The sequence below is a fragment of the Phodopus roborovskii genome, unplaced genomic scaffold (assembly GCF_943737965.1).
Source record: "Phodopus roborovskii unplaced genomic scaffold, PHOROB, whole genome shotgun sequence".
Lineage (NCBI taxonomy): Eukaryota > Metazoa > Chordata > Mammalia > Rodentia > Cricetidae > Phodopus > Phodopus roborovskii.
Window position 1 is genome coordinate 43,173,178 of NW_026126433.1, and position 70,977 is coordinate 43,244,154.

At 44.9% G+C, this 70,977-nt stretch overlaps 3 protein-coding genes across 3 annotated transcripts; all 3 read right to left on the reverse strand.

The window, feature by feature from the left end:
• Positions 1 to 251: 251 nt before the first annotated feature.
• Positions 252 to 6,570, reverse strand: Slamf8 (SLAM family member 8). Its single transcript, XM_051185765.1, has 4 exons — positions 6,225 to 6,570; positions 3,379 to 3,687; positions 3,192 to 3,299; positions 252 to 1,549 (listed from the first exon to the last, which is right to left on the reverse strand). The coding sequence occupies exons 1-4, from the start codon at positions 6,568 to 6,570 to the stop codon at positions 1,485 to 1,487; spliced, it is 828 nt and encodes a 275-aa protein (XP_051041722.1). The 3' UTR covers positions 252 to 1,484.
• A 10,426-nt stretch (positions 6,571 to 16,996) lies between these two features.
• Fcrl6 (Fc receptor like 6) lies at positions 16,997 to 28,829 on the reverse strand. Its single transcript, XM_051185766.1, has 8 exons — positions 28,653 to 28,829; positions 26,486 to 26,558; positions 22,156 to 22,176; positions 20,575 to 20,826; positions 19,837 to 20,121; positions 19,409 to 19,690; positions 18,881 to 19,000; positions 16,997 to 17,124 (listed from the first exon to the last, which is right to left on the reverse strand). Exons 1-8 carry the CDS (start codon positions 28,827 to 28,829, stop codon positions 16,997 to 16,999), a joined length of 1,338 nt encoding a protein of 445 aa, XP_051041723.1.
• Positions 28,830 to 46,637: 17,808 nt separating this feature from the next.
• On the reverse strand, positions 46,638 to 48,995 carry Dusp23 (dual specificity phosphatase 23). The gene is made up of 2 exons (XM_051186331.1): positions 48,524 to 48,995; positions 46,638 to 47,676 (listed from the first exon to the last, which is right to left on the reverse strand). The coding sequence occupies exons 1-2, from the start codon at positions 48,788 to 48,790 to the stop codon at positions 47,491 to 47,493; spliced, it is 453 nt and encodes a 150-aa protein (XP_051042288.1). The 5' UTR covers positions 48,791 to 48,995; the 3' UTR covers positions 46,638 to 47,490.
• Positions 48,996 to 70,977: the final 21,982 nt, after the last annotated feature.

The window sequence follows — 70,977 nt, forward strand, 5'->3', positions numbered from 1 at the left end:
CAGTGGATTTTGCCCATCATTTGTCTCAGGTGACTGTCTTGGCACTGGACAGAAGAGGGAAGGTGTCAGGGCAGGATTGACTTCCTGGGTGGAGCATCTGAAGCCACCTAGGAAACATATTTAAAACTATCTCTGCTTCTTCGACATGTCCTTTCTCTCTATTATCAAAGCCTGCCTGAAGCCCCAGGATAAAACCCATTCCATTTGGATGGGAATAAGCATGAACCTTAGCAGCTACTACTTCCTGAGGATAAGTTTAACTCATCAAGTGTTTTATTTTCCCAAGCAGCAAGCAATAAACAGCCTAGACTTTTTCAAAACAGAATCATTCGATGGCAGGATGCATTTTCCAAAGATGGCCATAACAATGTCCTCTATGGGGGATGTCAAGGCGACCTTGACAATTGAACATTGAGTGGTCAAAACAACCTTCACAATCCTATGGTTGAGTGGTAGGAACTTGGCTCTCCCCTGTGAACTTAGGCGGGTCTTCTATACTTGCAAATGAAAATGAATGTGGCAGATTCTGAAATGTCACAGTACTCTTCCCTCCAGTTTCCCTCATGCTCTTTATTCTCCCAGTTTCAGGAAGACAGACTTACCCTGAACTTAGCTGCTTCTCTTGCCATTGTGCAAGGCTTTGTTGTTGGCTGGGTCAAGCTCTGCTTTTTTTTTTTTTTTTTTTTTCCTGTCTGGCAACTGTGTAGACTGTATAGAGAGACTTTCAAATACTACTCCAGATCATGCAGGAGGCATGAGAGTTAATGGTGATGATGAAGATGTCTATTAATAGGGTGCTACCAGAAAAATGGCTTTCAGCTGGGCGGTGGTGGTGCAAATCTTTAATCCCTTGCACTCCGGTGGCAGAGGGAGATGGATCTCTGTGAGTTAAAGGCCAGCCTAGTACAGGGTTAGTTCTAGGATAGCTAGGGCTGCTACACAGAGAAACCTTGCCTCAAAACAAAAAACAATAACAAAATCCCCAAAACCAAAACAAACACGACAATCCCCTCATGGCTTCCATCCCAAGATGGCATGTCAGCTATCCTTCATCATCTTAAAACCTCAATTTACCTTTGAGGGACCTTGAACTCAGATGATCTGGAAGTCCTTCAGGCCAGAAAGAAAAAGCCCTGCCCTTCATCTAGCCTTGTTCTGCAACTTTTCTTATCATAACATCTTGTACACATGAATGTTTTGGATAAACATCGTCTCTGGGGATCCTAGAGAATGTCCAGGGCTCTTAAGAAAGTGACCTCTTAGTTCACCTTGCCCAGGGAAGATCCAGCATGTGTAAAACTTAGGGAGGAGGTTGGAGCCAGGGTGATGGTGGCTTCCTTGGCTTTTCTCTATCGGCAGACAGGAGACTTGAGGAAGTTACGAGGATCCTGGAAGTTTCCAGATACAGAGCATCATGTGACTGGGCAGGGTGTCTGTCTCATCATGATCCGAGCATCAGTTTATGTTGTCTCTCATGGCACACCTTACACCAGGGGATTCTCTGTCTCCGGAACTACTCTGTCAGTGCCAGCTTCCTTCCTTTTCCCTGCTGAGGAGATTAGAAGGTTACCCATCCAGTGTGTTTAGAGTCTTGGCATACTTGGCCTCAGGCTCTGAACACTAGTTGTCCTGAACCCAATCAACCCTTCTTATTTTCTAAAACCATGGAAGAAAAGGAGATGTCTCTCAAGGACAGGACATTCTTCTATATGTTTATACGTCATCTGCACCTGTACTATGAGTTAGAGCTGTGCCTTCTGCGCCTGGTTACAGGACAAGAAGTCTTGTGGCAGAGCTAGGACCAGCCCCGGGACAGTATTGTGGAGCTTTTACATTATCCCTGGTAGCCACAGCTGCTCATTTGTGAGCCTTTAAAATGCTAGGTTAAGTGAAAGGAGGCTATCACAAAGAACCACCCAGTGGGATTCCATTCACGTGAACTGTCCAGAATAGATAAAGAAAGTAGATACCTGGTTGCCTAGGGCTGGGGGAAGCACAGGGAAGTTGAGGAGCGTTGACCAAATAGATATAGTCTTTCTTTGGTAGGGGAGGTGATAGAAATGTTCTAAAAATTGGTTGTGGGTTGGAAGTAAAGCTTTGGATTAACTTAAAGCTATTAAATTGTACACCGTAATGAAGTGAATTGTAACACTTATGATTTATATCTCAATAAAATAGTTTTTTAAAAACCACTCTTTTCTTGGCTCCTGCCCTCTTTCCACAAATCTTGGGGAGCAAAGGTTGTGGGCTGGACCATTTTCCTAACGGACAGGACCCCTAAATGGAGTGCAGTCTAAGCTGTCCACCTCCACCTCAGCTTTCCCGTCCCTTGAGAAAAATGCACAAGTCCCTCTCACTACTGGGCCCAATGCCTCATCACAGAATAAGACCCTGGTCTTCCAGTATACAACTAACATAGCAAGGCCAGCGAGCTCAGCATGAAGACAGCCATGAAGCCTCTATCATCTGAGATGCCCCTTCAGGGGCAAGGTAAGGGTATCTGGGCAGGAGCATGGATAATTATCTGTGTGTAGAGCCTAGACCCTGATCTGACCAGGTTTTCCTCACCACTTTTCTGTAGGAGTTGATGCTATCAGCCACTGGCTAGGAGTGGGGGTGGGGCTTCTCTGAGAGTTTCTTTCTTAAGAATGGTTGGCAAGAAGTGAGTTGGATTCATCAATACTTTTTTTTCTGAATAACTATTCACCACTGCTGTTCCTGTTTTAGGAGCCACGATGCTCAAGGGACCCACTGGGTATGTCACATCGTGACCCAGCCTTTGCTTTGGTTAGGCTCAAAAGTCCTTGGGATGGAGTAGGCAAAGGTGATTAAAGGAAGGATGTTAGACTGAAGGTAGGCATATAGAGGGGGAGTCAGAGAAGGCTTCCTGGAACACACTCACCTTGAAAACTCAGCCTGAGAGGGCCAGGTGGAAAGGGAAAATCACAGAAGTGTGCCCTAGGCAGAGAGAATATAATGTGCACAGGCCTGTGGGGAATGCGAGCCAGCAGCTCATTTGAAGAATTGCTGAAGAAAAATCAAGTGATTCAGACTGGTTGGAGACGAAAGTGACATGAGACAGGAGTTGCAAAGGGGCAGGTCTTTACATCTAAGAGGGAGGAGGTCTAGCCCAGCTCCTTCCCAACATTTCCACCTCCTTTCCCCATGTTCAACACTTATAACACTCCCACCTGAGCAGGGTCCGTGATGCCATGCCCCAAAGAGACCAGCTAGGATCAGGAAGAGTGAGATTGGCAGGACCACCAGCAGCACATCCTTGTAGGAGGCCTTCCCAGAGGCTGCAACATGGAGGGTAGAGTGAGGGATGGTCTGATGTGTCATAGCCCCTAAACCATAGGTTATTAGTCATTGACCTACCTGCCTCATGATGGCAGCTCTCCCAGGGAGTGACTGTGGCCATATCCCAGCTGACAGGGTTGGAGGCAGTGCAGGTATAGGCTACATCTTCGGCTCCCAGTCCCAGCGAGACTCTTAACACCTGTCTGTTTGAGAAAGGGCTATACAGTTCCACTACGTCGGCATCCGTTGTCCCCTCCCGTCGCCAGCTGTAGGTTACATCACTGCTGTTGGGGGCCCAGCAGGACAAGAAGACCTGGCAGGTTTGGGGGGCTTGAGCCTCTTCCGTTGCAGCAGTGAACACTTGAACCACAGGCTTGGGTACTGCATCTGTGTTAGAAGGGCAGAACAGAGTGGGTTAGAGGTCCGCTGGCCTGAATCCACAGCTCTGTGTCTGGGTCCTGTGCATGGTTAGATGCCTCTTTTGTTCTTCAGTCTCATTTATCTCCCCATTGCTGATTCTTTAGCTTGATATCTGAAGCTTTTATGGGAGAATTCGTGTCAGCCTCTCCAGCTTTACTCTGCTGGTCTCCCTCTCCTTCCTGTTCCATTGGTTTGCAGGTCTCTCAACCATGAGCTGCTGTTTCAGACATTGCCTGCTTTTGTGTGGATCATCTGTGCACATAAAAAATGCTCTCTACTTCCTCTAAAGAAGGTCGTAGTCTGTATTTTGGCTTGCCCTCATACCCACAATCCCTTGCTTCCACATTCAGAATGCTGTAATTGCAGGGTGTACCACCAAGCCTGGCCTATTCTTTCCCTTCTTGCCCACCTAGGAACCTCCTATGCATCCTTTAAGACCGCCCCTCTGCCTCCATCCCCTTCCAGTCAGACACACTGCTTCATGCCTTGACTGTGACACCTTCCCTGATAGTTCAGCTATGACCCACTCTCCAGGCATTCACTCTGTTCGTGTCTTTTGGAAGTACTTTCACAGGGTGCCAGTCAGTCAACAGGGGATGACAAGTATTTATTAGTTCAGGTAAGAACACACATTCCTGTACTTCGGGAGCTTTCAGTCTAGTGACAGAGACAGACACTGACACGTGACGATGAACAAGAAAATGATTGCAAGGGCATAATACCGTGAATGAGGAGCCTGGAGGGAGGGGCTCTGTCATCTCCATAACCTTAGCATTCTAGTCCTGGCAAATTGGTGTTTGATACCTGGGCTGCTAACCAATTAGTGTCCTGGCATGCTAAGCAGTGGCTCCTCATTCCTATATAGATTGATGAGTAAATCCTGAGTCTCTAGCAATGGGGCCAGTGGGAGAGCATTATAATGACAACAGGAGGGCCGGGTCTCTGACAGCATTCCAAAGTCAAGCAGAGTGAAACCTCGTTAATGCCAGCTCAGTCGGGTGGGATTTGTGATATGAAGAAAGAAATGATTTGCTGGGCATACTAATAGTATAAACAGAGATTACAGGGGGGATATTTACACCACTTAAGAGGACAAGCTGCCTCCAAACACGATCAGGCGCAGTAGAAACACCCATCGACATTTCTGGTAACCGATCTGCTAATTCAAATCATTCTTATCTATTGTCAAAGCCGAGCTCCTAAGGACGGCTGCTTGGCAGCTTCCTGCAATTAGTTCTAATCACGCTATGTATTTGGAAGCAATAAAACAGCAATTTCCTTAAAATCTGTAATTCAGATACCGAGAACAAGGCATTTTAGGGCTTAGTGGTGTGGGTGCTGCATGCATTACCACACTCAATGTCCTTGTTTTACATGTGCAGCAGCTGAGACAGAGTAAGGGAGAGGCTCCTGGGCCATGGTGGCTGTGGCGGTCATTCACTGTACAAGGGCACTGGGGTAGGGGCTAATGAATAAGTGCTGAAATCCAGCCAGCATTCTGCCTGCTGAGATGTACAACTTGCTTCAGGCCTCCATGTTTCTGGAAGTGCATCCTCTAGCTGTAAATCAGAATCCTGAATGGCTCACCCAAGGGCAGGTAAGACAGCTAGCTGCCTCTGGGGCTTTGAGAACCCTCCCAGTGTGCTCACAGCCACTCTCCTGCATCCTCTTTCCAGCCTCTGTTCCCACTTTGCGTTCTTAAATTTGGACCCTCTGCAACCTTTCACAGTTTTTGAGCTTTTGCTGAAATACTGGTGTGGGCCCAACTCACATTTTTGTCTAAGCCATTAGGTAGATGAGATGAATGGGAGTTAAAAAGGCTTGGAGCAACAGAAATGGGTGGAGATAGTGCAGGGCAGGAGAGGGAGGGGGAGAGGGAGGAAAAAGGAGAGAGGGGGAGAGAGAAGGAAGGAGGAAGAGAGAAAGAGAGAGAGCTCATTCTATCCTCATCCCATCCTTAGCCAATTCATCTACTCCAGCTGCAGGGATAAACACAGCTGCACACGATGATGCTGGCATTGTGGAGTAAAGCCCACCCTGTGGACCCTAAGAAATAAAGAGTGACTATTTTTAGCTCTGAAGTGATGCAGCTCAGGTTGACCTTGAACCCACAGCAACCCTCCTGCCTCAGACTCCCAAGTGCTAGGATTACATGCATATATTACCATACCCAACACAGGATCTTTTAGGAAAAGTAAGGCTGGGAGGTGATAGGGGTGGGGAAGGTCGGGGGGGGGGGCGTTGGGTTAGAACTCTGGTAGAATTGGTTCTTAGTATGTAGAGAGAGGCTGGTGAAGTGGCTGCTTCGTGAGGTGCTTGCCTGGGAAGTGTGTGGGAAGCTCTATTTTTTAGATGTGACTTACTGGGAGCAGCTTTTGACTTTAACAAAGTGGCCAAAGGCCATTCTTTTCTGGAACCTAGTCCTCCCAGGCTCCCATGGCTCCAGATGCTTGGCTGGTTGTTTGCAGGAGGAGACTCAGGAAACCAGTGTTGGGCACACTTACCGTATACCTTGATATGGAGGGTTTGGGTCCAGGTCCGACCCCCTGTGTCCACCATCAGAACAGAGAAGTTGCCGCTGTCTCCACTTTTCAGGGGTCCAAGCTCCAGGCTGAGGTTGCCATGTAGCTGGACTCGGCCCAGGAAACGGGAGTGATACAGAGTCTCCAAGGAACCCTGGAAAAATGAGGCCAGGAGCTCCTCTGATGGCCAGAGAGATCGCCAGATGGCCTCCCGCACTTGGAAGCTAGGAGGGCACTCTGCCACCAGCAGCACTGAGTCCCCCACTTTGCTTAGCACTTGGACACTGACGACCACAATTGGAAGGAGTGCTGTAAGGACAGAAACCATGGTGAATGTGCCTGTGTAGGCGTCTTGTCCTACTCCTGGCAAACATCTCAGTTGCACAGAGTTGAATTAGGGTCCTTCCACCACCCAGCAGATGCACTGAATTGAGGCTGTAGTAGTGTGTGTCATGGATAGGGGAACAAAACAGGAAGAGAAACTGATCTCTGTTCATGGAGAAACCAGACCTCAAGCCAGCCACTAAAATAAATTAAGAATCACGATGAGAATAAGTGGCTGAACACAAATAGGTTAATAGGGGTCCTTGCTCAGCCTGGAGTGGCCTCAGAGAAGAAACAACTGGACGAGGAATAAGAATCAGCCAGTCAAGCAGTTGCTGCTGGAGTAGGGATGGAGAAGAGCTACAGGCTAAGGGGACAACACCGAGAGGAATTCAAAGGAGAGAGCATGGGGAAACGAAAGTGGTTCTGTGGACGGGAAGTAAGCAGGCAAGAGTTGGCGGGATCACACTGTTCCACGAAGCAGCATTGCTTTCTGGGCTTTTTGTCCTAGAACAATTGTGTGTGTGTGTGTGTGTGTGTGTGTGTGTGTGTGTACACAAGAGCACACACGTGTGCTCATACACACAGTGTCTCAGTAGGGTTTAAATGAGAAAGTGATGAAATGCCAGCCTAAGATGGTCATGGCAGGAGGCATGGAGAATGCATGAAGGCTGAGGCTGTTTATATGAATACGGGAGAGAGGTGATGGAAACTTGAACAAAGGAAGGGAACTGTGAGGATGGGGAAACTGAGACAGAGAGATTAATAATGTAATTAGCAAACAGTGGTATTAGATTAGATCCGGAGAGTGAAGGAGAGAACTCAGAGAGTGTACCCAGGTCTTTGGGATTCATTGCCTACATTATTCACGATCTGAAACAAGGACAGAGACAGACAGGAGGTGAGATAGCAAGATGCTGAGTTTTCTGAGGACCATTTGGAGTTTGAAGTCTGAGGAAGACAACCCTGCTTGGACTGCCCTCCTGAGTCCTTTTCTGCCATGTTCGTGCTTACACTGGAAGTATCACCATCACCTCTAACCTCTCCTGTCTCTCACGGCAAGTATACATTCTTTCTGCTTTCCCACAGTGATCAGGGGTCAGCACCCCTGTCCTATTATTGTCTGTTTCTGAATCAACATCTCCCGCTAGGTCATGAACTCATTCAGGTCAAGAGCAAATGTCTTCATCCATGTACTTGCAATGCCCCAGTTTGATACCAGACCACAGGAGCTCAGCGAATTGCACTGAGTTTGTGGAGGACTGGCCCCAAGCCTGGAATAGGAGTCTCTGGGGGTGCAGGACAGGGTTAGGGCTGATATGTAATGTATCCAAATGCTGGGAGTTGGGATAAGGAGCCCTGTTCTGGATTGCCACTCTGCTGGCCATAACTCTAGTCCTTATCCATATCCTTGTCCTCTCTGAGCCTAGCCATCTCCATCCTGACAGGACACAGCTTCAGTGTTAACAGGGGATGTCAGTTGAGACTGAGGTTCTCTTGTGTCTTGGTTCTGCCACAAATCAGTTGTGTGACTGTCAGTCTCTTACCTTCCTTCTCTAAGTAAGACAAGGAGGCTGGATCAGTACCATTGAACTGTTCTCTGTTGCCAGCAAGAATCTCTCTAAAAACAATTGAAGGTCTGAGAGTGTAGTGAGTCCTTGTTTAGTCCTTATGCATCCTTGAAGGATACAACAGTGTCTTGAGGGTCTGTGAACTCCATCCTGGTCCTGCAGGGGCTGACCTTGTCATGTTGACTCAGGCACAGATTGATGAAGGGCCACCAAGCATTTGAAGATGATTCTCAAGCCCACAGAGACCATGTTTAATTTGCTGTCACCTCTCCTCTCTACCCAATGTCCATCTTCCCTTGTACAGGTACAGAGAGGGACCCCAGCATTCCCATAGGTTCCTCAGAACATAGGGAACCCTGCCTTGCTTTACCCTCCCCTCTTCTCCATGGACTACAGAGTTCCCATGTGTCAGTACTAACTGACCTCCCTCCCCATCATCCCTGTACCCAACTTTTTTTTCAAAAACTGTCATCATCTTAAGCTGCTCTGGGTCCTAGAACAGATGCCACTAGTGCTGCTACCCCATTTCATCCAAGACCCCACTTTAGGTTGCCCCAGAGCTTGCTTCAGTCTATACTTCTTCTTAGCTTCTGGGTTCTTACTTTGTTTTGAGAGGCAGCTGTCTAGAGGTCTGATGAGGGCAGCCAGGGAAGGGCTTTCAGCTCCCCTAGGACAGGCTGTCTGTCTATCTGCTCCACTTACCTTCGCAGAGAAGAAGACTCCAGAGGGACCACATGGCTGATATCCCCTTCGGAAGACTCCCTAAACAAACTAGGATATCCTAGGCCAAATGAGTACACAAAAGGAGCTGTGGTCCTGCTGGAAAGTCCCATGTTCAGAAGGAGGAATTTTGACTCAAAACAAGATGTCTTGAAAGTGAAAGCATCCCAAATAAAGTGGAAGTTGGCTATGGTCCTGGCCAGGCCTAGCTGAGCTTTCAAGAGCAGATTCTTGTAAGTCAGCCTCTTTTCCCTGCACATGGCTTGCCAGAGCATGGTGACAAGCACACCCACACAGCCCATGTGCTCCTTGTAGATCATCACCAGGCCTCTCTGCATCCAACCCTGCCCATGGCTGTGTCTAATCACCATCATCGCCTCAGAGAGCCCTCTGAGCTGCAATTCCAATTGTTACTTCCCCTCTGCTTAAAATTTTTTGAAAACCTTCTGCTGCCCACTGGATAAAGACTAAACACCAAGCTTAGCATTCGAGGCTTTCCAGTTTCTCCAGGCTGGCTGTCCATATGCCCTTTCCTCTCTGGCCATGCCAGCAAGGTTACCCCTTTTTAGAACCATCCATTTGGCATTTGCACAAATTGTTTTGGCTTCCCAAGCAGGCATGCTCTTCTGTCTATCCTTGCAGACCCAGGAAAGCTCTGCACCCAGCCAGGCTGTCCGTAAGGCTGATCACAAGCAGAGTGACAAGCCTTTGTACCCATGTGCACTTACTCTTCCCTTACGCCCTTGCCATCTTGCTGGTCACAGCTTCATAGTTTTTGTAAGTGGTTTAACAGCAACACTTGTATTTGTTTCTGTACTGGACATGCTTATTATTTCATAAATAACTGATAAGTGAGTGAATGACTGGTAGACATGGTTACCCCTTTTTGCTTTTATGTAAGGCTGAGAACCATTCTCAGAGCTGAGCTTCTTGTAGCCCTTGTGGAAGTATCTGTGGTGAAAGAATTTAAAGCCAGTGTGATGCTACACAGGCTGCTGGAATCCCAGAGGGTCAGATCATGGGTCTATTACATCATAGTCACCCCCTCCTCACTCTTGTTCTGTTTATAGTATTTCAAATGATTCTCTCCTCCCCTTCTTGCCCCCCCAGTACTAGGGATGGAATGGAAGGCCTCTGGAATGTTCTACCACTGAGTACCCCTATCCATAGCAGGGAAGTTTTCCAAGATGTTGCCCTTGAGAAAGGTTCCTAATGTCCTGACTGGATCATCGTGTATTGTCCTGCACGGTCTCTAGCTTGTCAGTCAAATGGGTATTGGTCTTTGGTGTCATTGAATCAGCGATTAGACATATAGGACACGAGCTCGTGAGCAGGAGAGGTTGGGAAGAGGGTCCCTGCCTGAAGAGACAGACACACCAGGAAAAGCGAAGGCTGCTGGTAGCAGGCCTTTCTCTAGACAAATGACCCACACAGGCAGTCGGCATTGCTTGAGGGATGGATGGATGGGGGTGGGTGGAAATGGAGGTGTCTGTAGATCTGGGCAAGGATTGCCTGAGACTTTGAGAATGGTTTAGATAAGAAGAGAAAAAGAAGGCCAGAGGTTCTGATGGGCCTTGAACACAAGGAAAGAGTTGGGTATGTGGAGTCTGTAGTGGGAAAGTACCAAGTAGGCTCCAGGAACGAGGGAGGTCAGGGAGTGGTCTTTGGAAGCCATAGTGGGAAGAGTGGAAGGGGAGAGGGGAGTCTGATCACGCAGGCTGACCACTGGGTTCAGGTATTCTGAAGAGCAGTGTCTCTCTCCTTGTTAAATACCCGAGTTCCCAGGGTCGTGGGCTTAGTAGGTGGAGATGGGTCCGGGAAGCTTAGTTCTAATAAGCACTGTACCAGGTATGCATGTCACTGGTGGACTGAAGCAATGGCCTAAGAAGCCCTGCTCGGAGGCAGGGGGCTGTTTTTGTGCAGTGCAGGCTGGGAGAGGAAGAGGAAAGGAGTCCGGGAAACAGAAGGGCCTGAACTAGGAAAGAAATGTCTGGAGGAGAATAGATCGGCTGATGGGAAGTCACAGCAGAGGTTGGAAGTTTATGGCTGTGGGACAGAGAAGCCATGGGAGGAGACTAATTTATGGCTCTCTTGTCAATTCTGTCATCTATTCATGAAGCATTTATTGAGCATCTATTTAGGTGCCAGGTGCTGGGGACACAGAGATGAAAGGCTTAGCCCCTGCCCTTAAGGAGTTCGAAGGTTAGAGGAGGAGATGGGATGCGAAACACAATAATTACAATCAATGTCACAATCATTACAATCAGTGTCACAAGAACAATGCTAAAAGTGTGCACAGGAGGCCATGGGAGATGGAGGACAAAGGCCTGGGTGCGTGAGTGGGTGGGAGGCTGGGAGGCCTTAGTTGAAGGATGGGTGTCTGAGGGAGCCTTAGACTACAAGCCAGAAGGCAGTAGCGGTTTTTAATGCAGTGGCTAGAATTCGTCCTGGATCCCAGTTTGGCCACGAAGCCATGAGGAAAGTAACTTCTGTGCTTCGATGTGTTCACCTGAGGTGTGGGAGTTAAGAACTGGATCTCCCTCTCAGTGTTGATGGTGAACATGGTTTACCATGGATCTGGTCCAGAGTGAGGCTCAAACTTGAACCATGCCTGCAAGTGGACAGAGACTGGAAAGAGATGGCCGCGGAGGGAGATAGAGGCGTGTTTGGTGTTGAACTCCATGAGGGCTTGCCTCTTTCACCCTTACCGCCCCTGTGCTGCCAAATGCAGGCTTCCCATGAGGTGATGCCCTGAAAGCGGCTGTCAGCTGGTGCGGGGAATGTACAAGACAAGCATGGTGTGGGGAATGCAAGGGCGAGGCAAAGTGGGCCAGATCCTTAAGTCCTTTGGGGCACACAGTTGTTTGCCCCCAGTGGTCCTTTAACACGCCCCCTGTCAGCTAATAGAAAGAAGGGGGAGAATGGGTAAGGCTACCTATATAATATCCTACCTCCCCAAGGGGCATAATCTTCCCTTCTGCTGTATGACAGTGGAGAGAGGCAGACCGAAAGGAGAAGGTGCTCCATCCCAGGTGCGGGGGAAGGGTTAAGTCTTGAGGCAGGCAGCTTCTCCCTAGAACTGCTGCTAATCACTGGTTCACACCACATTAATTACCCAGCCACAGGGGGGAGTGTGTTAGAGTAAATTAGCAGGTGAGTTCAAAGGGGCCACTCCCTGCATTCCTTAATTAAGAGAGCAGCTGGCAGCTAGGGCTGCTACTCCTGTCTCCCCGGGGGCCTTTCTGGGAAGCTGGAGTCAGGAGGAGCCTGCGTGCAGCGCGCATACTGAGGATGGAGAAGTGGCTTCATCTGCCATGTGTTGCAGCCTGGGTCTCACCATTAGCCCATTTTTACCACTGGCTACAGGAAGGGTGAGCAGGTGGCCAAGCAACCTGCCTGAACATAAAACACAGGGCTGCTTGGTGCAGAGATTCAGGCTGGGACCGATTGGGTGAGGGTGAGCCAAGCTGTGTTTGTAATGTCCAGTCTGCACCGGCAGCCTGGGACCATGATTCTTCCGCAGGGAGAAGTGAGAAGGTTGAGAGAAGGCAAGAAGGCCGGGAGAGAGGAGACCCGGGCAGGGAAAGAGGCTAAGGCAGAGTGGCTGTGGAGGAAGAGGCATTCAGCAAGCTCCTAGGGAACCAGGAGAGAAGGGAAAGGCCCCAGGTGGTACTGGGGAATGGGTAGCCTCTAGGTGCATCTCTGAGGGGACATGTACAACTGGGGCTGAAGAGAGCAGGCAGAAGTCTACTGCCCCATCAAACTTGAAGGAGGGCGTTGTGGACTGAGATCCTGACCAGACCAAACCAGATTGGAGTTATTCCTACTAGACAAGTTTCTAAAAAGCGAGAAATTGCTTAATCAGTTAACTGGAAGGAGACTAGTTCATGTTCACGGGGCCTCATGTGTTACAAGCTGGCCTTGAACTCACTGGTAATAAAAAGTGACCTTGAACTTCTGACCCCTCCTGTCTCTATCCCCTGAATGCTGAGAATATAGATGTGCCCCACCACTTCCAGTTTATGGGGTACTAGGGGATTGAATCAGATGCTTTGTGAATGCTAAGTAAGCACTCTACCTGTTATGGCCCCAGCACGGTTTCAATTTTATCGGAACTGTAACTTTTGAAATGCCTGATTGGCTTTTTGTTCCTCATTATCTGCTTTCTCTGGCCCTCTCTGCCCCATCAGCCCCTCCCTAGTCAGCCTTCTTGTACAGCTGTGGTACTGCAGGAAGACAGACCCCCAAGGTAAAACACCATGCGGATACACTTCAGCCACTTCCTAGAAATAGCCACTGTCACTCTTTCTGCATGTGTGCATTGGATGTACCTTACCGATCGCCCCTGAGACTGTGCCGGCAAGGTCTCCTACAATTCTATCACATTCAGATTTCCTACCTCACCCTGGCTCTAGCCTGTTGTAAGGAGGCAGAAGGGACGATGTCTTTAGTGAGCCAGGGGCATGGTGCACAGAGTGGGAGAGAAGGAGCAAGTAGGAGGGGATACCAGCAAGAGAGTGGGTGGGTGGGGTGTCCATCTTAGGGCTCCTCTGCTTTTGGGGCCATGAGATACCTTTAGAAAGATATGAAGGAAGGCTGCATTAAAGGACACCAGGCCACCATGGGATTTTATTGAGGTAGAGAGGGGGAACTGGAAGCTCATTTATACATTCATCCTTCACCAACACTTGTTGGGTTCTTAGCTCCCACAGTCCACTGCATCAAAGAAACACCTATAGAGCATCCAGCATGTGTAAGCTGGAGGTCAGAACTCACATGCTGGGTGGCAGCAATCCTGCATTGATGAGGAAAGTGACCATCACTATTGGTGTGTTCCACGTGGAAAACATACCAGAAATAAGTAGACATGGGCTACTTCCTGAACTAGAGGCTCTGTGAGCAGTGTGAGAGGCAGAAGCAGAGGCAGACTTGCTGAGGACTCTAGGTCCTGCAAGCTGCTGCTGCCTTCAGCAGTTCGGAAGGAACTGAGACCACAAATGACACAGAGTTTCTCATTTAAATAGAAATGTAGACCTCATTTCTTAGCCAAATATAAACCAACCTGGAATTGAAAGGGACCCTAAGGCATGCAACCCTCTTGCTTCCGTTTTGTCTTGCACCTAAACTGTATAGTCATGTACAAAACAATGACCAGGTATTCATATAGCCTGGACTATTCTGGAACTCACAATGTAGCTGAAGATGACATTAAACTTCTGATCCTCCTGTCTCCAGCTACCCATCACCACATCATTTTCTGAGGTGCTGCCAGGACTTCCTGCATGTCTAGCAAGTACCAACTGAGCTGCTCTCCCAGTCCCCACGTTTTAAGATGTAGTTTACCCATGAGTGGGTCAGAGCGAGTGTAGGTAGCACGTTAACACCTGAGTACTGAAGAGGGCCAGCAGAGGGCAGCCACGAGGCTCCCAGCTGTGGGCTTCCTTCTCCCTTCTCTAAGAAGCAATTCAGTGTTGCTGAACTACCCAGACACTGAAGTCTTGTCCTTTAGGTGGTATGAGTCTATAGAGCCCAGGTCACTAGAAAAGGCACAGTCAATGCATTTCTCTACATGCATAAAGGTTTGCATTTAACTCTGACTTGGAGAGAAAAGGATGTTTCATAGTATAGAATGTGTGGGGCTGCAGATGGACAGTCTCGTGACTAGTATCATCAGATGCCTGTGGTGGCATCCAGCAGTCTCCAGTACTCTCCAATGCCCTTCCTCAGTGTCAACAGAGTCTCTCCCTTGAGAACTGATGGTGTCCCTTTTCTGCTGTGAGATACATCCCCCCAGACTGTATGTGAGGTCTTGGTCTGGATGCTAACACCCCACAAAACAGGGACAGTATGGGCTGACAAGTATGGGCATCTTCAGATAACTCTACTCCCTGCACTTTGGGGGGAGTTTTCATTTCTTTTACTTAGTAATGGTTAATTTTTTGACAAAAAAATTTGCAGTTTATTCCTTTCTAAACTGAGGGAAAAGGATATTTTCAGTTGTGCACACAGGTCTGCAAAGATACCAGGGAGAGAGCAAAGTTCCTGAGTAGCTAGAAGTGGTATGTGTGTGTGTGTGTGTGTGTGTATGTGTGTGTGTGTGTGTGCGCGTAGATGGGTTTCTTATCCATCTGAGCCAAACAACCTGTTATTAGTTTGTTTGTTTTTTAAATTTCCAACCCATTGTGGACTTGTACTTTTGTAGACTGTAATAAAAACAAATTACTAGAAAAACGAAATAAAAAAGGCACACCTACAAAATATAAGCTCTATTTTTTTATGATTGTATTAAAAAACATAAAATTACTGTCAGGTTGCTATACAAGTTTCTAAATATTTGCCATAACTTTTGTATTTATCACTGCTTTCTTGAAAGCAATTCACAGACCAGCACCAACCTGGGTCACTGGTGTAGGGGAAGTGGGACGCCTGAGCAAGAGGTGCTCTGTCCCTGGGAACAACTGGAAGGGAGGGGCTGGAGGCTCCCAGGGCTTTAGTAACAGTGTTTTCCTTCATGAGCTGACATGTCTGTGTTTTGGTATTTTATTAAGGGGACAGTTTTTTCTATCAAGGGAGTAGCAAAGGCTTGGGGTCCACAAGCACACTCTGGCTGACCCATGGGGTCCTCTGCCTCTAGAATATCTGGCTTGGACTGCTCAACAGGCTCTCCAAAGAGAGAGGCTCAGTGTTTCCTGGACATGGACTAGATTGGTGGTTGGAGAAACCAGGGTGAGGGAGGAAAGGGGTTGGGGTGGGAGAAGGGAAGGAGGGAAAGGGTATAGAAGTGAACAGTAAATGATAGCGTGGGTGTCTTTCTAGTTCCCCATCTTCGGGGCAGAACCAAAGGCAATTAAGGGGATGGATGCATTTCCATGATGTATCTTGTAAACAGATCAGCCCATTTGAAAAGCACTTGCAATTTGCCTGGGGATCATATTGAAATTCAGATTGTCATCCAGCAGGTCTGGGGTTGGGTCTGAACAGCTGCTTTTCTATAAGCACCAGGTAATAATGACAGTGTTGGTGTTGGGGAGTCTGGGGAGCCACTATATAAGATGTTATCGGGTCCACGGTGCCTGGAAGATAACATTGATGTCTCCTTTGTAGGTAAGTCAGATTCTACTGTCTGTGATTCCAGTAAAGCTGGGCCTAAAGGAGCATGTATCAGATCCTTTTACTGAGTGTGGATGCCTCAAACCAACAAATGATCTACACGGACATGAAAAACAGGCAACAAATGTGCATAGTTCTTTTAACAAAATAGATTTACAACCATTTTTTTTTTTAAATCAAGAAAGCAATGGCATGCTTTTTTGGTGTGCTCTGCAATCTGGAAGCTCTGGGCAAGCTGAGTTCTGTCTCCCAGCTGAACTTGTTCAGAGCTGCAGGTGGAGATTCTATGGAATTTGCGGCCTGACCTTAGTCTTGCTGAACTTCCAAGAAGTCTTTTAGTCCTGTAGTCACAGCTTCATACTTTCCTTTCAGGATAAAGGCAAGCATATTCTCTTTTTGTATAAAATCTATTTATCTGTGTGTATTTATGCACAAACACACGTATTTGTATTTAGTTATCTAGTATCTTATCTATTATCATTTGTCTGTTATGTTAACTATGTTACCTATCTATCTATCTATCTATCTCTATATATTCACCTATGCATCTACCATTTATCATCTCTATCATCTATGTCTATCTTTATATTTATCTATCATCTCTATCATCTATGTCTATCTCTATATTCATCTATCATTCATCATATCTATCTATCTATCTATCTATCTATCAATCACTCAATCAATTATCTGTCTATCTGGAACAAAAACCCTTTTACATTTGCATTTAAAGAAGAGATCTGTGCCTCTGGGTCCAATGTTACTTCTGGAACTGTGTCCGTGTCTGTGTGAAAGTGGGAGTTGTTCATTCCCACACTATTGCCTGGTTTCCCACTCAGAATTTCCTGGCCAGGAATAGGGCACAGGGGCTCCCTCCCTGTGTGCTCAGGAACTGGGTGACCCACAGAAAGAGCTGGGCACAACTGGGCAGCACTGGAGAGCAACTGGGGAGCAGTGGGTGCTGGGTGCTGGAGGGTGGGCATGGGCAGATGTTGGATTCAGGCACTGCACAAGTAGGGAATTCTATCATCAGACACTGAGGGACTCTTGACTGGTCGTGTTGTTTGGGTCCAGATCATTAGTAGCAGTCTCACTCAGCTGTGGTTTTTTCCCTGGCTTTTTCACTGATGCATAGATGTGAATGTCCTGCAGGAAAGCTAGGTCAGTACAGGGAAGCAGACACGTGACAAAGGGTGAGGAAGGTCAGGGGTTCCTGCTTACTTGTTCTTCTGTGGGGAGCTCCTCGAGTCTGGCTGTGCAAAGAGAAACATTCAGGTCAGGATGTCTGCATCCATCTCCTCTCACCTCTTGGCTAGTGCCCTTACCCAAGAGAGTGCAGGCCCCTTTACAGCTATTTAATTTGGAATCAGGAAAAACTACAGATTGGGATCTTCCCATCTACCTCTGGACCCAACTCCATTTTTTCTATTATGCAGAAAGGTGTGAAAGCAAATGCCACCTGAACAGGTTGTAGACTTTAGATGAGAAAGAAGGAGGTGATGGGAAGTTGGATGGGTAAAGACTGTTATACTGATAAAAGGAAAAGAAGTTAAACACTAGCCAAAACCCTAACTGGGTATCCAGTGAGGGAAGAAATTGGTCCTGGGCTTAGAGAGAACACTTTTCAGGGTTCCTGGATTAGCCAGAGGGGAACTCTTGAATTCATGGGGATGGTCTATCTTAATGAATAAGTGAGCTTCCTGAAAACTCATCAAAATTTTCTTGGCAGAAGGAGCTGCCAACTTGAATAAATACATCTTGCTTTAGAAGTCTATTAAAGCAACCACTTTTCCCCTAGACTAAATAGAAAATCAGAATATTGTCCCCATGGAGGGAGAGGTGGGTTGATTTAAATATCTGTAGGTACATTTAAAGACCTAGAAACAAATGGGAACCAAACATCCTTGAAACTGATAGCCATTTCTTTAAGTATGGCTTGAAGTAAATGAGGCTTCAAGGGGGAATAAACATGTAGATTACAAAGTGATTATTTTGAAAGCTAGCATAAATTCATGCTTAAATATCATCATCAAGACAGAGAAAAGAGTGTGAGATATCAAAAGTTACAGAGAAACTAAAAAATTCAAGTTTCTGATTTTTTTTATCTCTTCTCTACAGAATTGTCCACATTAGAATTTTAACTGGCCTTTTTAGAAGATAAACACTGGAGGAACTTGGTGAATGATCTGCTTCTGCCAGAATGGGAACTTATCAGGCAGCCACTTATGTACCACTTGAACCCATTACTTGTAGCTGTATTTTATCTCATTAATTTAAAGCCTCACGATATCCCTGAGAGGGAGATAATTTGATGACTCTTAGAGAGCTATGATCAAGCCACAGAGTGGCCGGGTTGGGAGTTGGCCATTGATCTGTCCTCTCTATCATATTTCCTTTCTGTTGTGTTAATACCAATGACGACTCACCCTGGGTACCACACTGTCCACAGTGGGTGTGCATGTATGGACTTGTGCATCCTATCTCTTATTTACTATCTATCTCTCAGCAGACTTGAGGACTGCTGCGTTTAGTGAGAGAGGCATAAGCCCTTCTTCAGCATTTTATCCCCCATCATATTCAGTGCCACAGATTACCTTTGGAATGTGAAGGCCACCAATATAAATCATATCCACCTTGTAAGAATTCTAGGGTTCATGCTTCTGTTCATGCCTGAGTGTGTAATAGTGGGTTTGCATCTCTGTGACTGCGATCATATGAGGTTAGATATCTCTGTGTGTATACTGAAAACTCTCTGTGTCCTTTTGAGTGTTCCTTTGTGGGACATGGAAAGAAAAAAATCTTCTCACATAGGACTCAGGTAAAGAGAATGGCTATGCTTGTCAGGCTGTGGTTTCTCAAAGGCTGGCAAATACCAGAGATTTAACAAGTAAGGAATCAAAAAGAGTTACTAACCATTTTTTTTACAGGGCCTGAAGAAGCAAATTAGAAACACAGTGGCAAGGACTATCCCACCAAGCAGGCTTGCAAGTATCCAAGCAATTGTCCAGTTGCTGTTGGTTGAGGCAGACAAGACTTGAGGACCTGAGAATGGGGAAGTAATTATGTGCATCGCAGAAATTCAGAAATACATACCAAACTGACACAGGAGACACAGTGGGCAACTTTGAAAACACAACAAGCAAACAAACAAACAAACAAAAAACCAAAACAAAACCAAAAAAAAAAAAAAAAAAAAAACAAAACACATGGCCGAGAGAAGCCTTGTAAGTGGGAGAGAAAGATGGCACATAAGGAGCTAGCTTGACTGATCATGCAATGGATGGCCATGTAACCCCTCCCATATTGGGCTCCCCACCCTCTGCAGTTCAGAAGATAGACAGAGCCTGCCTGCCATAAGTCATTATTGTGGTAGGTGTGGTGGGAAGTGACAGAGGCGTGAGAACTGACTGGGGCTCAGAGATTGTGTGGGACAAAACATACCAACCATGGGGAACTTCTCAGGCTCACTCATCTCTTTGGAGACATGGTTTTTAGCTTCACAGGAATAATCCTGAATACTCCACTCTGGCTTTGCTGAGATGCGGAGGGAGGCGACTCTGTCTGTGGAAGCCAGGGATTCCCCTAGTATCTCTCCATTAAGGTAGAATGAATACAAGATTGGAAGGGAGCCGCTCTGGACCTCACAGAGAAACTCCACCATGTCTCCTGCAGCAGGGTTAGCAGCTTCATGTCGCAGAGTAACCACAGGATGGGATACAGGCACTGGATGGCATATGGAACCGGAGAGTCAGCCTGACTGCCCAGGATCCAGGATACCTTCTCCCCTGGAACCTCTTACTTACTCCCATGCAGGCCTGCTGCCTGATGTCTGGATCCTTGAGGAGTTCTCTCTTCCCTTATCAACTTACCCTGTACATGGATCTCAAAATGTTGACTTTGTTTCTGGATTAGGCCATCCTTAGTGGCCACTGCACACTGGTAAAGCCCAGAGTCTTTCTCCTTGATTTCTGAGATGTGAAATATTGGGTCGTGACTCTTGTCCTGAATGACATGACTGTCCTTGTAGAAAGAGTAAAAGGACCACAAGGCTAGCTTCTGGGGGTGCAGCTGTGTCTGACACCTCAGGACCAGTGGTCTCCCCTCTTGGAAGTATGGAGGGAGGACAGAGCTCAGCACAGGAGTCTGGAACAACTCTGGGGAGACACAAGCCCAAGGCTCAGGAAGAAAGTCCCAGACAGCATAGCCCTGGAGGCTGAGGACTGATCTTTGCATCACACAGGCTATCACTCTGAGACCCAGAAGGAGAGATAGTTTACATCCTCAGAGCTTGTCCATTGTCCTCATGCAGTGAGTATGAAGTGACTCCTACAAAGCCAGGTTCTGTGGGAACCCCAGAAAGTCAGAACCAGATAACCCCTTAGTGGTTGTGGTCCTCAGAGGGGAAAACTGGGTAGATATGCTGGCCCAGGGCTCTTCCAAATGCCTTGTATCCTCTAGCTACATGTTGGACATCATTGTGGATATCTCAGGACCCAATGAATTGGCTCAACATCATCTAGCATAAGGGGTCCTAGACAGCCATTGACCTCCAGGATCCCTGAAACATGCCTTACTGTCACACTAGACCTCTCCAACTGGTGACTCACCTTGGACTTCAATCATGACTAGCTGTGAGACTTGTTCAAAATGTACCATTTTCCCACTGCAGCTGTAATTCCCGCTGTTTCTCACTGTTGTGGTCTTTATGGACAGAGAGCTGTTGTTCACAGAGATATTAAGGAATTTTCCATCTTTGTAGAACTTCACCTGGGACAGCGTGTGGTTCGTTGCACTGCATTGTAGAGTCAGCGTGTCTCCTTCAAACACAGGGTTTGGCTGGACTTGGAGATGCACCTTAGCTATGGGGTATGGAGACAGAGCCAGCCATGGAATGACAGGTCCCATTGCTTTACTGGTCTCTCTCTGCTCCAGATGTAGGTCTCACACTAGGGAATGAGACTCCTGCACAGTGCCTTTGTTTCTGGGTCTTCATGCTAGACCAGGGTTGGGCAGAAGCTCAACTTCCTTTTCTCTTGCTGGCCTGTTCCTGACCACACTTTCTTTAGTCTTCTGATTCCCCTGAACCTATCCCCTCCTGTGCCTTCTCCTGGATTTCTTCCAACCCATCTTTCTCTTCCCACCACACTGTCAAATTTTCTAAGCTCATTTCATCCTTTCCATTGTCTGATTTTGTTTCTCTCGATTCTGTTTCCTCCTTCCTCTGTTGGTTCAAATCCCCCAGTGTGGCATTTTCTTCAACCACTGCCCCTGATGAGAGCTACATAAATGCCCACCAGGAAAACAACAGCAGCAAAAAACAACTTTTTCTCTAGGCTTCCCCAGACCTAGTGTTCATCTCTACCCTGAGAAGGGACTTCCATCTTCTGTCAGTCTAGGAGAGATGTTTTATCTCTGTCTGTCCTCCTAACAGGCTCTCTGAGCTCTGATGAGGACAAGATAAGGGGTCCTAAAGATCTACCATCATCTGCCAGGCAGGCATGTTGGGTCTGTTCCCAGGCTGTAACTTTTTGACGTGTTAGACATGACTAGCTCAGACTGCCTTAGGAGTCTGGACAAAGAGTCTAAGATTCATGATGAGTAATCAGATAAGAAGTGCTGACATTGGTTCCAGCCCCTCTTGCCTTTGTCTGGATCTCCCTGGATGCTTAAGGCCTCCTGCACTCACTTAGAAGCAGAGCAGTGGTGTTCAAGTACATGAATTTGAGCGACTTCTGCATGTATCACAGAGGTCAAGATGCCCACAGCTCAGAGTTTTCCTCTGCTTGATGGAAAACACCATGAAGGCTATGAGACAGGAGGAGATGGAGGGCAAGAAGCTGAGGAAGAAAAGAAGACTAAGACAAAAGTGGGGCTTCCATGTCTGGAGAAGGGACAGGAGTCCAAACCCTGGCCCCCCAGAGCCACACTGAGAGGAGGGCCAACAGCTAGAGCCATGTTGAAGAGACTATGAGGGACCTCAGTGCTACCCTGCAAAGACTCCCATGAGACTGGAAACATCTGGAACCTAAGCCGGTGGAGCCCTGTTCTTCCTTTGTCCTGGACTCTAGTTAGGGACTCTGAAAACCTGCTCTAGGTCTTCCTTGCAAGTGAGGAACCACAGTGGCACTATCATATCCCTTCCCATTAAAATGTTGGCTCAGGAATCAGAAGAGACAGGTAAGACTTACAATTTGTCTCAAAACAGGAATCTGCAAGAGATAAAAGAGATAAAGTTAAATTAACTAGTACAAAAACTTCCACATCAGCAAGTGGTATTTATATCATTTGAGCTGCCAAATACTTAGGTCCCAAGACACCCAGCACTTACCTCTCAATCACCTAATCCCTAAGCCACTCAGTCAATTCCCCCAAACATTTAACTAGTAAATGTTTGTAGGGTACACATTCCCTGTCATACCCAACCTGCATCTGGTCAGATTTTGCCCTCCCAGACAGGCCTTCCCTAGGACTGCAATCAGAATTCTTCATGTTCGTAGAATCCTATTGCATCACTATTACTTTCCAGAGTACTAAGCAATATTGTAATTAATTTGTGAGATAGGGTCTTACTCTGTAGCCCAAGTTCCCCAGGCTGGTCTCTGACTCATGGAAATGCTCCTGTTTCAACCTCCTGGGTGCTGAGATGACAAGTGTTAGCCACCGCATCTGGTTTGAATTTGTCTTATTAAGTTGCCAGCATGTTATTGCCTAATTCTCCTCTGTTCAGAATGTAATCTGACTACATGTCTTAATGGCTATGTTCCTTATACCCAGGACCTGTGCCTGGAACACTGAGTTAGTAGTAAGTATGATGGTTAGTCTCAACTTGACTGGATTAATGTATACTCAGGAGATTAGTAGAACACACCTCTAGGTGTGTCTATGAGGCCATTTCCAGGGATAAGTGGGTCATGAGGACTCTGTTGTAATGAGTGGATTCATCCTTTGATTATTTCAGAATATTATCGGGAGGTGCCCAAAGTAGGAGATAGGATGTATGGAGGAAGTAGCTTCACTGGAGGTGTGCCCTGGAAGGGAATGTCTTGTTCTGTGTCCTTTCATTGTCTACTTCCTGGTTACCATGGGGCAAGCAGCATTCCTCCATGCCTTTCTACCATGGTGTTCCTGCTTTACCACTTACAAGTGATGAATCCAGTTGACTATACATTGAATCCTTTGGAACCATAAACACAATAAACTTTTCCTGCCTTAAGTCCATTTTCTTGAGTATTTTGTACCAGTAACTAAAAGCTAATAACTATCATGGGTGGGGGGGGTGAAGGAAGGGCACACACATGTGCCACATGCTCTCACCCTCCCTGCTTCGGATGCAGGTGGAGAATTTCAAGTTAATTTAGCATTCAGCTCAGGGTCAGCACATTTATAGGTCTTCAAGTTTTTCTTTTTTCCAGAACTATAAAAGTCTCTTCCCTTCCATCTGTCCCACCCTTCTTTCCTATGAACTTGTTGTAAAAGAGCAGGCAGGATTTGGAAGTAGACGGCCTTGACTGGATTTACAAATCTGCTTCTTTCTGTGTGAGCTTGGACAAATTGCCCAAATTCCAAGAGCGTCCAATTCCTCATTTTGTCATATCATATAATTGGGATTGATAATAGTAATTTTTTAGAATAGTAATTTTTTTAATAGGTGGTTGTAAAGGTTATATTGATCCACTGCCTGTGAAACTAGTTATGCTAACTGAAAGCAGAAGGCTTGAGCTCAGAGCAGATGAGAACCCGCTCTGTAGTTAGGCTTCCCCTACCTTTCTTTCTCACTGGAAAAGGACCTTGTAGTTATGATATGCTGAGCACACAGGATTGAGAGTCCTGAAGCTTATAACAAGAGAGAAGTAACCCAGACATCAGAGCCACTTCATTGAGCTCATGTCTCCAAGTCCCAATGACTTGTTGCTCCATTGTACAACAAGACCTTGGAGTGATGTGTGTGAAATAGGCCTCTGTAATCAAGATGGCAGCCAACTGGGATCATACTGAAAGACACTTGCCTATAGCAGTTTCTATGATGAGGGCCCAAGGACCTTGGTTAGATATAGGCTAAAGGTGAAGTGACAATGTGTAAGATTTCTAAGAGCTATTGTCAGGCTAAGTTGTATTATAGAGCCCTGAATCTTGGAAGCATCTGGGAGCTTCTTGCTTCATAGTGGGAGTAAGAGTGAAGTTGAGCTTTCAGAACACCAACAGAGCATATCAATGCAAGGCAGATGAGAATGAGGGACAGGGTCTGGAGACCATCCCTTATCGTAATGTTGAAGGATTTGGGAGTTATTTATAAAGATACAACAGAATATGGACACAATAGTGGCCTTCAGTCATTTTTCCAAAGAGAAGGGAAAGGTTTATTGTGAGTTACTTCATAGGACAGAAAAGAGACTAATTATTGAAAACTAGAGGGATCAGGAGGCAGATTTAGCTCAACATGAAGAAGTATTTCACAGTGGGTCTCTTCTATGGAGGAACATGCTGCTTTGTCAAGCCATGGCTGCCATGGCACCAAGGACTGTGGAGGGAGGAAGGTTCCACTAGGAGAGGGAACTTGTCTAATTTTTGGCTCAGAAGAAAGCTAAGGACCATCCATAAAACTTTTCTATATTTAAAGATGAGGCATATCCTATCATGCTTGATGCCAGGATATCTAGCTTTCTAGACACTGATAGCTGATAATTACTAATTATTGCAATTATCATGACCACAAACTGAACATTATTTAAAACGAATTTCTATTTTCTAGTTTATCTATCATCTATCTATCTATCTATCTATCTATCTATCTATCTATCTACTTTTTAGACAGGGTTCCTCTGTGTAGCTTTGGAGCCTACCCTGGAATTCACTCTGTAGATCAGGCTGGCCTTGAATTCACAGAGATTCACCTGCCTCTGCCTCTCCAGTGCTGGGAAGGAGGATGGGGAAAACACGGGACTCAACCTCTGATGGATAGGTGTTGGCATTCCTGTTTTGCTCTTGTTAACTCCAGGAAGGTCTCTGAGAGACTTGGTTTCCCCATTGTTTAATAGGGATTGAAAATAACTGTTCTAGAAGATCTTAATGGCTAGATACTACAAAGCAGCCATTCAGTGGTTTCGTTCTGCTTTTCTTCTCTTTCTCTCTGTCCACATCAGAGAGGAAATAGCAGCTTTTACCACATACCCACCCCTGGGGTTTGTGTCTTAGGATATTTTTCTGGGATCTCTAGGCATCAAATGTGGGCTACTTGTGTCTAGTTCTCCACTATACTGCATGCCAGGAAACTGGTCATCAGCTTCCACCTCTCCTAAGCTTTGCAGTTTGCTATCTAGATTCTGGATTAAAAAAATGAGATGCCTTGGACTTTATCCAGACAAGTCCCAAGGGCTGTTTTTTTCACAAGATCATTCAACTTGCCCCCTGGGAACCTCCCACTAAAGGTAACCCTGCTTCTTCCATAGTATGAACATTAGGCCTCTTCACTTGCCAAGATGGCCGTTCCTAACACAGAATAGAGAGAAGAACACAAAGCAGAGCAGGTGTTTTCCTCACAGGCTTCAGTTTTCACAAACTGTCCAGGAAGAGGTCAGAGTTAGGGACAATTTCGCTTTTTCTGTTCTATGAAATAAACAACAAGCAGCAAAGATGCAAAACAAGCAAATAGATCATTAGAAACACCTTTTCTCCCTTCCTTCCTCTCTCCCTCCCTTCCTTCCTTCTTTTCTTTTCCCACCACCAAAAGAAAACTGTTACACACACACACACACACACACACACACACACACACACACACACACACACTTTGGTGTGCAGAAGGATGACACTGAGCTGGGCCCAGAAACACTCTGTTCAGAAATCTTTCACTTTTGGATCAATCAGTCACAAAACAGCTGGCCAATGTGGCTGGAGAGGAGAGAGACAGGGACTGTTGACTTTTCAAACCAGCCCTGAGGACCAGTTAGATCCCAAAGCTCACCATACTCCTTACAGAGAGACAAAGTAGGCAGGAGAGGAAGGCAAGCTTAAGGGCTCTGTATAGACAGAGTGCAGAGCTTTTGACCAAGTGAGAAGTCTGGACTTCAGCAAGTGGTTCTTGGAGAATGCTAAGGTGTCATAAAAGAGATGTTGCCTTCCAAGTGTTGCCTCCTGCTGCTGAACAAAAGGCATGGAATTTACACCTCTGTCTCTGATCTTCCCTTGATACTCCCATGGGACTCCTCTCCTTCAGTAACTGTTTCCTTTTGGGATAGCCCCCAAAATTATCAAATGGGGTTAAAAGTGACTTTGGGAGGCCCTGGGATCTTACAGTCTGCCTCTCTAATTTATTTCTGATGATGGGCCTGCTTTGCCAAGAACTTTGGCAAAGGAGCTAGGAGACATTGCAGAATGTTTCCACCCCATACTAGCTTCTCACAGCTTGCCAATGTGCATACACTTCTCTCAAGCTCCAGGCACTAACTCACCATGAATCTGGAAAAAGAACAGTTAGGAACTATGTCTCAGAGACCACTTTCCTGGAGCACAGTAACTCACCAAAGAGCAGCAGAACCACCAATGGCAGCATGGTGCCTTTCCTGAGACAGAGCATGCCAAATAGCAGGCCGACCTGGAAATGGAGATACAGCAATTAGTCCTCTTGACCTGGGTTGAGTGGGTGGATCTTCTGACCTAAGAGGAAGTGGAGAAGAAATTTGACAAGCTCAAATGGCGTTTTTCCCCCCCCCCTCTTTCTTTCTCTCTCTCTCTCTCTCTCTCCCTACACACACACACACACACACACACACACACACACAGGAAGGAGTCAGGTAAATCACTAATAAGGGTTTCCTGTGGTTTCACACGACTCATGCCAGGGAACCAGGATGGGTTATTGATGGGAGATGTCATTCTGTAAATATGTTTCTCTTTTTGGTTAATGAATAAAGCACCGTTGGCAAATAGGAAGGCGAGATAGGTGGGACTAGGAGATAAGGAGGATTCTGGGAGATGTAGTAGAGGAGAGTCATGATGTAGGGACTTGAGAGAAGTCTGGACCCTCTCTTCAGTAAGATAAGACCATGTGGAAATACTTAGATTTATAGAAATAGGCTAATATTTAAGACAGAGCAAGCCAATAAGAAATGCTAACAGGCCAACAGCTTTATATCTAATACAGTGTCTCTGTGTGTTATTTGGAACTGACGAAGCTCTGGGACCAGGCTGGCAGGAAAACTGCTCATAACAGGTTATAGCTGTGGATTATTCCTACTGGAAAGCTTCAGTGACTGTTCAAATTCAGTCTCAGCCTCCCCGAGTGATAGCGTAATATTGGAACCACTAATCATCCAACTTCTATCCCTGAGAGACCTCCAGTAGTCTGATGAAGTCCTTCCTTGCTATAGTCTGGCTCTAGAATATTCTCCAAAAATCCATGTATTAAAGGCTTGGTCCAAGGTCTGTTTTAAGAATTGGGGCTAACTTGAGAGGCTGCAGTCATGGAAAGCATGCCCTCAAAGGGTGTTGTGGGGTCAGGGCTCTTCCCATTTCTCTCTTTGCTTCCCAGTAGCCATGATGAAACAGGTACCATTGTATGCTTCCTGCCATGATTTTTTGCTGAAGCATAGGCTCAGAAATAGATTAAACTATGTTGGTAATAGGCCTGATAGGATTTCCTAAGAGTAAAACGTGGATATTCAATGATGCAGCATCTTCCTGACACCCAAAGTGTGTTCATACAAGCTTTATTTGTAATAGATAAAATCTTGAAAGGACACAAAGGTCCCTCACAGAGATCTCCATTGGTTCCAAGGACAGAACAGAACACGTGGCTTTGAGATGAAAGATAGAAGAATCTGGTAAAACAGCACGGGGACTTTTCCGGCAGTTAAGCTTTCTGAGGAAGTCTACATGAGCAGTTCTATGTGGTTGGGAAAAGACTCCATGTGCTTATTGCTGAAGGCAAGAGCAGACAGAGTGAGTTTCCTGTATTTTCACCATAGATTCTCTGACTCAGAGGAAATGGGACATCCACCTGACACTGACAGGCAGTGACCTGGTCACCAGGCTGCTTCAGTATTCCAGTAGTAAGGAGGTGAGAAAGAGTACAGTGTCTATCTAGAGGGTACTTATGTTTTCCTTCATCATTCTTTGCAGAGTTTTCTTCAACTTTGTTCAGCAATGGGTAAGCGGGCGGTGCAGGTCATTACAGGGAAGGAGACAAGGGGATGGGTAACCACAAATGGGTTCATACACAAGGCATCCTTGATGTTTTGAATACAGAATGGTCAAAGCATCTCTCTGGCCTCATCTACTGTCATTGTGTCCCAAAAGCTGTGAGTGTGAAGTGAATCCCAACTTATCATGTCACCCTTACAGGTGACATGCTTCTGTACCTTCAGATGTGAATGGATTGGCTCTCTGAGCTCAGCTGGCTGCCCACCATTCCCCTATGAATGTAGGTGACATAAGAGAATAGCAGTATGGTTACATATCTGCCCAGGTCACACATCTTCTAGGACCCAGGCTACACTGAATGGAGACTGCTATGAGTTAGGCTCCAAACCCATCACACCTTCTTACATTGCAACACGACATTGTTACTAACAAAGTCCACCTGAGAACCATGCAATTGAGTTACAAAAAGAAAATTGCTAATGTTTTGAGTAAATTTATAATTTTGTGTTGGGCTATATTCATATCCTTGGCTGCAGGTTAGATGTACCTGCAGGGGACTAGACATAAAGATAGGACTCTCTTCCATAAGAGGCTGGAAGCCCAGGTTCTTAACTGTGTAGGTCATTGTCAGGACAACAACTGTGAGGGCCAATGGTTGTTGGGGTCTGAGAAATGGCAGTTTAGCGCCCAGGAGGTCAGAGGGTGAACTCAGGAGAATGGTCATTAGGGACATCTCTGGGCACAGGGCAGCAGGCTAGACTCCACTCAAGCTCGAATCCTTGGTCTTATTTTGTGTGTCTGTTGTTTGTGCCTGAGTGTATATCTGTGTACCACATTCAGGACAGTACCTTTGAACGCTAGAAGAGAGAGAGAGAGAGAGAGAGAGAGAGAGAGAGAGAGAGAGAGAGCATTAGATCCTTGGGATTGGAGTTACAGTTCATTATGAGCCACCGTATGTGTACTGGGAATTGAATTCAGGTCCTTTGGAAGAGCAGCAAGTGCTCTTAACCACTAAGCCATCTTTCTAGCTCCCTTGCTTTGATTCTTAATCTGCTGAGATACCTTGGCTAAGCTTGCAACAGTTTGGGTATCAGGATCCTTATCTCTAAGGTGAATAAATAATTTTATTTCACCCTAAAAGTGAAATAAAAGCATGAGGTGTGTAGACAGTGCTGTCTTCTGGAGCACTCCAAGATGCTGAAAATGTCCCCTGGCTGCTTCCTGCAATAGTTCTCACTTGGATCGTAGCTATCAAATATTTGAAATTGGCTGATGAGGCTGAGGAGCTACAATTGCATTTGCCTGTGTTTTAGTTAATTCAATATTTAATGTTACACGTGGCTTCTGGCTGCCTTCTTGGTTGTCACAGGATTAGAGCCATGCCACATAAGGAGGAAGTACTTGATGAAGGCTATCATTGTTAAAGGAACAGTGAGCCTGGAACTACTAGACTTCCTTGCAAGTTTCACTTCTTGGGAGGTCCAAAAAAAGGTGAAGTAACTTGAGTGGAGATACTTGGGGTCCAGCTTGTCTGTGATTGGAACCACATGGCTTGCTGGAAACAGAGATTCAAGAAAGACAGAATCCCCCACCCAAAAAAAAAAATTTTTTTTTTGAGTTACATTCTAAAGACAGGACTAATTGGAGATGTGTATTAAATGCCTAGAACTTAGGCTAGGAGCTGAAAGATGAAGAGTAAGATAAAGGAAGGAGCCAAATGGGAATCTGGGCAACTCCTGCAATTCCCTCTGCCTGTCCCTTCCGTTCCAGGTAGCTATGCTGAACCTGGAAGGGCCAATGGGAAACTGTGCTTGAGTCAGGTCTGCAGTGACCTCTTGTGGCTACCTGAACAACAGTTGCCCTAGGGAAAATTTTTCTTTTTTTAAAAAATTAATACCCACATGACATTTCTCTCTTCACCCATCCTTCCATTCAACCACTCACCTACCCCTCCTTCCACATGCCTTTTCAACAATCCTTCCAGCCAACAAATTTCTCAAAGTTCTTCTCTATTCCCAGTCCCTCTGTGCCTTCTTGAGCTCAGAAAAAGACAGACATATATTAGAATATAGTCTTGTGCCTCTTAAGGCATTCCCCTGTTACTCTGTTTATCACATGGTGTTGCATCTGTTTTTATCATCTTCCTCTATTTCATGTTCAGTCACTTCAAAGTCAAGTGTGGAATTCAATTCGTCTTTGGGTCTCTAGTCTTAGCACAGCATGTGAGGTTCAAGATACATCAAAGAACAGTTCCTAGGAGTGCTGGAGACAGAAAATATGCATTAAAGCATTGGCCAAGCTGCTTAGTGGGTGGAGCATGGCTTAACCTTACTGAAGGTCATATTTAAAGTTTTATCATGGTAATAATCACACCCAGCTTTTAATATTGTGCAGAGAACTATACTTCACACACAGACTATTTTGTATTTCCACTGTCCCTGTCCTCTTCTGCAGTTAGGTTCTTGTATGCCTTCTTGGGAGCCTTATACTACCAAGGCTATTCTACCTTTGCCTCTCATGAATTCAGTCATGCCATGTCAAAATTGGATCTTTTCACTAGATGCTTTTGAAAGATGCTCATGTTTTCTTCACCTTAAAGCCACTCCAAACAAGCCAGCTGCCCTTCCTCTGTTGTCACACTTGTGACATTCCATTGATAGCCCTTCTGCGCCAGGTGCCACAAATGGTTACATGTGTTATAAGATACTGATCTTCTCAGTTTTCAGGGCATTTAGGTAAGGCCATGTTTCTATCTGGGATCCAAAATTTACTCAGTCACTAAACATTGTACTTAAAGATAATCTTGGGGCTAGAGAGATGGTTCATTGGTGATGAGCACTGGCTAACTCTTCCAGAGAACTTTGATTCTGTTCCCAGTAGCTACATGACACCCTATAATCATTTGTAATTCCAGGTTCAGAGGACCTAATGCCCTTTTCTAGCTTCCATGGGTGCTGGCTGCATGCATGTGGTGCACAGACAAACATGCAGGTAAAACACCTACACACACACACACACACACACACACACACACACAGAGAGACACAGAGACACACATACGGGGACACACACAGACACAGACACATACAGACACACACACGCAGACACAGACACACAAACACACACAGACACACACACACACACAGATTTAATAAACATGTACCACAGAGCAAAAAAAAAAAAAAAAGCTTGGGAAATCCTTAGGTGTGCTTGCTGCCTTTCCTTTCAACTCAAACCAGCTTGTCTGCCTCCAGCCTCCACCATACATATTTCTAGTGTATCAAGTAATCAAGCTTAAGCTCATGTTGTTTGAGAGAAACTCAGCATTGTTCCTGTTGATTGCTGCTGCATTCTTTAAAACCAAGATACAATTGTTTCCTCACTTGCCTCCCATCTCTGTATGGAACTTTCCCATCATGCCCTGCAAGCACAGCTTCCCTTCTCTGGAGGTTTGGGAAGAGCTGTGCAGACTCCTCCCAGGCCTCTGTTTTCTTACCCATGCCACAGATTTAAATTACTGTCTGTGGTTCAGTGAATCTCCAGTATGTCTTTCTAGTCCAAGGTCTACCCAAATATCAGATATGAATGTCCAGCTGCTGCTCTAGGCCATGCAGGCATTTGTCTCAACCTACTGAATTCTTCCTTCCCTCGATGGGATAATCTTCATTGTCACCTGGACTGGATTTAGAATCACCGTGGTAATAAATATGTCTCCATATGGGTGTGTCTCTGAGGATGTTCCTTAAAAGATTAGCCAGAGAAGGAAGAGCCACACTGAACGTTGGCAGCACCATCCCAGGGCCTTGGGTCTAGCCTGAGGAAGTGAGTGGAGCAGCAGCCCACATACAAGTGTGGCCAGCTACCTCAAGCCTCCATAGCCATTTTCCTTGCCATGATGGACTGTATCCTCAACCATGAGCCCAAACAAACTCTTCCTTCCTTAAGCTGCTTTTGTGATGTGACAAGGAAAAAACTGATAACCTCCTAACCTGGTTCCCCCCTGGTATTTTCTGTGTGAGCTAACAGGTCCACTTACCCCAATTCCCAAGTCAGAAATCCAGTGCCTTGATTTGGACTGAAATCAAAGTGCAAATTAGCCATCGAAAATGTTGTCACTAACACACTATAATCTAGTAAATGCCCTTTGTAATGTATATCATTGTATTTGTTCTGTCCCTCTAGAGAACCCCATTTGACACAGACCTCTACCTGTCCTGACCAATGCCTGTGCTGGTGCACTGTACATCCTGCCTTAGCAGCCAGCGCCTTCATCTTGTGGTACAACCTCCCCTTGAATTCATTTCTTTTGTCAGGGCTACTCGTTTCTGGGGGCGGGGGTGAGGACCAGTCATGTCCTGTTCCTAGCTGAACTTCCATGTCTGTCAGAGTTTGTGTTCACCAAAACAAAACAAAACAAAACAAACAATACAGTCTCCTCTTTGTGCTCCTGCTTCTGCATAGGGACAGTGTGGATGGCTGCTAAATTGTCCGGGGTTGTGGGGTGAGACTGCTGTCACTAAAGGTGGTTGGTTGGTTGGACCAGTGGAGTTGGAGTGGACTTCAGTTTCATCTGTTGTTTTGACTCACACCTCCGTGTTCCTCACTTTCCCCTTGTGTCCCCTGTACACCCCTTCACATATGCACCTCGGTAGGAAGCATGCTAAGCATTGCCTGTGTGCTTCAATAGGACGTCTGTCACTACGAGCACACGGTTACTGAGAGCAGCATTAATAATTTGGGAATGGCTTCATAGAAGGGGCTGAACACTGCTGGAGGCTTATTCTTCTCTGGAGATTGAGGAAGAAAAGCATATATAATTAAAGTGATAAATTGGATTTTTTTTGGCTTCTCTGTTTACCACTGTCAAACATAATGTATTTCATGCATTTATACAGAATGTATAAAATAGATCAGAATTAATTTTCTTCAGTTTGCTTATTTTCCCCTCCAGTTCCCTGGGTAGATGCACAACCTAGATAGGGTGAGGAAGACCGTAAGGCTTGTGTGTTCAGAGGAGATGGTAGTGGAAGATTAACACACCGACCCCCCCTGGGGAGCTGGTGACACTCATGAGCAAGCAAACAATGACCAGAGGTAATGAGAGTCTGGGGAACAGCTTGCAACCTGGATCAGATGGAACAGAGTTAGCATCCCAGCTCAGTCTGGTGAACTGTGGGGCTTGGACTCCAATCTCCTTCCTTATCTCCAAGCCCCTCTTGCATTCACTCCTCCACTGTTCTCCCCCTCTCCCCCTTCTGTCTCCTGTGTTCTTTCCCTCTGCATATGAATTCAGATAAACATCCTAAATCATCTTCTCCTTTATGTCCTTGTTCCCAGTGCTCAAGTGCTCACCTCGTTGTCCTCTTTTCCTTAGAGTAAAGCTTCTCAAAAGGCCCACTCATACATCTCCACTCACCTGTCAATGCCGGGCCATCTGGCCTCAGCTCCTGTAGAGCCCCACCCCACTGAACTGCTTTTGATTATGCAGCAGCATTTTCAACAGTTGAACACGGCTTCCAACTTGAAACATATTCGTGGCTTGGCATCTCTCATGCCCCCTTGACACCCCTAATTCATTCTTCTACCTCGTTAAGTCTATTTGCTGGGTTCTCTTTTCCATACTATTAAATGGAGGGGTGCTTGGAGTTTGGTCCCAGCCTTCTTTTTTTCATTTGCACCATCTGCCTAATTGAGTAGCTTTGAAGAATACATAAGTGACACCTAAATTTATACCTCTTGACCCGACTCGACCTTTCCCATGGACTTCTGAACCGAGAATACAATTGCCAACTCTGTTCCTCCACTTATGTGGTTGAGAAACAATGAAATGAAATTCTTCATCCTTCTCTCCTTGCTAGGAAGCACCCAGTGTCCCACCTCCCCTTTTTGTTTACTGCCCCTCTTCAACTCCCATCATTTTTCTCTCAGTGCCTCCCTGCCTACTGCTTAAATAAACCCTCAGACATGCTTCACATAGAATCTTTGGCCAAGTTCCATCTAGTCCTCTTCAGAGTATACCACAGATACATTTCCAGGCCTGACTATTTTTACAAGGTAGCCCAGGTTGGCCACAGTTTCCCAGCTATCCTTTCTGCCTCCTGGCCTCCTGAGTTCTAGGGTTACTGTTTTTTCTTTCTCTTAAAGTAATAAAGTCCTGTGATTCAGCCAAGGACACATATGGTTCTCCACTCCTGCATCTGGTATTTATTTATTCTTCTCACATCTGTTTTTGCAATCATGACAAGCATGTGTGCCCACCCACAATGGTGTTTGGCTTACCTGTAGAGAGGGAAGACTCCAAGGCTCCTCCTTCTCCTCAGCATGCGTTATTGTGGGGGTCGCCTCATGGTCAGTTGGCCTTGAAGACAAAGGGAGCAGAGGCAGATGCAGGGCTTTGTTCAGCTTGTGGGTATGGCAGAAACAGCCTTCCCGGAGTGAGGGGAGATAGAAAGGATGGTGACAGTGGCTGGGGCCTCACCTAATTCACATGAAATAGTATGCTCCTATTATAACAGCCAAAGCACAAAGCCTAACTACCCTTGTCAAAGCAGGGGGAGAGTATCTGCAGGGAACTGTGTCAAGAGTCATGGCTGAGGTAAATCAGGTATCCAGGCTCAGGGTCAGTCTCCAAATAAGGTCAGGCAGAGAGTAGGAAGCCCATCCTGGGGGAAGGGAGTCCTCCTATCTTGCACCCATCTTCTTACGCCATCTTGCACCAGAGCTCTGAGAGCTGTCTAGGCATGGTGAACTACAACCTCAGTCTAGCAGGGGTTCCCAACAGGTTGGATATGTGAGATGCAACTGACACATGTGGTGTTCTGTTGTCATTTACTGTGGTAGAGGATTTCACTGGGTGTGGATGTCTAACTCACTTGTTTTCCTAATGGTGGCTAATGGTGCCTTTTTCAGTTTGTGGCCGTCATAGACAATGCTGCAAAGACATTTGCACACATTTCTTTGAGTTTGTGCTTAAGCTTCTCTAAGGTAAATCTTTAAAAACAGCACTCCTGAATGATAAAAAGAACTTGTCTCCCAAACTGTGCTAGATAATGGCAGATTGCCCTTTAGAGTGGTTGAACAAATTCCCAGGCCTACACTATCTCTGCCTTTCCACAACTCCCCTTGCACCCTTACTAGCTGCGGAGCTCCTCTGTGCCACTAGGACAGAGTCTTGCTTTCCATTTAGAAAGATCCGGCAGTGTATAGGAGGGTGGGTCCAAATTGTGGATGGCCTAAGAGATGGGGGCCTAATCAAACACAACAATAAAACACAACAACAGTAATTATAAAAGCAAAAATGTACCCATCTTGAAGGAAAACAGACCCACATTGATAAAATAAACATCCATGTGCTTAACATATAGTATAAATACAATCAGGGCTAACTTCACATACCTATTTGTTGTAGATGTTTAAGAAATAATGTAACTTTGCTGGTCTTTTCCCTCCCTCTTTTCTGGGTTCAGCTGAGAGACCGAGTTTGGTGGGTCTCCAAATGACTTATTTTTATTTGTGTGTCTCCATAAACAATCTACAGGGCTGTTTTTATTCTGTGTCTAATAGTGCAAAAGTTTCTTTCCGGCCCACCCAGCACGATTTCCAGAACACATCTTCGTTGGTGCTTCAGTATGGCAGGGCACAGCTCTCTCACTCTGCTAAGAGTGTCTTTTAGATTGTTTACAGTTTGGGACCATTTAAACACTGGTGGATATATACTTTACCAAGGGGGATATTTTTGGGTTTTGCTCATGCCCAATTTTTAAGTTCCTGGAATTGTGTCTGGCATATAACAAGTGTCCAGTAAATAAATATTGAGTAAATGAATAAACGAACAGCCTCATATGTGTCTCTAAGTTGCTCAAATGCAGTTTGTCCATAAATATATATGTAGTGGCTGAATATATATGCATGTATGTGTATGTGAATATATGCTAGGTTTTGGAGTGAATTCATTCTCATACATCATCAGCAACTTGAGATTTTGGGTTTCCCCCAGCTTTGTCAGATTTAGTTTGAGATTGGGTGGGTATGTCCAGCACTACTGTATATAAAATAATATTTTAATTTGTGTTTTATTAAGTCCTTTCTGGTAGCCTCATCTGGCATTTCCCTTGACACCTTCTGTGTCTTCCAGTTTATCAAATGAACAGAAGATGGGTGAGGGTCCCCCCCTCCAGGCTGGGGCCTGACTCCTCAGTGGAATTACAGACCCCTGTGCATCCCTGGTTCCCCTTTGTTCCCAGTGGCTCTTGAACACATGTACTAGGACAGACCTGGGATCCCACAAGATGGAAGAACTCAGCAGGGGAACCTGGGCCACCCAGTGGACTAGCTGTACCTTGAGCTCTGAAGATACTCATGAAGGTCGGGACAGGACTCCAACAGGTACCTGTGTTGTCATTTCTAGGTTCCCTGCTGAAGAGTGCCAGGCAAGAGGGACCTAGACTCAGGTGTTCTGGCATTTGCAGCTATGTGGACTCCTCTAGGGATCCTGCATATTCCCAAGAGGGGAAACTGTCTTTGGATCCTTCAGGATGCCTCATCCACCTATAGAAAAATATACCACTCTGTCTGTCTCCCTGAAATGACAAATTGGCCATTATTTAGAGAAGAAAACAGGCTTGCATTAAGGATCAGATGTAACAGCGAGTGTGGACGACAACTGAGGCAGAAGGATGAAATGTTCAGGATCCCTCTTGGCCTTGGGGAAACAGGGAGAAAGCGCCAGGGCTTACTGCACCTGAGAACATGTGGAGCTTACCTGGAACATGGCCACAGCGTGATCGAAAGTGTGATTCTGGAGAATCCAGCAGAGCAGTGGGTATGCAGCAGCCTAAGCCAGCTGCCACGAGAAAGGCATATTTCCAGCACACAGCGATGACACTCTTCCCATTTGAAAGCATTAAAAATCCCTACCCTGCAAGCCCAGAGGGCAAGCATTCGGACTTAACAACCCTTCCGCTTCCTTTTGCGGAGCATTACAGCCCTTAACTTCCAGCGAGAGGGGAAAGCAGCTTCTTACTTAAATTAACTCTTATCTTCTGAGAAGTCTTAGAAACCAACAGTGGTGCAACCTCACCTCCTTTTGACAATGTTAAATGGTAAGGCACCACACAGCTACTCAGTCATGGGGCCATTCTGTTAGAACTAACATTTTAGAAAAATGGAGCCCAGTGACATGTCCTCTGCTCAGAGTCCTGTGGTGAGTCCACACCGTGGATCAGATGGGGACCTTTCCTGTGGCAAACATTTCTGCTGTTCTCTTCCTATCTTAACTGGTTGGGGGTTTTACTTCTTCTATGCCTTTTGATATCTTTTATCTTTCCCTCCCCTGAGGACACACAGCATCCTGTTCTACCTCATCCAAGCCTCTCTGAATGGACTTTGCACTTAGCATATAACCTTAGTATTTCTCTTCAGGTCATCCAACCATATCTCTTTGAAAGATTTAATTAAAAATATTTTTTAGCAGACTTACTCTTCTTGTATTTTCAATAGCTATGGCATTTCTTAAGTATTGATGTGCTTCATATTTCCATTTTTGTGTTTATACTTAAGAGTACTTGTGTCATGCATTCCTTCACTAAATTATCCATTCTCTAAATTAATTATTTTCTTTCTAATTTTCATCAACATGACAGCAAATTGGTTAATCAGTTATTCTATGCTAATTGTACAGTTATGTGATAGGCATCATGCCAGGTGTTAGAAGTATGGGCAAAGACATCCTTAGTCTCTAATGGAGAGAGAGAGAGAGAGAGAAAGGGAGAGAAAGAGAGCTACTGTATGACTCATTATAGGTTAATAAGGGCAGATGCTTTGGGAGTTTGGACATGGGTGTGGGGAACCTTTCTCTAAGGAGTGATGGGTAAACAGAGACTTTTGGGGGTTAGTTAGAACAAAGCAAAACACAGCAACAGCTGCCCAGATTATCAAACGGAGAGAATTCCAAGTGTAGTGTTTGAATGAAAAAATGTCCCTCCATAGGCTCATGCACTTGAACACCTGATCCCCGGCTGGTGGTACTGCTTGGGGGAAGTTATGGAACTTTTGGAAGGTACAGTCATGTTGGAGGAAGTACATCGCTAGTGTTGGGCTTTGAGGCGTTGGAGCTTTGGTTCACTTTCTCTTCTCTGTTTCCCATGTGTGGATGAACGTGATTGGCCATCTTCCTGCTGCTATGCTTTTTGTATCATGATGGATTCCATACCTCTGGAACCGTAAGCCAAGGTAAACCTGTCTGTACATTAAGTTGTTTTTGGCCATGTCATTTTATACAGCAGTAGAAAAGTAACTAATACATTAAGTATCTGGTGGTGTGCAGTTAAGGTTAACACAACAGGCTGGCAATGCCCAGTCCACACATCCCAAAGGTCTCCAGTCCCTCCCTTGCTTAGTGTCTGTGAGATGGACATCAAACCTTTGAAATATTTTGCATGATAAGAATATTTCTGTGTAGCTGATACTTCAGGCTGGCCAGCTACTTCATGCCAACAATGTGATATATGATGAACACTAGTTTGCTTATGTCTAAGTTGCTGTGGACCATGCTGCTTCAATTTGACCTCTGCTGGGGCTAGAGGCTGAGCGTCTAAGGTCAGTCATGTCCATGCTGCATGCACGTGTGACTGACCGCCAATAAAACTCTGCTCACTAAAGCTCAAGGGAGCATCTGTGGTCCGCAATACTTTGTATGTTTTCTACGCATTGTTTTTAGGAGAAGTATGCCCATGTGACTCCCCTGGGAGAGGATAATGGAAATGTGTGTCTGGCCTCTTCTGGACTTGGTACTATGAATCTTGCCCTACTCTCAGATTTTAATCTGAATTCTCTAACTTGCATAAAACAGTTGGATGTTTTAGATCTTTATTAATAATGAACAGGATTGGCAGGGTTCTGTCAGTGGGGTGGATCCCAGTGTGGTTTTACCCATCACCGGGACCTATCTAGACATCATGAAGGTGTGATACCTACAGAACACATGCAAATCAATGAGTTTTCTTGGGGTGGTGGTAAGGGAGAGCAATGGCATATACAATGGTCAGCAGCATCACCTGGGGGATGTCTGCAGCCATTGCCATTTCCCAGGGGCCACCTCAGTTCAGAACAGCCACTACTCAAGTGTATATTAGTAATGAAGATGAGTGTGGTCATTAAACAAACTGGAGGTGGAAAAATTCCCAGAGCTGTTTGTTGTATTCAGTGCCACACATTGAAAATTCAGAGGTGGTATTACTAATTTGTTCCATGATCACATATCCATGGTGGCAGAATAAGTCAAGGGAGAAATAGGGTGAGGGGGTGGTTGCAGTAATTTAAGCAATTTATTAGCACAAAGGACTCAGTTATCAAGGCGGCAAATAAGGCATCAGTTTCAGGCATGGGTGTGCACCAAAGTGTTTTTCAAATTTCTGTTTGCTTGGACAAGCATGCTGCCTTCTTAAAAGTGTGCCTTGAATCTTTAATAGCTAGAGAAATGTAGGATATCATGAGGGATGTGCTTATGTAAATAAGTTTTCAATCAACAGGGACTCTACTTTTGATGCTTGAGGCAGAAGGCTGTTAGAGATGATGATGGGGTATTGTGGACAATAGTGGATGGTAGTGCCCTTGAAACTCTGTGACCAGAGGATTCCACAGATGGCCCTGGGAGACCACATGGCTCAATTCTGGGTAAGATGTGTCTGTTTCCTAATTACAACAATCTTCCTTTTCTGCTGTACGGAAGGAAAGGTGGTTAATGGCCAACTCCAGGTTTCAATCTTGTTCTATGGTGTGACTCGGGGCATAATATTAAACTCTCTGGGTACTATTGTACTCATTGTGTATTGGTTACTGTGGTAGCACTTTGTGCATCAGATATTATATAATTTCTTTTAGAAGAGTGAATGAGATAATGTCTGCAAAGCCCTTGGCACAGTGCCTGGCATACATTAAGGGGTCAAACAACAAAACCATAAAGAGTAGCAGGATTTTCAATAAATTATCAAACATAAAAAGACATTTTAAGGGCCCCATGCCAGCTACACAAGCCTCAGGACTGTTGTTCCAGGTGAGGACATCTATATGCTCTGAGTTGGAGAATAATGGATGTGACAGAACCACTTTTATGGTACTTTGTCCAATGCTCAAGCTACATTTGATTTTTAGTTTATAATTACAGTTAAAATTTTATTTAGTGTGTGTGTGTGTGTGTGTGTGTGTGTAGATCAGAGGACAATATGTGGGAGCAGGTTCTTTCCTTTCACTATGTGGGCCTAGGGAACTGAACTCAGGTTGTCAGCCTTGGCAATGGGTACCCACACCCACTGAGAAACCCTTCTGGCCCCAGGTCACATTGTAAAGCATAGCACATAATTTGGGTGCAACTGACTTCAGGTTTAGGTGCAGGAGGAAGAAATGGTCCTTGGGAACAGGTGGGTAAGACAATCAGTAATGCTGAGCTCTGAAATGCAGAATGTGTCCCTAGAGTCATGGTAAGTCTTGTCAGGAAGGTATTTGGTGAAAGAAACACAAGCTTTGGATTTTGAAGGTGATGAAGATGACTTGGATTTATACCCCAGCATCATTGGTATAAATGATTTAAATGTGAGATGCCCTCTCTTATCCCACACCCACCCATAAACTCATGTGTTAGAACGCTTGGTCCCCAGTTGGTAGAGCTGTTTTGGAAGGTTGTAGAGCCTTTAGGAGGTAGAACCTAACTGGAGGAAGTGAGTCCATAGGGTGGGGCTTGCGGTTTAACTGCCAAGCCCTACTTCATGTCCTCTCTCAGTTCCCAGCCATTTTATACTCTTGCTGTCATGGCTTGCTCTTGCCATGGCTGATGGATTATATCCCTTTGAATTGTAAACCAAAGCAAACCCTTCCTCTTTTAAGTTGCTTCTGGTCAGGTCAGCAGTCTCAATAAAAGTATGATTTTTTTTTTGCACACTATTCACCTTTCTATATCTCAATTCCTCCTATAGAAAGGAGCAATCACTTGACTTACAGAGTTGTAATGATAAAATTACATAAAACAAGGTATGTAAACCACCAGCTACATGGTGTTTCATAAATGATGGCAATTATGCTTATATAAGCAAGCAAAGTACGGGTATGACAAACTGTGAAATGCATTAGTGGTAGCTGTCATTGTTTTGTGACAAAAATTCCTGTGGGACCAAATTATTTTCCCTCTCAGAAAGAATGATAAGTCATAGATAGCAGGCGCTTTGACTTGAAGGTTGGCAAATGGGCACAGTTCATGCTGAGAAAGGCTGTATGGTTTAGATCAACTCTCTGTCCCAGGGAATATGCCCATCATTTCCTCAGGGAAAACTGACTTTGGGGTTAGTGTTGGGTAGGTGGGAGGATATGCAGAGGAGTAGACTCCCTCAGCAAGGGGGGGGGGAATCAACAGTGAGCTGCCCTCTGGAAGGTATCACTATGTTAGGGTAGGCTGAGAGGGGTAGACTGGGTAGGAAGGGACTGGGTTTAATTCCACAGGAAGTGTGGACAGGCTCATGGGCATGCACATGTGGACCTATGACCTCACTGTAGTTCTTTCTGCATCATGAAACTAAGATACACAGCCTTTCAAGCAGTCTTGGGACCCAGAACTCAGAAAGCTCAAGGGTATGTGTGCATCAAAACCAGAACTCCTGATACCTTGATCTGGGGCTGGATGATGTGGGGGACAGGGTAGGTTTGTTCTGTGCACTGTCTTGGGCATCCTGCAAGGGCAATGACAGCAGGAGGATCAGGAGAAATCTTCTCAAATAAGCTGTGGTTGGTTTCCTTCTGCATCTGAACAATGTTCCCAGGGACGGGTCAAAGTGGTCAGTGCAAAGCCAAGACAGCATGGAACAAAGGTTTCCAAAAAGAAAATCCTCTATTCAGCAGAGTTCTGACATGTACTGGGGGAATAACCATGAATGAACTTTTACAAATAGGGACAATGCTATTACTTTTTGTCAACTTGGGAAGAGTGAACCTCAGTCGAGGAACTGCCTCCACTGGATTGGCCTGTGGGGGCATTTTCTTGATTGCTGATTGATGTGGCAGAGCTCAGCCCAATGTGGGCAGGGTCATCCTGGGCAGGTTGTCCTGGGTTGTATAAGAAAGCAGGCAGACACTGCTCCTCACCCCTTGCAACCTCAGCAGGCAGGAGAGCTGGCCCTGGGGTCACAAGACTGGGGGAGCTGCCCCTGCCTCTCACCGGCTGCAGCACACGAGAGCGAGAGAGCGAGAGCGAGAGCGAGAGCGAGAGCGAGAGCGAGAGAGAGAGAGAGAGAGAGAGAGAGAGAGAGAGAGAGAGAGAGAGAGAGAGGAGAGCTGACTCTGTCCCCCCTGGTCTGCCATGTGGTGGGTGGCACGGATGAGGGAAAGGTGTTCCCACCCACCCCTCCCTTTGCCACCTGCCGCAGGCAAGAGAGCTGGCTCGAGGAGGGGGCATTGAGCAGAAGAGCTCACCCTACCCCTCATCAATTGCAGCACTTGGAAGAGTGGGCCCTGCACCTCACCCGGGCAAAACAGGAGAGCTGGCCCTGGTGTTGTGGGTGCAAGTGAGCTGGCCCTGAGGTCACGAGAGCTGCAGAACTGGCCCACTCCTTGCTGGGTGAGCTAGCCAGGGCAGTGCTCGAGAGCTCACCCTAGTGGTGATAATGAGGGAAAGCTGGTGGGCTGACCAGCCTAGCTACCACCCAGGCCCAGAACTGGGGCTATGAGTTAGCTCACTCCAACATCCATGTTATTTATGAAAAGGGGCCAGACCTGCAGATCCAAAGCTGCTGGATCTCCACGACACAGGGCAACAACAGGATATCCAAGAGGAGTCCCAGTGAGGGTCTAGTATTGATAGTGTAGCAGGAACCAGAAGCTTCAAACCAGAGCAATGACTCATTGCAATGAACACTTGCAAGTGAAGGTGTAGGGATTAAAGGGTGTACTGTGTGACTCACTTGTCATGCTGCAGCTTTCATGATGAGACTGTTTTTATCTTTGCCTTTTTGTTTTTCTTTTAAATTTCATTTTTTTTGGGGGGGAGAGGTTGCAAGGGCAGAGGGCAGATATGAAGAGATGGGGAGATGAATGAGACCAGGATGCATGATGTGAAATACACACACACACACACACACACACACACACACACACACACACACACACGCACACACGCACGCACACACGCACGTACGCACGCGCGCACACACACACACAAATCACTAGAAAGGTTAAAGAATAAATAAATAAATAAGTAAGTAAGTAAGTAAATAAGTAAAGCAAACAAGTAGGTTGAGAAAGCCATGGAGGGCAAGTCTATATGCAGTGTTCATTCACGGCCTTTGCTTCAATTCCTGCCTCCAGCTCCTGACTTGGCTTCCCTCCTTGATTGTACCTGCTGGTTTGAGTGTCAACTTGACACAAGTCATCAGAAAGGAAGAAGCCTCAGCTGAGGAAACCCATGAGATCCAGCTGTAAGGCATTTTCTCAATTAGTGATCAATGGAGGGGGGGCAGCCCATGGTGGGTGGTGCCATCCCTGGGCTGGTGGTCTTGGGTTCTATAAGAAAGGTTGAGCAAGCCAGGGGAAGCAAGCCAGTAAGCAGCATTCTTCCATGTCCTCTGCAACAGCTCCTGCCTCCAGGATCCTGCCCTGTTTGAGTTCCTGTCTGTGGAAGTATAAGTCAAATAAACCCTTTTTTCCCCCAACTTGCTTTTTGGTCATTACAACAACAGAAGCCCTAACTGAGACAATGAAGCAAACCCTTTCCTTTTGAAGTTGTGTTTGGTTATTGAGGTGTTTTGAATGAAAATAGCCACCATAGGAGAGGTGCTATTAGGAGGTGTGACCTTGTTGGAGTAGGTGTGGCCTTGTTGGAGGAAGTGTGTCACTGGAAGTGAGCTTTGAGATTTCAGAAGCTCAAGCCAGGCCCAGTGTCTGCTCTCTCTTCCTGCTGCCTTCAGATCCAGATGCAGAACTCTCAGCTACCTCCCCAACACCATGTCTGTGTACATGCTGTCATGCTTCTTCCCAAGATGACAACGGACTAAACTTCTGAACTGTGAGCCAGCCCCAATGAAATGTTTTCCTTTCTAAGAGTTGCTGTGGTCATGGTGTCTCTTCACAGCAACAGAAACTCTAATTAAGACAGTTGGGTTTATCCCAGGAACAAAAACCAAACCGGAACGGGGGCAGAAGCTGTTTCCGCCATGCTGATAAGCAGTTCATTGGGAATATAATCCTTCTGAATGCAGGGAGTCAGTGGTGCTTATGACCTTGCTGGAAGGCAAGCCTGCAAAGAGTCGAGTGATGGGGGATGTCCTTATTGTATGTTGTGAATATATGTTTCTTCTATTGGCTGATAAATAAAGTGTTTCAGCCAATGGACAGGCAGGATGTTGCCAGGTGGGGCTAACAGACTAGGAGAATTCTGGGAGGAGGAATACAGAGAATTAGTCTTGAGAGACATGCCATGTAGCTGCTGAGGAAGATATAGGTTTGGGCATCACTGGTAAGCCAAGACCATATGGAGATACACAGATTAATAGAAATGGGTTAATAATTAAGAGAGAGCCAATAAGAAGCCTGAGCCAAACAGTTTATGATTAACATAAGTTTCTGTGTGTTTATTTGGGACTAAATGGTTTGGGGACCAGGTGGGACAGAAACCTTTATCTGTAGTTGAGAACCTAGGAATAACTTGACTTCTAGACATTGGTTGGAAAGATATCAGTATGTGAGTTGGTCTTTGTTCTTCTATTATGTACATATATATAAGACCCCAAATCTGTTCCTCTACTTCCAGAGAGAATGGAACCTGAATGTTGGTCTGTTGCAGTGGCTCTCACTGGGGCAGGTTTTGTTCCCACAGGAATATGTAGCAATGTCTAGGGGCATCTTTGGTTGTCATAACTAGAGGAGTGTGTGACAAACCAGAGACACTACTAAACATCCTATGGTATAGACACCCCCCCCCCCACCTGCAAGCTATTCAGTTCCAGTTCAGAAATGTCAGGAGTGTTAAGCATATGAAACCCTAGTCTGGTGCAAATGTAAATATGCTCTCAGATGGAGGAGGTGTGCTCCTGGCACCAGCGTAGGATGTACTGGGGATGGGGCATGGCTAATGTGTGACCTTTCCTTGATGACAAGTACTGGAGAGAGGGTGGTGGGATGGTAAAAATTCTGGGGCATAAATGAACATGAACAAATACTGAGGAGAGGGTGGTAGGACAGTAAAAATTCTGGAGCATAAATGAGCACAAATGCAGCTCTTGGCTAACCCCTCAAGGTAGATAGAGGGAGAAGGGCAGAGTTTTTCATTTGAAGTCAACTCTTACTTATTTAAAAGCGATTTCCTTAAGCACATAATTATATGTTTATTTCCCTAAGGAACTCTCGAGGCAGAGGAGACTTGCTTAAATTATGGGGAGGGAACTGCACACAGGGCTTTAATGGGGTTAGAAAAATTTTCTGTCTCCTTCAAAGGAGCCCTGGGAGGAAGGTAAGAGCAGACTCTGCTCTGGCAGTGCAGGGGATATGGGGAGGAACAGATAACAGAGAGGCTGAGGACTGGTCACACGGCCCAGTTTATCAGTGCTGGTGAGGAGACACAACTCTGGGGCACAGCCTTGGCTGGCTGCTCACTTCTCCGTGTGGGTAAACTCTCACAGTGAGCAGCAGGAGCTGAGGAAATGTACCTTCCACTCTCTTCCTGGGCTATGTCCTCCTCAGGAAAACATTACACAGACATGCACACTCCCTTGGGGGATGGTCTGGTTTGCATCATGGGCAGGTGTGGGAGTGGCAGGGTGCATGGAGCTTTTGGTGAGAGGAAGGCCAAGGTTTCATGCAGTATATACTTCCTCTTTCCCCACCACAGCCTGAGTGCCTGGACTTGTTGAGTTTTTTCTCTTTGGCTGATATATTCCTGTTGGAGGGCTAGACAGGATCCAAGAAAATAGTTGTGGGGTGGATTCCCCACATGAGACACAGAAAGGATTCTACGTGAGGGCATCTTACATTTCTTGTTCAACTAAGTCATTTGTGCAAGAGGGGGTGAGCTGAATAATGTTTAGTTAGGGGTAGCAGAGGATGGGGAGAGAAGTACTGTGGAGGGGATAGCATAGACACAGCTCTGGTCTTCGATACAAGAGATGGAGGCTATAGGGGAATTCTTGACTATTCTGTCCTGTACCTGGAATGGTAGAGATGGCCTTTAGTATCTATCATGTGGGAAGAGACTGTCACTACCCATCTTCTCCAGAAGGGTTGGGCTCCTGAGAGTAGGAAGCATGTTTTATTTTGCTGAGTCACTTCCACCTCTAACAGCACGTAGTTCACACAGGCACACCATATATATCTCAGGATGCATCTCCCTTATTCAGTCCAGCCTATTATGGCAGAAGACGGCACAAAAATTCAGACTGACATTATAGAAGAGTCCACTGGGCTCATGGATGACACCCATCTCATCTCTGCAAAGTCCAAAGTGTGGTGCTAATGGCAGAACAGAGTCCTACAAGGGAGAAGTGAGGAAGATAACACCCGATTGAAACATAGCCAAGAGCCATAGCCCTGGAGTTGTTTATTTGATTACTTAATATCCACTCCGTTTAACCATCAAGACTCAGTTCTGACATTCCTTGGCTTGAGGCTGGGGATGACATAGGGAGAGGCTGGAGTACACCTGAGGCTAGTCAGAGGTGGCCAGCTCCACAGGGAAAGAGGGGATGAGGGGGAGAGGGAAGGAAGAAGCGGGGGACGAGGAAGAGAGGAGAAGGGGAGAGAGAGATTTGTGACATCCATGTCTTCTGTACCCTTAGAAGAACAAAGGCGACGACCCAAGTGGAGTAGATGAACCCACATAAGGGGTGACACCAACAAGGACATTCCTGGTGTGGGAGTGTAGAGCCCCAAGGCTGCTTAGAGCTGGGTGGTCACAGACATGGATCCCTTTCACCAGCCAGTTCTCCAGAAACCATATCACATAGTTTAGGGAACAGCACCTAGAATTCCAACATCTTCATGGAGACAAAAGTGTATGTTGCACGCCTGTCCCATCCTATTTTCCAGAATTGTGACCATAGGCTTTTCTGAGCTCTAGTCACCTCATCCAAAGAACAGAATGGTTTTTCATCTTTTCTATGACCCAGGGCTACATGGAGTTGATGTACTGGGAGTGCTGTGTAAATGCTATTCAGTTATATGAGTTCATGCTAGTTATTAACTCATATTCATGGGGTCTCAGCCATCCTGTCAATCAGGTATGGCTTTGGGGAGAGACTATTTTTGTCCAATAGGAGGCAAAGGGAACTGAAGGCTGTAGAACTTTAGTTCACTTTCCTTCCTCCCTCGCCACATTTTTCATATGCAGCAGGAGAGAGGGGAAGCTGTTGAGTTCCTTATTTTGTTCGCTGGTAGAACTTAAAGACAGCTTTCTCTTGTTCATAAGTCTCAATGGATCCTGGCCGCAGGCGCCGGATCTCAGCAATGGCATCTCCTGCATCCAGGCCCTGCTCCTTCACCAGGTAGCAGGCCAGCATGGTACCAGTGCGGCCAAAGCCCAGGGCACAGTGTACTCCGACAGCCTGTGAAGAGGAAACTGATGGGGTGGTGTCCAGTGTCCTCCCTAGCAGCCTCCTGTCCCCACTGAAAGGTACTGTTCTTCCCCCAAATCGCAGGCCCTCAGAGAACAAGTGACATCAAAGCTGCTGAGAACTGTCCTTGCTTCTGGTGACATGGAGGCCTCTGAAGTGGCTGGTTCCCAAGTTGGCCTCTCAGCCTGCATTTCCTGCCCCATCTGTCTGTGCTATCTGGTACAGAACACCCAGCCACTTGTGGTATTTTACCTGAAATGTGCCAGTCCAAACTGAGCTTGGGTGTAAAATATTTACCAGGCTCCGAAGATGTGGCACGAAAAAGACTGGAAATGCCTCACTAATAATTTATTTCATATTGATTCTATGTTGGAATAATATTTTTTTGACTTATTGGATTAGTAGCAAAATTAACTCCACCTGCTTCGTTTCATCTTTTTAAAAAACGTAGCTGCTAGTAAAATTTAAAGTTACAAGTGTGTCTCCATGACATATGGACCTCTAGAAAATGGGTTTTGAACCACTTCCATCTGGCTTCGGCACTCCGCCGACTCCTGGAAGTATTTCACTTGACAGTACTCTCTCCAGCCTACCTGGCAACACCTTCTCTCTCTTCTAGAAGCATAGTTGACTCTGGTCTGTAGATGGATCCATCTAGCTCCGGCCCAGGCCGGTCCCACTGGGCCCCTCCCCACCCGCCCCGCCCCACTCCACCCCGCCCACCCCGCCCCGCAGCCTTGCCCTCTCCTTCCTGACTCCACCCTCCCTCCCCGGCCCCCGCCCACTCATTTCCATCCAGGGTCCGTCCGCCCTTTCTCTTTGGCTCACACGCGCTGACCTCTCCCCGGGCGTTGGCCTCGTCCACGATCTTCACAAATTGGTCGATCTGTTCTGGGGCTGGCGGGCAAAAGTCAGGGATGCGGAGTCGGTGCAGCGTGAGGCCCGGATATCTGTCGCTGTGAGGGGGTACACGCTCCGTCAGGGACACCAGGTGCCGCACGCCCAGGTCCTGCAGGAACTGGTAGTGCGCGGGGACCCGCGGCAGCGCCAGCCCGGCCAGCCGGCCCGGGAGCACCCAGGAGAAGTTGGGGGGCTGCACGCCCATCTTGGGGGCGGGGAGGGCACTCAGGGTGAGGCTAGCTTTTCCTACTCTGCCTTTGCGACCTGGTCACCCTCTGGCGGGTCACGTGGTCCCTGTGACGCTCCTCTCCGCACAAGGTTGGCTGAACAGCGGGGGCGGAGCTAAGACGGCTCCTAGACAAGCAGAGCCCTGCGGTCCCACTAGTCCCGCTGATCCGGAGCAGGATCATCCTCGTTGATAGGTTGGATAATCGACAACAAGCTCGATTATTGCAGCCGGGAGCGAATACACTAAGGAATCCTGGAACAAATTAATTGCTCCTAGGGCGGGGCTCTGCTGCTCCCTGGTGGTGTGTTGTAGTTACTGCAACGTAGGCCACCTGTCCCTGTCACTCCTAAGGGCCTAGTCTCGCCTTCACTGTTTATACATAAGAGGCTACAGAAGCCTACAGAGACAGCTGACCTGAACAAGGGGAGCTTATGGACCCCTCCAGACTGATAGCTGGGAATCCAGCATTGGACCCCTGAATGTGGGTCTCAGAAGGCCTGGGCAGTCTAAGGGACCTTGGACAGTGGAACCAGGATGAGCACGTTCCCCATGGAGGGATGGATACTCCTTTAGCCTAGAGGCAGGAGGGAGGGCCTAGACCCTACTCCAAATGACTTGACACAATTCGATGATCCCCCCTGGAAGGCATCACCCTCCCTGTGGAGTGTGTGTGGGGGTATGGGATGGGAAGGGGGATGGGGGTATGGGAGGGAGAGGGAACTGGGATCGATATGTAAAATAAGAAAAAATTAAATGTGTGTGTGTGTGTATGAGTTGAAATAGGTGACAAAACTACTTCTGTCTGAGCACTCGGGTGTGGGTGGGTAATCTCCCTAATGACCAAGCCGCCATTGTTGGCGTCTTCTTGGGTTCTTTAGTAAGAGGGTGAGGCTTATTCAGTATTCTACATTAGTAAGGGGAGGGAGAAGAGGTCCCGGTCCCCCTACCCCCCAAGTGTACCTTTGGGGTCCTGGCATGAGGTTTAGGTTTAAGTGCAGAGTAAGAGTTATATAAGCACAACAGTATTTCTGGTCAAGGTGTGGTCCTGCCCATCACCTTAACCTCTCTGCTTTAGTCTCTCATGTGAGTAGTCGCGTTGTTGGAACTTGTGGAATCTTTCTGGGAGACACATCAGTTCCCCATCTAGCAGACATCAGACTCCTTCCCAGCCTTTCCCTTCCCCAGCTTGAGACTCCTGGGGAAATTCCAGTATTGTGGAATCCATTGTTTCAGCAATTGGACAGCCTGAGGGAAGGATTATCTCCATTTCTGCCCATGACGTCAAAGTTGTCCCATGACTTCAGCAAAGTCTAAGTTCTCCTTCCCCGAGGTGGACAGCCTATGCAGACATTTCAGGAACTGCCAGGTCTCTCCCCTTCCAGTAGAGTCCAAATGAAAGACTTCCTGGCTGACACTGCCACTTCCCCCAGAGTTCTCCGCCTTCCTAGCAGCCCAGTCTTCCTCCTGAATTGTGTGGCCTGTGAGCTGCTGTCACTATACTCAGCTTCTCTCAGATGACCATCTTCAGGGTTTCAGGCCGGCTGCCTCTGGGATTAACACTTCAGGAGCTGTGCTTGTGAGCGCATCACTGCTTGGGCCCTTTACCTTCTCACTCCCTTTGTTCCTCCGATTTGTCAGGGAAGAACTTCCCACGGTCTTCTTGCCCACCCCTTATCTCCTTGCTATGGAGCTCTGAGCCCGTCTTCTTTCGTGGGAAAAGAGTTTTGAGGGAGACAGATTCTCCTCTCTCTCAAGCCCTGGAACTGTAGCAGTGTGCTCTCTCTCCTGTGAATCTTGCCATTCCCACCCAGGTTTCCCTATGGAAAGGCCTGTTGGTCCCTCTCTTTTGTCTGCTCATCTGTCTCAGGGTCCCTGTCTCAGCTGTGCCCCAAGGCCAGGGGTCTCCTTTAATATTCTGTTTTGGCAGAGTGTTTCTATAAGAAAGATCTCTGCTGGAGTTCTGACTAGGTCTCCTGTCACTAATAACCATGTCAGCCCCTTACACAATCCCAACAGAATCCTCCAGTCTGTTTAGGGCTGTCTGGGCCTTAGGAGGGTTTAGGCTCTTTGTCTCTTACCTCCTACTGTGGAGTTACTTTGTTGAGCAAGGTTTCCTGGTTTTTTTGGAACCAAGACTGACTTGTTGAATCTTTTCATTCTACTTGGAACCTGAACATGGTGTTCAAAATGTTAAGGAAATGGGTGAAAAAAATAAGGACATTGCATAGGCAAGACATGCACCAAGACACTATGAGTCTCTAGGATGTTTGTGGATTTTAATTGCATGAGGACTGTGATGGATGTTATGTGCAACTTATTTTAAAACTTCATTTTTTATTGCAATGAAATCCATACACTAAAACATGCCATACATATGCACTTCAATGAATTTTTACACGTGTATAACTTATACAACCATCAGTTAAAGTAGATAAAGAATGTGTCCCCATATTAGACTATTTGTTTGTTACGTTTCTGCTTTTATTTTCCTGAGACGCTTACATTTTTTTTTCCTTTTTGACAGTTTCATACAAAGCACTGTGACCCTTTCCCATCCCTTCATCACCCTCTCATCTTCTTTTGCAAGATGAGTCTCCATCTTATAGACCCTCCTTTTCCTGTCTCTCCCTTTAAGAAAGCAATTCTCTGTTTAATTACTATTTTTGTAAAAGGACCACTAATTGGAGATGTCATTCTGTATATAGGTTTCTCTTATTGGTTAACGAATAAAGCCCTGTTGGCCAATAGGAACACAAGATAGGTGGGGCTAGGAGACAAGGAGGATTCTGGGAGATGCAGTAGGAGGAGTCAATATGTAGGTCAGGTGAGGAATAAGAGGTCTAGACGCTCTATCCCTCTGGTAAGACTATGTCGAAACAGATCGATAGAAATGAGTTAATAGCTAAGACAGAGCTAGCCAACAAGAAGCTCTAGCCATTGGCCAACAGCTTTATAGCTAATGGAGTCTCTGTGTGTTATTTTGGGACTGACGAGGCTCTGGGACCAGGCTGGTGGGAAACTTCTCATAACAGGCCACATTTCTTGGTCTTTATGGGCACAGTCCCTATTATATGCTCACATATTGGTAGTATATGGGTATGTATGTGCCGAAGGACATGTTTTTGGGGAGCAGTAAGCTTTAGTAATTTTCCTACTTCAAGGAATGTATGACATACTTGGGGGGATTGAGGCACAGATATAATTATTCCCAGAACACATAGTAACTACTAAACTGCTCATCAAAGCAATTGTCATTATCAGACGATCAGATAATATATAGTCAAAAGCTAATTGTGCAATGAAAATAACAAGCATGAGAGAAGTCAGCAATGGAGGGAGGTGCTTGGAACCACTAGAAGTTTCTAAAGATGGACTCTTCCTTTTCCATTTCATTCTCTGTCCTTTCATGAGCTCAGTGGAATGGTTTTTAGCATGTGCTAACTACCCCGTCTCTAGTTGATAATGATGTTTTGACTTAATTCTTGTGTGTGTGCATGTGTGCAGGCATGTGCACACCTGTCTTAGAAATACTTTTCTATTTCTATGCTAAGACATGACAAAGATAACATAAAATGTTTAATTTGGGGCTTACAATGGTTCCAGAGGGCCAGAGTTCATTACTATTATGGTGGGGAGCACAGCAACAGGCAGGTGGGCAAGCAGGCATAGCACTGGAGTAGTAGCTGAGTGCTCACATCTCATTCCACAAGCATGAGGTGGAGAGAGAGAGGGAAAGTGAGAGAGAGGGAGAGGGAGGGAGGGAGGCATGGGCTTATGCATTTGTTTATTCTATGTGTCTTTTACATCATGTATCTTGATCCCATTCATTTCCCTGTCCCTTCAAATCTTCCCTCCTCTCCTGCACACCCCCCCCCAAAAAAAAAAACAAAATTTAAGAGGAAAAAAGGAAAGAAGAAAAATGGAAAAACGTAGAAATCTCATCTTGGAAGCTGCACTGCAGTTTGACACAGTAAGTCATGCTGTGAACCCTTTGTCCATTGCAAAGAGTCTTTGGTCTGGCTGAAGGCCTCTGGTTCCTGCTACCCTATTGATGCTGGGCCCTCACTCGGACTCCTCCTGGATATCCTGTTGTTGTCCTGTGTTGTAGAGATTCTCCAGTTTCAGGCCTGCAGGTCAGGTCCCTTCACAGCTCCAGCAGATCTTATATGTGGTGGATGATGGGGCAGGCCAACTCACTGACCGGGTTCTGGGATGGGGCAGCTGTAAGGTTGGTCCGCCAGATGTGAAATGTGGACAGCTCTCCCATGCTGACAACTTAGAGGCTTGCTCACCTTCTCTTATGACCACAGAGCCAGCTCTCCTACCTGTCCCACCCATGCCACCACCAGACAGATGGGTAATGGGGGCAGCACTCCCATGTTCAGTTTCAGGTGTGCTGCTCTGGCAAGGTGCAGGGCCTGCTTTCTTGAGTTTGTAGCTGGTGGGGGTTGGAGATGGGTTTCGGTGTGGGCTTTGGAAACCTCAAGGCCTTCCCTCAGTGACACACCTCCTCCAACAAGGCCACACATCCTAAATCCTTCCCAAACAGTTCCACCTTCTGGGAACCAAGTGTTTAAACATAAGAGCTTATGGAACCATTCTCACTGAAACCATCAGAAGTTTCCTGACTGGCAGGAGGTGACCCTTGCTTCTTCCAGTTATGTCCCTGTGTCCTATCAAAGCAGAGGACCACTTGAACTACAGTCTGTATCTGAAATGTTGTGAGTTTCCTTTGTGTTAACAAACTTTATACCAGAACCCAAAGACCTGGGAATCGGACCCACGAAGAAGAGTCTGTGTGGAAGATAACCTCCAAGATACCCGCAATGGGCATCTCATGTCTTGGCTAGTTCTTTTCTACAATGTTAGGGCTGGCTTTTGTAGCCAGTAGGCTATTGTTGAAATGGGAGTAAATAACTTCCTCTGTCTGGCCACAAAAAATTGTCTTTTTTTCTTATTCTTCCTTGGGAGGGAGATGTGTCATGGGGGAATCTGTGGAGAGGTGAGCTGCCATGTTGTAAGGACATGGTGAGATCTCTGTGAGGAGGATCAGAAGCCTCTGACTGGTAGTCAAGCCAGTCAGTTAATGATTCAAGAAGTGGGTCCTTCCCAGCCTCAGCCAGGACTTTAGGTGGCTTGTACAACATCTTGATTATAATCTCATGGACTATTTGGCTTGGCCCCATCTAGTCAACCCTGTTCTGAATTTCTTTCACAGAGAAACTGAGTTAATTAGTACTTATTGCTTAACTAATCAAAACTTGGGGAGATTTGTTACATAGCAACTGGTAATCAATATAGATGAAAGTATTATTTGAAGGAAAGAAGAAGATGAATTTCTAATAAATACAAGAATGAAAATAAATGCAGAAAGGGAAGATAACACTAAGAAAAATTGTATTATGAATGGATTTTATGAGTGATTAATGCAAAATTTCCACATCTGGGGCACTACATATGTGTAGAGTAACCTACTAGAGTAGTTTAGATAAAGTGTGTGTGTGTGTGTGTGTGTGTGTGTGTGTGTGTGTGTGTGTGTACGTATGTGTTGGAGGTAAAGGTTTATATGGTATTTAGATAGCAAGGGATGACATATAAATTACTTTACCACTGGCCATGTACAGGATGTGAACAATTGCAACACAGTTGCTTCTAACCAGACACATTCCCTTTAGACTAATGCTGACACAGCCCTGGAATCTTCTGGTTGTGTGTCCTCTAAGGATGTAGAAGTCTGAAATAGTCTGGGTGTGGCCAGATCACCTTGGACATTTTAATATAGGTCTTTCCACCAGATGGCACTGATAGCTTTTCCTTGTTTCTCTCTCTTTCTCTCTCTTTGTCTTGTTGGAAATGTGTGATTTCCATAGCTGCAATCTCACAATTTGCTAGTTGATTTCTTGTATTTTTGCATTTAAGATGCTTATAATTCGGAATGTTGGGGGATACTGCCTTATGTATGTCAGATGTTATTGTGGTAGTTGGAGATAGGGAAGTAGATGGGAGGGGCAGGCTTTAATGTCTGCCAAACTGCCCAACAAGGCAGGTGAGGGCAGAACCAAGGGAGAACACTCAGGCAAGTCACTTCTGCTACAAAAGCCATTTTGGTGGGTTCTCCTGTTTCCACCTTGGGCACTTTGATATCAGCCTGTTGAGATTCCAAGTGGAGGATCCCTCTAACTTGTAACTGAACTTCTAGTCTACAGATCTATGACATAATAAATATTTCTTTAGCCACCAAGTTTGTGGCACTTTGTTCTGAATCAGTAGAAAACTTCCAGATACTCTTACTTGTTTTCTGATCTTTAATATGTTGGCTACAGTGGTGTTAGGAGATCCTACATTGCTCTATTGTTTCTTGTCTCTGCACTTTATTTTAAACTTCTAATTTACAAAGCTGTTGGCCACACTGGTTCATTTTCCATTGAAAATACAACAAATAGTATAACAAAGAGTCGTGCAGGCAGCACCTGATTGCCCTGGAGCCTCCCAGAGCCCTTCTCCTCAGCAGGCTCCTTCTATCAGTGCTTCTCTTTCCCATTAGTGCTTCTCCAGCTCTGACCCACAGCTGACATTACATGGTACTTGTGAGAAATTTGGACTCAGTCAGGGGAGCTCCTTGAGCTTCATATCCACACCTCTGCCTTTGAATCCTCTTGTTTAGAGCATCAGCCTGTAGTTGCTCTCCTTTCTGCTTGATAGTTGTTGGTAGCACAGAGGCAGTCATGGGGTGTTTCTGAGGTGTCATCTCTAGAGCTGAGAAACCGAGTAGGCCTTTGGACAGAGGAGGTGAGCAGCAGTGGAGATGGGGGAGGGAGGCAAAGGGATCTTAGAGGACTCTAACTGTCCTGGATGGAAGCCCAGGGCCAATTAGAAACACCTAACAGCCTGAGTTAGAACAATCTACTGGCTGTAGGTACAAGTTAGAAAGAGATCCAAGAAAAATATGCTTAAATGTGCATGTGTTTTTCCTGTTTTTGTTCCAAGGAAGGGCTTGGTTCCTAGATTTCCTTTCTAGGGGAATTCTTGAAACATCACTGCCTGCCCTCTTCACTTTTTAACTACATCCCAGGCATGGCAGAAACTCCTCTAGCTGTAATCCAATTTATGAGCTTCCCCACTTCCCCATAATTTGAAGGAAAGAGAGGGAACCATGGGCAACTTGGCACACGACACCCTCTTTCTTTTTGTGGGCAGATCTCACCCAGATTCCATCTAACCAGAACCTCTTTTACTGACCTCCTCTAGTCCGGATCTACAAATTTCCCCTTTTTGCATCCCTGAAGACCCTGTAGAATACAAACTTTAGCCCATCCAGGACTTGCCTTCCAGAGACCCCCTTGTACACTTGTTGAGTGACAAATAAGCCCTGTGGGATGAGGGTCTTGTTTTTCTCTTCAGCTTCACCTTATAGTAGTCTTTGTAACAGTGTCTGTCCCCATCACCCAGCAAGGCTTGGGTTCTCAGAGAAGCAGTGTGTTCTTTCCTGCTTTGTCCAACTGTGTCCTTCACTTGCTCTCCTGTTCTTTAGCTTGTTGGAACATTGCATCTCTATCAGTGTTCAGCCTGGAAGCAAATCAAGTGTCCTAGGAAGGCTTCTTTACCACTTAGAGATTATGTACCTTTTTTGCCTTCCATAGTGTCTCTATAGATATGTAGGTGTGGCTTAGTGGTAGAGCTTGTCTAGCTCATGCAAGGTTCTGGGTAAATCCAGGACTACAAGGAATGTTTATTATACATTTAAAACATTTAAGACTTTTGATAACACAATATACAAATAAAAATTTTAAAATAATTAAATTACATATGAGAGAGAAAGAGAGGGACACACACACACACTCACACACACACACACACACACACACACACACACACAGAGAGAGAGAGAGAGAGAGAGAGAGAGAGAGAGAGAGAGAGAGAGAGGAAAGAGAAGCCATTCTGTGATGCCCAGGTATGGAGGGAAGCAATGTAAGGAATTTGAGGTTTATATACTTGTTGGATGAGCTGCTCAGCAAAGGTCACAGATGAGCTTGGCCTGTAAGACCCAAGTGAGACGCTCTCAAAATCATTGCGGGCAAACAATCCCGTTGTAAATTTCAAAGACTTCTGGGAAATTCCTACCAGTTATCTCAGTCTGCACTACTGATGTGAGGAGTCTCAAAAAATTGATCTGGATGCTGCAAACCTGTCTTCTTTGTATTTGCTGACCACTGGAAAATAATATTCAACTTCTTTTACATGTCGCTTATACATCTCCCATTGACATTCAGACCCAGGAAGGAAGGGGACTTTGGAAATGTCCTCATGGTCAACTCTGTGATAGAGAGACCTTAGGAATAAATGACACTGATGGTTAAATTTTTAAGAGACTTTCCCGAAGAACCACATTTTGGTAGCCACCTTTCCTCCACTTTCTGTATATGATGCACCTATAAAACTCCCTCCTTGCTGTGTGCTTGCTGCTTGCGTATCTGCATACATTTCTCCCTCTGGCTCCTTGAAGGTTTAATGAGCTTGCTTCTCCACTTTTTAGAGCAAGGATTCCAAGCACTGGTTTGATGACACCCTGGAGTGTCTTCATTTATCTCAGGGGGTGCCTTGAAATTCACAAAACAAGATTAATTTAAATTCATTTTCGTTTAAAAAAGTAAACAGACATTATATAGTAATTACAGGTACAAGTGTGTGTGTTGAAATCAAACTAATAAATGCTTGCCTTAGAGAGAAATCAAGAGGATGGGGGTGGGGTTGCAAGAGATTATAAAGGTGGTTTAGTCTGAGTTTTTTTGTTTTTGTTTTTTTTTTTTTTCTGAAGCAACCCTTATTTTCAGATTGGCCAAAATTAATCATGATTCTAAGTTGTAAGTCAGGGATGGTAGAGATAAAAGATCTAGGACCAAGGTATGTTTTCTGTGCTTGCCATAGGCCTTGACATACAATGGGCCCTCTGGAAGCACATTTTGACTGACTGTGTGTTGGGTTGGGATATAGGGTAATGGGTGAAGAAGATGTATAGTGCACCAGAGACCCAGCTTTGAGGGATTGGCACCCATACACAATGCCATGGAGTGATGGGGACATACATTGTTACAAAGACATGCCGTTAAGATGAAGCTGAAGAGAAAAACATGAACCTCATCCCACAGGGCTTATGTGTCACTCAACAAGTGTATGAGGGGATCTCTGAAAGGCAATAACGAGTTACAGAGAACTGGGTAGGTGGAGGTCACCAGGGCTACAAAAAGAGGAAATACAGATAACTGTAGTGATATTGGATGGAATTGCAATCCCATTTGAGTCTCAGGAGAATTTAGAGTCCTAGACAACTAAGGAGAGAATGTCTATCTGAGATTCTCTTGGTTAGGTGACTGACCAGAGGCATCAATATTGCCTATTAATAGTTTGTGCAAATCATCAAAAATTAGGGTAAGTTACTGTCAAAGTATATGAGTGTTAGTAACTTGCTGCTGAAAATAAAGTCACAGGAAGGCTATAGTCACAAGAAGGCTGATTTCTGCATGAGACTAGTATCTTTGAATTAATAGAGTTGGTAGTGGGTTCAAGTCCTGATGTGCCATTCAAAAACTGTGTTATCAGAAAAATGGCTTTATGTCTCTGTTCGTGTCTATGTAAAGGGGAAATAACCATAACACCCTGCCTCAACAGTTGTGAGGGTTACATAAATTAATTTACATAAAGTGCTTTGAGCAATGCTTGGTACCATGAAAGCTCAATAAATGTGAGCTCTCCTCCTACTCCCTTTCCTCTCCTCTTCCTCTTCATCGCTGCCACAGTAAGCTCCACATTGGAAGGGCCGATAGGTTAAAAATATAAAGTGTATTAGTAGCCCACTCTAGTCCCAAAGAGTGTATTTAGGAACTTCTGTTGTTTCATAGATTGGAGTGAGAACATCATTTGCTGGAACTGGGAATGTAGGCAGAAGGTTAATTGCATAACAAGCAAGCAAACAAACACAACAAAAAGCCACTATGTACAAATTGAGTTCTCAGTGAATCCCTTGTTACACTTTGATGGAATATTCTCCTGCATAGGGAGAAAAGCAAACATACATGAGTTATTAAAATCACACTTGGTAGCAAGAGGAGATGGTGTCTTTGGGTTTATGATTTATCAGTTTTTGAAAGCAAGATACCATTAATAAAATATATTCATTATTACCCATTACTACTGATAAAAAATTACAACTTGTTCTGGACAAAATTATTGATAAGAGAACTTTGGAGACCATCCAATAACACACATTCCTGATTCTCTTTAATGAAAAGTGAATATACCTATATCTTCACATGGGAAGACAAATTTAGTCTAACATCTGATCTTAATCAAACTCAAATACTGGTTTTGAAATTCCAATGATTCTATTCAGTTCTTTCTCTCCTGCTCAAATACTGGGGGATTGTCATTTTATGATCTTTCAGATGCTTGAACAGTGATGTAGGATGAGGACTTTCCAAATTCATACAAAATTTATTTCTTGAATTGGTATGGCTCTAGCAAATACGCACTTAATGAGTCAGACCTGTATTTGAAATTCTTGATACTGTAACGATCCTCAGTCATAAAAAGACATTTGCTTCGTGAGAACATGAAAAGATGGTAGTTAACGGTTAGCATTAGTCTAAGTCTTTTGTTTTTCTAAGACTGTATATAGGAGCAATCTTAGCCTTTTTGGTTCTTGTCTTTCTAAGATCTGTGTGTCTTCAACTCGGTTAGACAAATACAGCAAATATGCATGGGCGAATAAGTGGTTGGCTTGTATGCTTGAGTGGGAATACAGGAAAAAGCATTGTACTTAGATATTGGCACTATAGTGGATTGTTACTGCAGTGACTCCATAGAACATATCTGTTGTTTTTCACATCCTTTTGCACATCTCTGCCACTGGTACTGGGTTCATCTGTGTGACCTGTTTTGGCTAATGTGACATAAACAGATGAGGTTAAACACATGCACACTGGCACTCAGCATTTCAAAACCCTGAAGCCACTGAGCCATGTGTCAGCCCAGAACTAAAAACCATGTTATATGTGAGGCCAGTTAAGCTTTGTCTCCCAGGATTTCCCAGATGGAAGCAGCTACATGAGAGATCCCAGCAAGGCATGGCTAGAAAAGGAATGACTTAGCTCATGGAATCATGTGAAATGAATGATCTTTAGTTCACTAAGTTTGTGGGGGGTATTTTAAAAATTTATTAATTTATTTATTGTGTGTGTGTGTGTGTGTGTTTGTACCCTGTGCAAGTTGGTGCGCAGAGAGGCAGAGGGGTGATGGACCTTTGGATCAGAAGTTACAGGAAATTTTAAGCCACTTGATGTGAGTGCCAGGAACCCACATAGGTCCTTGGCAAGAACAGTAAGTACTCTTAACCACTGACCCATCTCTTTATTCCATGTCGGGTATTTTTCTTTTCTTACAAAGAAATATAAATCATAAAAACAAGTGCCTAGAAGTAGTGTGTTGCAATAACAAAAATCAAAGCCATATAAGCTTGGCCTTAGGACTGAGTGGGTGGTAGAGGCTGTGGGGTAGCAAGCGGAGTTAGTGGACCCTGATGGCATGACAGGGGATTGCTAGGAGAAGTTGATAAAGGGTAAGTCACATTACACTGTAGAGGAAAAGCTGGCAACACTGTCACACATAGGTATGTGGAAGGCAGAAAATGTGTTCAGTCGACTTGTGGATTTGCCTTTAAGGAGATTTCCACCTGGGATGCTGTAAGGATCAAATGCCTTTAGAAGGTTACATATAATAGGGCACAGGGAGACAGAGATGAAGTAAGGAAAGAACTCAATTTATAAGAAGAACTTAAAGCAGATATGGCAGGTCCAGGAAATGCTAAATTGGGAAATGAAATGTTCATATATTATTATCTTCATCTGGCAACAGATTCTTTAAGTAAGAAATGACATTGGAACACAGTTAAAACTGCAGGTATGACAACAAGATTTCTGTCCTGAGAGTTATTTAAAGTGATCCTAAGAGACTCAGGAGCATGGAAGGGCCTGGAAGAGCTTAAAGGGCATTTTCCTATAGCACCTTAGCATGCTGCCAGTGGATAAATGGCTCAAACATAGTTGTGGGGATAACTTTTGTTTAAAGTAGTCAACTATAACTTGAGATGTAGGAAGCCATAAAACTTTTAAGAGAATTGGACCCATTTAGACTAAATAATGCACAGGAGAATCAAAATTAAAAGAGATAAGAACTTGGGAAAATCACTTAGCTTCCAACACAGGGTATTTCCATTTGTTAGAAAGCCTTTTTAGATAGCAGGTTCAACCACTTCCAGAGAGTAAAACTGTACCTCTATTTCCAGACTAGAAGCCCTTGCCTGTGGGTGTGACTCGATTTCAGAATTGCCTGTGGACCAGTGATGGTTATGTGGCTCCCTGTTGCTCCTTCACAGTTGTGTGATGGGTGTATATGAGATGGATGCCCTATTGCTTTAGGTCATAAGTCAGAGAGAGAGAGAGAGAGAGAGAGAGAGAGAGAGAGAGAGAGAGAGAGAGAGAGAGAGAGAGAGAGAAAGAGAGAGAGAGAGAGGCAGAGAGCAAGACAGAGGCAGAGATACAGAGAGAAAGAGACACAGACAGGGGACAGAGTTAGAGACAGAAAGAAATAGAGAAACTGACCTCTGTTGGTCCCAATTTGATGTTATTCCCAAGGGCCTTTGAAATTAGATGCACCCTTGAAAATGGGTCCATGCAAAGCCAATGGAAGAATGACGTAAGTGACTTACAGGATCATGAACTATAATAATGTGATAATAAAAGCTTTTGTCCTTAAGCTACTAACTTCAGATGATTTATTATGCAGTGACCTGTTATGGATACAGGAGGTCATTGTTAAGAATCAAGTTATAATAATAAACTGGATGCAGGAGAATGCAGTCCACTTACTTGAGTTAGCTGAAACCCATTGATACTTTCTCTTGATAGCTTTATGTAAAAGATGAAAGATGTACGGGCTTTCAGAGCTGAATAAAGGACCGGTTCTTGATCAATGTATGTCAGAAAAGGATGAGGATAGGGTAGGAACAAGTAAATCTGGATTGAATTCTCATCCTACAGGTTAATTTTGGGCAAGTTACCTAACATCTCAGAGTCTTGTAAAGATGGGTTACTCACAGGATTAACTGAGATAATACACAAATATGCTGTGCAAAGTCTGGCACATAGCAGCTGTTTCCTACATGTTGATTTCTTACTTTTGCATTTGCTTTGTTCACATGTTTCACCGATGGGCCAGTGGGGCAGCAACACCAGGATCAGTGTCAGAGACCATGGCCTCAGAGGTCTGCCAGCCAGCTCCTGGGACAGAGCAGAGGCTCTGAGTTGATTCATCTTTGTTATGTGTGCTTTCACCAACTGTGCACAGACTCCATTCCTGCAATGGCTCCCTCTCTCATTTGTCAAAATAATTTGTCATGGTCCCCTTAGTGGTCTTGCTGAAAATTCTCCTTGTTCTTTAAGTGACTCATGAATATGAATTTTATCCAGAGGTAAAGTCAATGACATTCTCTGGTGTACCCCAAGACACAGATGGGAACATGTCTCTTTTGTGAGGAAATAATTACAATGTCTTGGAATTTGACTAACTGAATGAGGGAATGAATTGTTACTCAAACGGAATGATCTCAAAAGAGCAAGCCAGAGGTCCTCTAGGGCTTCCCACCCCGACATTTCTGGAAGCAGGTGTTAGAAGAACCACTACCAGTTGGAAGAACACTTTGGTTGCTAATGAGGTGCCTGCACCAATCCATACTAGCTCTGGCTTCCCAGATATTTTGTTAATAGCAAGAAACAATCAACATGGAGGACTAGGGAAATGTTAATTAATCTTGGAATGAACATATAGTGCTAAAAGAAAAGTCAGAGCTCTTTCAGAACAGAATAAGATGATTCTTTTAGGTGACTAGTCTTTAAAGAAGAAAGCTGGGAAGGGAATTCATCCATTATTTAGGTTCTTAAATGGAGGTGACCCTTGGGAGTTGGATTACTTTCCAGTCTGTTCTCCATCTCACCCAATGCACTTGCTGATTTTCTGGGTCATCTTGAGATGGAAGTCTTTGGTTCCCAGCTGTATGGATTATTCTTTTAAGTGGGACTTGTATATTTACTTATTTATGTTAATTTATGTCTGTCTGTCTCTTCTTCCATGGTGTGTGTGTGTGTGTGTGTGTGTGTGTGTGTGTGTATGCATATGTTTGTGGGTGCCTGAGGATGCCTTTAAAGGGTGTCCAGGCTCTTGGAGCTCGAGTTACAGGTGGTTGTGAGCCACCTGACATGGGTACAGGGAACTCAATTCCATTCCTCTGCTAGAGCAGCAAGAGCTCTTAAGTGCTGAATCTTCTCTCCAGTCCTTTTTAGTTTTGTTTTTGAATTTCAGTTAGTTAGTGATTTTAATGAACATGTATTTTTATGCCTGAGCCCCACACTGGAAATACCATTTCTCTTACTTTGTGATTTTGACTCAGAGATCTGGAAATAAGTCTGTTTGACTTCAAGGATTTCATTCACTACAGCAACACAATGGTCAGGAGCAGGGCAGCATCAGAGCCTTTAGTTCAAGAAAAACTGAAGTGATTTTTGGGCTCAGTGAGTAGTCTCTTGGTTGGTTAAGTGCTGGTAGTTCTTCATAGGTACTGTTGTTTACAAAGCACCTGTGAATGCTCCCCAGTACCAGAACTGCTCAAATTCTGCTCCAATTTGGGCTGCAGTTTTATTTTTAATTTTTTAAAATATTTTTTTTCTTATTTTACATATTGATCCCAGTTCCCTCTCCCTCTCATCTTTCCATGCCCCCTGACCCCCTTTCCCATCCCACCCTCCCCCCACTCCACAGAGGGTGATGCCTTCCAGGAGGGGTCAACAAAATCTGTCATTTGGGGTGGGGCTTAGGCCCTTTGTTGTGTCTCCAGGCAAAAGGAGTGTCCCTCCATGGGGAATGTGTTCCTGAAGTCCTTTCGTGCACCAGGAATACATCCTAGTTCCACTGTCAGAGGTCCCTTAGACTGCCCAGGCCTCCTGAGACCCACGTTCAGGGTGTCTGGGTCTGTTCTATGCTGGTTTCCCAGCTATCAGTCTGGGGTCCACAAGCTCCCTCTTGTTTAGGTCAGCTAAACAAGCTAAACAGCTGTGGTTTTGGGCTGTAGTTTTCTTAAAAAGTATTATTAATTTTATCTGCTATACCTCTTTTCTCTTGCTTTAATTTTTTTGATGGTTGCTGTATAGCCCATGATGACCCCGGTTTCTTGGTTTTTAAAAAGTGGCACTGTTCACTTTCAAACCACAGTATCATCATTGTGGTGGACATTACATTGAAATGCTTTTCATAAACAATAGTCCAGATTTTTCTCTGCTTAATAAATTTTTGGAGGAACACATTGGACTTAGATACAGTATTACGTCAGTGACCATGTTCTTTTTTTTTTTTAAATTTATTTTATATAACAATGTCCATTTAAATGAAAACAAACATTTGTAGACAATATTTGGGAATTTGGGCGTTGTTCTTTCCAAACTACTTCCTGCTGGTAAGGGGCGCTGTCATGGGGGATTCGAAGAAGAATCAGGTATCCTGGCTGTAGTCTGTAAGGCTGCTTTGTCCAGCTGTTTTGAATGTAGGATCACCTGGTACTCTGTTTCAGGTGGTCTGGCTTGATCAAACCACATTAGTCTGGAGGGAATCCACAGCTTTTCATTTTCTGTGGAAACAAAAATAGAAATCCTTTTCCCCAGTAACTTGTCCTTGAACTTAAATTTTGGAGTCAAAGCATTTTTTAAAATTTAATTTATTATTTTACATGTCGATCCCAGTTCCCTCTCCCTCCCTCCCTCCCTCCTTCCCTCCTTCCCTCCCTTTTTCCCTCTCTGCCCTCTCACATGCACTCTAACCACCCTCCCCTCCCATCCCCCCACCCCAATTCCATATGTAGGGGAATGCCATCCAGTTGGGGTCATGTAGGTCTGACAGGTCATGTGAAGTAGGGACTAGGGCTTCTCTCCTGTCTCTAGATTAAGGCAGTTATCCCTCCATGGGGGATGTGTTCGCATAGTCCTTTTGTGCACCAGGGATACATCCTGGCTCCACTGTCTGAGGTCCCTTAGACTGCTCAGTCCTTCTGGCTGAGACCCATATTCAGGGGGGCCTGAGTCAGTCCCATTCTGGCTTCCCAGCTATCAGCCTAGTGGCCGTTAGCTCCTCCTTGTTCAGGTAAGCTGTCTGTATGTGTTTCTGCCGCCTGGAGTGACCATGTTCTTTACGATGTGTTAAAGAAGTGTTTTAGGTCTAAGGTTTAGGTCTAAGTAAATTTAATTGGTTGTTTTTGATCTTCATGCATAAAACCAGTAATAAATTGGTATTATCAAGGTTTGTCAGAAACCAGTTTCTGAGGAAAACTGAATAGTTTAGAAGGACAATGTGCAAAGGTACAAAGAGTTTGGAGGAAACCCTGCAAGGGCTTATACTAGCAGGGAGACACTGTACCTAGCAGGCCTGAATGATCAAAGGGAGTGAGGGATTAGAGGAATTCAGAGAGTGTAACTATATTAAGAACACTGCCCGACATGAGCTATAGCCTTTAGTTAAGGAATGCAGCCAACCCATGGCAGCCTGGCAGGAAGGGTGCTGGAGGGACAGCTACTCTAACCTCCTATTTTCCCATCCTCTGATCTCCCGCTGGTGCCTCCCCTTGGCAGAGCTCTTTAGAAGGGAAGAGGGCAAAGGAACCTGCGGTTGCATCTCGTACAAGCCAGCCTCCAGAGACACTGAACCGTGTACGAACGGTGGAGCAGGGATGCGGGTGGTGATGAAGTACAGCATTCATTACAGCTGCGATGCAAGATTACGATTCTTATATAGCATTTGAGCTTAGGCCCCAAGAGCTTTTGGGAGTGGCCTGGTAATGGATCAGATAACATTGTAGTTATCTGCCCAGTCTTTGAAAAATTGAACTGTGTTCTGACTCTGCTTCTTCCAGTTTTTTTTTTTTTTTAATTTGTATCTAAATGATTTGAAACAACTTGGACATGATCTAGCTGCACTCACCCCTATTATAAGAAGTATAAAAATAACTATTCTCTATGCTGGTGATATCATTTTATTGTCACAAGAAATGGACCCTTTATCTTACTGAAAAATAGAATTGCTTGAATTCAAAATTTCTCAATTCAAAAATCATCATCTTTGGCAGATAGCATTTATGATTTAATTGGCTAATATCTGGTAATTATATCTGGTGAGCTAATTCTTTTAGCTGTGTCATTTGCAACCATTTTTTTTCTCTAGTGTTTTCACTACTGAAGGATGCTACTTAAAGTAGATTTTTTTGGGGGGTGTGTACTGTTGACATTTGTCTGTCTACTTTGGGGGCCCGAGGGATCAGTGAAATCTACTTCATATTTTTAGTCAGGCACAGAACACACAGGGTTGTTCCTGGTCAATACATGTTACATGTTGGTTGAGTGAAGGAGTGAGAGAATGAACATCACAACTTTGGTTTTTATCTTTCTTCACCACACTCTTTAAAGCAAATGGCTTTTGGGAAGCTGACTGAAGGCAAACCCTAGTTGGAAAACCTCCACATGGAAGAGGACTGGTCAACTGTTTGGGGACTGGTATAGGGGACCCCGTTCTTTTTTTAAACATTAATTTTATTAATTTATTTTTTACATTCTGATCTCAGTTACCCCTCCCTCCTCTCCTCCCGCTCCCTCCCACTTCTCCCCTACCCCACCTCCCATCTGCTCCTCAGAGAAAGTAAAGTCTCTCCTAGGAAGTCTTCTAAGTCTGTCCCGTCATCTCACTGAGGCAGGCCCAAGGCACTTCCTTACCCCCACACCCCAGTGTCTAGCCTGAGCAGGGTATCTCTCCATATGGAATGGGGTGGAGAACCCCATTCTTAAGGGATGTGAGCCTGCCTCCTGCTTGGGTGATTCTTAAGAACTGTGGATTATCCCTCACCAACAACATGAATTTCTCATGCTCAGTGTTAAACTTAGATGTTTCTTTTGCCCATTGCCTACTGAAGATTAATTAAAGGGGAAAGCAATTCTGGTTGACAGCTGAAAGATATATTGTTACATCATTCTAAATCTACATTGTTCAGGAGAACTGTTTTTGGTGATGGAAATATTTCTTATTTTTGGTACCCAACATGATGGCACCGAGTGTATGTATCTGTGAAGCATTTGAAATTGGCTGTTCTAACAGGATGATATTTAGAATTACTTATTTAAGATATTTTATATTAATTTAAATTTAAATTGCAGTTAATTAATTCTAACTAGTTAACTTTAATTAAGTTAAAGCACAATTACAATTAAGTCTATTTTAAGTTTAAATATCCAATTATGCCAGTAGATACCATATTTGACAGCATATCTCTAGATAGTTTATGTTTTATCCCTAGATTAGGTTAGATTGGCCCTAAATTTGGTTTTCAAAAGAATCACATGTTTTAAAATTTAAATTCTTAGGTTTTAGTTTTATTGACACAGGGTCTGGATGTATAACCCAGGCTGGCTCTCTATTTTCCGATTCCAGTCTTCATTGTACAGGATAGGCTCACAGGTATATGCTACCATGGCTGTCAAGGATAGCATTTATTGATTTGCAAATGTTTACTTTGCCATGAATGATGGCTTTAAAACTTGTCCTCATACTCCTAGACACTCCTCCATCAAAAGCTGGAGAGTAATTGGTTTTAGTTGTCTTATTTCTGGCAAGTAGAATCAGACAGACCTGATGGCATGACTTGAGAGGATTGGGGCTGAGAGGTAGGAAGGTGAAGTGCTACACTAGACAAAAGCTGGTCATCTAGGAAGGGCTGTCTTCAGATAGGGACAACCTTTGCCTAACCCTCTCTTTGCCCAGTAAGGTAATCAGACAGCACTTTTCGATTTTTAGATAAGGGAACCTTTAAAGGTACAGAGGTTTGTTGTTTTTCAGTCTCACACAGCTGCCTGGTGATAGGACTGGAATTGGTTGCCCAATTTCCAGCCCTTAGAATGGAATTTTGGTCACTCTACCTGGGTGCTTTTCCAGCTGTGCACTCTGTTCTTTTGACAAGGAAGCACGTCTTAGATAAGTGAGCTAATAATAACATTTGCTCCGATTCACCAAACACCTGTGATGTGCTGCACTAGGCACTCCATAGGCATGCTCTGTAATTTTCACAGGAACTCTGCAAATTCTGTATTATTAGCATGTGAAGAGATGGGGATCAGGGATGAAGAGGGACTAGCTAAAGTGATATTGAGTTCATGATTTTTCCATTGTGCAGTGTGGCCTCTGCAATAATTTGTTTCCTTATCCTAGAAAACTGAAATGTTTGATTTTTTTTTACACAGTCAAGTATCAGTTTTTGGAAATCATTAAAATTCAAATCATCTGTGTTTATTCCTAGAACTATTCTGATTAAGAAGGGAGATAAGAGGGACGATTCAGTTATCGCCTTTAAACAGAGACCTTAGAAGTCTTGATTAATATGTATTTTTTCTTTATTGGGAGAAAACCAACAGTTTTTTTTTAAAATAACTACAAATTAAAGTCATATGTTTAAGTAATTAGAAGAAAACAATTAGTTTTTTCAACCTCTGTTCCTCTGGGGTGTCAGGGGCGGAGCTCAGGTGATACTTTCACAGTAATTAATTCTGTCCTTCAGATAATACCTGTAGGAGAGCCAGGTGAATCAATCACTTTTACATCACAGTTGCTCTAATACAATCCTTTCCCCTTAGCATCTGTGATATAGTTTAAAAAAAGATACATGCACATGAGCATGCACGCACGCACACACACACGCAAGCGCACTTTTCCATTTGGAAAGTGTTATGGCCTGGGGAAGCCCCAGTGCTGTGCCTCCCATGAAGGAGCTGAACATCAGATGGGCAGTGTAGAATTCCTGGGGCCCGAGAAACAACAGGGAGAGGGTACCAGGACATAGGAAATAGCACTGACTAGGTGAGTGTTGTTACACAGTTGGTGGGTTTCCACACACACCTCTTCCCCTGACTCTTTTATCTCTTTCTGGCTGATGTGCCCCACCCTGATGTTATATGGGCAGCTTCCAGTTCTGGCCCCTTGCTGGCACTGAATGGAAGTCCTTTGGCAAGATGTCCAGGTTCTACATGGACAACCTGGACTAGTTATGTATAATCTGTTCTCATAGAAATGGAGTAAGTATTCTCTCCCAAAGCAGCAAGTGCTTTGGCTCTAAGGCAATCATGACAGCATCCTGTCTGTCTCTCAAGGCCTAGATGTTTCACTTATTTTCTGACACGTTGAATCTTGGTGCTCTCTGATTCCTATGGGTTTTCTGCTTCCTGACTACTGGCTTTTCTTAACCCACAAAACTTACTCTTTCATTCCTGACTGTAGAGTGAGCTTCTAAGCCAGATGGACTTTCCCAGTTTTCAGCCCACACCTGCAATTCTTAGAATTGTTATGTTTTTCTGCCTGGCTTCCCATGTTGCTCTGGGTTGCCTCATCAGCATCAGCTATGATCCAGCAAGGGGCTTCAATCTTATTGAGCAGTCAGGTGAACAATAGGCGTTTTGGAAGAGTCCTCATAGCTTCATCTAGCATCTGGCACAATTCTCATGATATTTCTCATCATGAAGTTAATTTTATAAGTAATAATTTAAAGAAGCTTCAACAGATGTACTTTATAATCAAGGAATGATAATTCTTTCCTGTTGTTGAGTTAGTTACACCTTTATAAATTATAATATAGTATTACAGAATTCTATTGAGTTCCTACAGTGTCCTGAAATTGGGGTCATTCCACATCTCCAAAGAACACCAGCTCTATTCCTGTGATAAAGAATATTTGATATGGTATTCATGGGTGACAATTTCTTATGCTTCTTCTTTATGCTAATAGTGAACAAAAGTCAGTTTCCCTGCAGAGTCTACATTTTAGGAGTAATTTCAGCAGTATGAACTTGTAACTTATCTCAATAGGATATTATGAAAGGAAGTTTTTTTTCCACATCCAGGCTAATTTATCCAAATCAAGATCCTCAGCTGGAAAGGCAAACTTAGTTTTGGTAGCATGCACTGCATGCTTGTTGAGAGCATCCAGTTCTGGGGAACTCTTGGTCAGCAAGCTCAAAATTAATTTCTATCATTCCTTCAAAACATACTGTTGTATCTGCAAAGCAAGCCATAGTGGACTCTGAAGTAACTGTTCTTTCAGATCATTGCACCTAAGAATTCACACTGCACATGCAGGAGGTAGAGGCAGAGGAAGATGAATTTCTGCCAGCCTGAGGATAGCCTATTCTACCTACTTAGTGATTCCCAGGCCAGCTAGGGTTACATAGTTAAGACCCTGTTTCGAAAAACAAAATCTACTTTAAATTTATTTGTGAAGCTATATTTGGTTATGACAGATAATTGATGAGTCAGATGCCATGCTGTCAACACCATTTTTAACCTTAATTAAGCAATTTCAGATGGGCCTCCTAAAGTAGCTGTTTTCCAAAATGCCACACTTGACAGCATCATGTTATACTCCACAGTACGTCTGTTATTGCTCTCTGAGCTTCAGGGTTTGATGGGGTTAGGGATACTAATCACAGAAAAGATTTGGGACAGTGCTTGGTAATCACACGACCCATTATTATTTCCTGTTATTTGCTTGGCATGGGCAGTAGAACTTCATTCCAAGTCTGTGTTGAAATTCTCTGCTGTCTTTTGAAATTCTAAGTAATGATTTCCTCCCATTGTACGACTCAAGAAGTCTGATGAAGCAACACATTTGGTATTCTGTGTTTGGAGATCTCTTTCACAAAGGCCACCTATAGATGTTCTGAGTTTGCTTGAGTGATAGCTAGCTCCATATGATGCTGTAGGGGCCACCAGCTAAGTCTGTGAGGTAATAAAACATCCTATAGGAACAGAGGCAGAGATAAGCAAATCTAAGAGGGATAGAGCAACAACTCAAGGATGTATCAATCAGACAGCCAAGGTCACGGTGAGCAGAATGGAACACCAAGAAAATACTCCCCCCTAAACCAATGCAGTAATTGGAAGTGTTTGTGGTGATGGGAAAGAGGACTCTGGAGGCCTCCAGGGTGAGATAAGGCAAGCAATCAATGTGTCACGGTAATTTGTTAGCTGTCCTGGCTTCAGGT

Bases quoted from the DNA above. Each gene is read 5' to 3' on its own strand.
- Dusp23 (XM_051186331.1), bottom strand. From the start codon at position 48,790: ATGGGCGTGCAGCCCCCCAACTTCTCCTGGGTGCTCCCGGGCCGGCTG. The intron at 47,677-48,523 runs GTCAGCGCGTGT...TCCTCTTCACAG, and splicing joins AGGCCAACGCCCGGGGAGAG to GCTGTCGGAGTACACTGTGC.
- Fcrl6 (XM_051185766.1), bottom strand. From the start codon at position 28,829: ATGACCATTCTCCTGAGTTCACCCTCTGACCTCCTGGGCGCTAAACTG. The intron at 22,177-26,485 runs GTGAGTTACTGT...TATCTCTTGCAG, and splicing joins GGTGGTTCTGCTGCTCTTTG to ATTCCTGTTTTGAGACAAAT. The intron at 19,691-19,836 runs GTAAGTTGATAA...TATGCCATCCAG, and splicing joins TTTTGAGATCCATGTACAGG to TGCCTGTATCCCATCCTGTG.
- Slamf8 (XM_051185765.1), bottom strand. From the start codon at position 6,570: ATGGTTTCTGTCCTTACAGCACTCCTTCCAATTGTGGTCGTCAGTGTC. The intron at 3,688-6,224 runs GTAAGTGTGCCC...CTTCTAACACAG, and splicing joins CCTCCATATCAAGGTATACG to ATGCAGTACCCAAGCCTGTG. The intron at 1,550-3,191 runs GTGGGAGTGTTA...TAATCTCCTCAG, and splicing joins GCATCACGGACCCTGCTCAG to CAGGGAAAAGGAAGGAAGCT.